The sequence below is a fragment of the Sylvia atricapilla genome, chromosome Z, assembly GCF_009819655.1.
Source record: "Sylvia atricapilla isolate bSylAtr1 chromosome Z, bSylAtr1.pri, whole genome shotgun sequence".
In the NCBI taxonomy this organism is placed as follows: Eukaryota; Metazoa; Chordata; class Aves; order Passeriformes; family Sylviidae; genus Sylvia; species Sylvia atricapilla.
The window spans coordinates 60,655,408-60,727,496 of record NC_089174.1 but is presented as its reverse complement, the minus strand read 5'-3'; the positions used below and the strand labels follow the sequence as shown (position 1 = coordinate 60,727,496).

Sequence of the window (72,089 nt, the reverse complement as noted above, 5' to 3'; positions counted from 1 at the left end):
TAAGGAAAACCTAGTTTTCTAATCCACTGACTTGCTTTACTATGTATGAGTGAGGTACTTGCCATTTTAGCACAGGAGCAACTGGCAAATTCGGTGACTAGTCTTTCTATTAATTCCTTACCTCTGCTGTCTACCAGAGATCCTAAGGGCTTACAGTGGGTTTATTTCAGCTTTTCTACAATGGTAACATTTTCAGTAGCTGTGAGTTGCAGCTTGGTCTGTGATTAAGGGGATTGAGTAGAATAAGATTAGCTTATTCTTTCATACTGGCAGCAGCCTCAGCCCATACCATCTTCTTGATTCCCATTATCATAGACATGTCTGAAAGCAACAGTTAACATCAAGACGGTTACTGTCTCTGAAAAAGACTGAAATGGAAGAGATATTTCTAACACTCAGTTGAAATGCCTTGCAAGACTTAAGTCTGCATACTAGAAAACCACCAGCTGATTCTGACCATGGGAGCAACTAGAAATGCCTTTAGAATTTTGGATGTCAAGAAACTCCTATTTTTTCTTAATTCATCTTTTCTTACAGTTCTTCTTTCTTCTGACAGAACTATATTCTGTCAAAAGAATTTCTTCTTTAATCTGATAGAACTATACTGTTTGCCACCAAAACCTACCCGATAAAATAGTTACAGAGAAAGGTTTTACAAACCACCTCTATACAGTAAAGGGTGACCATTACAGGAGTAAGTCTAGCTTCCAGCTTGTCTTTTCTTTCTGTGGAGATAGAGATCAACTAAGTTACCTCAGAAGTCCCTTCTAACCCAAAACGGCCTTTGACTGGAAGCTTGTTGCTCAAATTAACTTCCAGATCCTTTGTAATTATCTGGCTTTTCTTCTACTCTGATGAACATGTGGCCTGAAAGTATAGCCCCAGATCAATGACTACAATCTGGTTCAACAAGATATCCTGGTTCTCTTCACCATATGGTCAAGTGTGCTCATTTTTTTTATTGCTTAAGCATAATAGTTTTTTATAGCCAGTGCCTTGGTTATATTTTACTCAAACTCAATATGCAGCCATATGGTAAAAAGTAATTGAAGCAGGTAACTGCACTGTGCAAACATTGTTAAAAGCTGTCTTTAAAGAACTACTTAGTTCCCTTTTGGTTTTATTTTTGTTGCATTTTTTTATCAGCTAATGTTTGTTTACTCACAAGCACATTTCCTTACTGGGCTTTTCCAAGTAAGAAGTGAAACATGTTTCATGCAAAGTCCGTGTTAGAATAAGGGATAATGCAGTAGAAATTTGCAGAGTGTGTTTAAGCTCAATCCTTACCACGTGTGTTTTTCAAGCAGTAGGGTGAGACAATTACCTGAGTCTCAGCTGGTGAAGGTGGGGCTTTCACTAATGAGGTGGGGAATCTATCTAGCCAGAAATTTGGGGGTCTAATCACAACATTGCTAGCAAGAGGATTTCTGTGCTACTAGACAACAGTATTTGTGTATGAAATCAACTTTTTTTCAGGTGATACAATGGATATACTCTTTACAGAAGTAAAATAGATAATTGACAGTCTTAACTACGCAAACCTGGCAAAACACAGGCTAGGTTATCAGTGAATAGATGAGTGAATTCTATTCTATCAGTGAATAGATGTGTAAACTTAAGAAAACCACTGAGAAAGGAGAAGCTGTTGTTGAGAATAGGGAACAGGAGAAGGTCAACAATTTTTTTTTCAAGACGGACACAGAATGTCTGTGAAAATAATAAAGTTAGATGAAGTACTGGGAGCTCAAAGAACTTCCCAGTTCATATAAGAAGCTATAACTGCTGAGTGATATTTCTGTACATCCCCAAAATACTGCAGTGCTGGTGCACAGATCTGCCTCAGACTCCTAACAAAACTGAGAGAGCAAAATTTATTTTGTAATTTATTAATTTTTATTTATTCAATTTTATTAAATTTATTCATTTTGTTAAAATGAAAATTTATTGAGCATAAGCAATATATTTAGACTTTCATGCAAAGTCTTTGATTCTATGTTCACCATGCATGCACTTTACAGTCCTAAAGAGTTGTGAAGTAAAATGCAAGCCACAGAGGGGAGACCTTGCTGAGATACTGCAGGAGATGTCAGAGGTTAGCCTGCTTCTAGACTAGTTAAATGCTCAAAACCAGGCACAGAATCTAATTCACCAAAGCTAAGAGATGAAGAATCTGGTGAATTCCCATCTGTGAAGTTTGTTTAAATGAAATTTCACAGAGATGCATGAAGGTTAGTATATGTTGTGACTTGGAACGATTTCTACTGTCCCATACATTCTTCTCTTACTACTCACTCCATTGTTTTAATTACCACTATGTTAGAGTGTATGAAGTTTGGTTCTTTATAAAAAGCCTCAAACTTTATTTTTACAAAGCTGTTCAGTTTTCCAAACTAAAAATGCTTATGACAATTGCTGCAAGAGGACAGAATGTTATACCCCCTGTCCTCCTAGAACCTCCACTGGGAGGAAGTTGCCTGGGTTGGGTATTCCCAGGATTTCCACAATGCTGAGTTGTACAATTGTACCCCGGACTGCAAAGACATGGGTGGAAAAAGTCCAAGGCTGGGAAGCATTTTCTTGCTTCAGCCAAGGCACACTTGAACAAGACATGCTGTGGAAGCCAGTTCAGGGCACAAGCCAACCCTGCTCAATGAGTCACTGCCAACCTATCCAGTCTCTAATACTGCAGACACCCTTATTCTGGAAGCCAAACTGTGCACTGGGATAATGTAACACTCCTAGTGCTTCCAGGTCATTGTCTAAAACATCGAGATTTAGTTTGTGAAATTGACAGGAAAATTGCTCATGAGCTGAAGCTAAAAGTTTCTTGACTCAAATATGGAAAGTTGTGAAGAATGAAAGGAAGTGATTACTAAAATCAATTAGACAGACAAGGATCCCAGTACCATACAAAAGGTCATAATCTATGAATCTGCTGTGTGTTGGGTTTTGATGTAAGTCATGCATCTTTTGTTGATCTGCATGTTTTGAGCTTCATTCATTAGTTGGTATGCCTCAGGTACTGTAGCAGAATTCTCTGCCTAGAGTGGGGGTAAGTCAGTGTGAACAATACCCTATTTGAAAAAGCCAGCAGCATTGGATGGAAGAGAGGGCATACACTGCTTTCGATATTGCAGAATGCTGAAACTAGCCTGAGTCATCAATTCTGAACTTAAAACATTCTGAGTAAAAACAATGTTTCCTGGCAAACTGGCTATGGTGATACAAGGTTCCCCATAAAGGAATCAGTGATATTACTGGTAACTCATCTAAAGCTGCTGACTTACATGGCTGTCCTAGAGACCTTTGACTGATAATCACTTTACTCTATAAAAGCCCACTCCCACTTTGTAATGGTAAGATCTTTTAACATATTCCTTCTCAGAGTGTATGTGGACATTCCTCCCTTGAATAGTCAGTCCTCAGGGTTAGTCCTCATGCCTAAGCAAGAGGTGTGTCCGTGGTCATTGGTATAGCTGGGGAACATCAATATCCACTAATTATTATTTTGCTAACTTTAATATAACTGATTCAATATTGCCTCAGTAAATAGTGCACTATACAAGTACATACAGCTATCTCTATTGTCTAGCAAGTAATTCTGGTTAAGATCTTTTAGTCTAATCATTACCTTCAATATCATTACTATCAATCTGAGGAAATCATTTACTTATATAAATATATTTGGTTTGCCATCCTTAATCAGGACAAAGTCATATAAAGGCTCAAGTGCACCTATGTAACCCTTTAGTCATAAAGGAATAAATATCAATGTAAAGAAGTAAATATAATGTAGAGTAATGAGCTGTACACCAAGTCTTGGGCTAAGATTGGATCCAGCACACCAAGACTCCTCTGAGAAGGAGTTTAGAAAGCATGTATATCCTTTCTGCACTGAAAGGAAGGGTCTCCTTGATGAACCTTATGCAAAGACTTCTTTCTGCCCATGACAGGTACCCTGTCAGTAACAGTAGCCCAGCTGCATATATGATTTAGGTATAGTTCTGGGCTACGCTTATAACATGATCTTTGATATGTTATTTCAAAGAATAATCATAACAGGTAATTAAACTTCCTGTTTCCAAGCCTGCATGGTTTTTCTTTTTTATCATTGCCCTTTGCATAGTACTTGAGTACTCCTTGGATCTTGGCTGCCTGTGCAAGTGAAGATAGGATTGTTGTTAAGTGAATTATCCGATATAGGTTATTGGAGAAATAGTCCACCAGGATGGAACGGAATTGTTTAGAAGACAATAGTGACAGGGAGATAAAGACATAAAGTGGCTGTATGCTAAATGTACTGCAGTGATTAGACTTCTTGAGAGTTTTAAAGAAGCGGGGATCAGAAGAAGCTTTTCAGTGAAAGAGGTAGAGCCAAACATCTACAGCTAGAGCTCAGTAAGTTTATGAAAGGGATTTTATGACCAGAGTCTTGTGACATTGGGGTCCTGGACACAGCAATAATGAGACCTTCTCTACTTCATTGTTCCTGTTCTAAAGACCACAGAAACCATTTTTAACACAACCTGAGGTCTATACCTGTGAGGACACCAGCCCTCCTGGAGCTGAAACTTTTGAGACATTGTTTCCAACCAGTAAGCCTTGCATGTAATTATTTTCTTTCATAACCATCTTCAATAAACTTGAAGAGTTAATTGAACTAAACTCTTAAAGAGTAAGAAACTGTAGCCAGCCACTACTAAGCTCTTGCTCAGAAACTCTTGTTGTCTAGGTCTCTAACCAAAGAAAAAGTCTGTTTTAATAAAAAAGTTTTGACTTAGGAGAGACACTTGTTCAAACCTGATGTTTACCCAGGAGAACAACTGCAGGTACACTGATGTATGTTGAAAACTTACTTGACATGAAAAACAGTTCTCATCTTGCACAGTCATGAAGTAAATGTTCTAGTAAAAGGGACTATTGATGGTTTAGAAACCAGAAACTTCACAGCAAAAAGAAGGAAAAGGTAACAAGAAATAAGGGTAAGCTAAACTGTTCTTCAGCCTTATGTGGCTGTGTGTAGCTAGTTGCTCAGGCTTCCTCTACCCCCCTTCACTTCATTGCTCTCTGACAGTGGGAGCTGTACTACAGAGTACAGGTATGAGTTACTGCTCTACCCATGGCTCTGCTTCTGCAGGCATTAGCCAGCTGACAGGTGTGTGCATGCCGCTTGCAGGCACATGGTCTTTTGCTCAACTGGGCTTTGTGCCACTAAGATAGACCCTGTGAAGACAAGCTACAAAAGCAGATGAAACAAATTGTGTGAGCTAGTCCGCAGGGACAGAAGTAACGAAACGTGTTTTAAACCCCTCCTAGTGCCTATGAACACCTCTGAAATTTTTGAAATTGTTAATTTTCCATCCAAAAAGCCAGAGCATCCAAAAAGCTATAAGGAGAGAAAAGAAGCAAAACGCAAATGAGTTAGGGAGTCTAGCTGGTATTTTCAGTGCAACTAATAGAATTTTCCCACTTCATTAAAGTCGAACTGTTCTTTTTTGTAGTATTTTAAAATGATACAACGCCTTCTAAAAATCCGTTTTCTTCAGGAAAAGACAGGTTCTTCTGGCATTTGGTAAGCTAGGACAGCATGATAAGGTTGCTTGTTTTCCTCCAAAACCCGATACCTGTAGATTTTAGTGTCGCAAGCTGCATTTTGATATATTTATAGAGGCACACTGACGAACAGGAGACTATACCACAGCAAGTATCCTTGAAAGCAGGGATGTTCTTACCTAAACATAAAGTGACTGTTCAAAGAGCAAGTCATACATCCCACTATCACAGTACTATATTTATTGGAACTTTGAGAAACAGTTGCATGTCAAAGTAGCAGGAAAATAGCTGACTGTTTCTGAAAAAGAGAGAGTAACTACACTGAAAACTCAGATGACTGCTTTCAGAACAAACAAAGTCCCATTCGGCCCCATTTTCTATCCTTGGTGTGAGTTCTCCTAAGAAGACTTGAGAAACTTTTTATACTGAATTCTGATATTTGTCATCTGATCTATTTCACAATAAGTAAGAATTTCCTTAGAAATTAGCGTTGTGGTTTTCAAGTGAAGCATTAACAGAATATCTCCTATCTGAAAATTTAAAAATGTTTTCCAAATATATTTTACTGATGGAGAAGGTAAGTATGTACCTTAATAAAAGCAGACTGAAGGACATCAAAGAAATAAAAATCATATATCTGAAGTTTCATTTCAATCCTCATGTAACTAATTTTACTATCCTTGCAAAATGTCAGTGAGCTGCAAGAGCACAGCTGCCCCATGAGGGGCAACCTCAGCACCACATCCTCCCCAGCAGGGCTTAACACCAAGGTTAAGCAGGACAAGAATTAATGACACATCTCCAAACACGCCCTTCTCAGTCAAGGTGATTGAGTCAAGTTCAAAACCCACCCAGGAGATCCAGTTGGGCACAGCCAGCCAGGCCTGGACATAGGACAATCTATAGTATGCACCAACGGTCCAGTCAGGAAAAGCAGCAAGTCAGGATGACACAGGTGGCGCTGGGCACAGACCTACCTACAGCTCAACTCAGGCAGTGCTTGGGTGCCTGGGCATGTACTTAAAGGGGGGGTTCGTGGGCCCACTGGCAGAGGATGCATTACTGGGGTCACAGGTGAGGCTGGCCAGGATAGCTAAAGCCCTCTTAGATATAGCCACCCAACAATGTCGGGTCCATCGCCTTCTATAACACATCCTGTGTTCAATATTCCTAGTTTTAATAGCAATCATCTTTGTACTAGAGTAGGATGTCTCCTGAAAGTCCTATTTCCAGAGCAGCCATTTCTGGAATAACTATGTTCCTTCTGCTTTACCTGTAGTATTTTACCACTGCCCTGCATATTGCTATTTTTAAGTATTAAAGGGTCTGGAGTTTCTTTTGCAATGAAGAAACACAGATGTTTAAATATATTGATTCATACTTACATCTACATGTCTGTTAACAAAGGTTAAGTCAGTTAATTTCCAGCTGTTCTTTATTGCACAGCAGCACTATTTTTCCCTTGTGAAATTCAGAACAGTTTGATTTCTCAGCAGAGATTTGGAAAACTCTGAGCAGAAATATAGCTGACATGATCCCTGCACCCACTCAAGGTTTTATTTTTTTTCTGAAAGTATTAATCAAGGAAAAAACCTTATCCAAGCTTCTCTTACAGCTAAGTTCTGCTGAACTGACCACAATGCTGCTGACAGATCTTATCTCAAGTTAGGAGGATTGGTTACATGCTTTAGTGACCTATTCTCTCTTTCTCAAAATAAACTTGGCTATATCTAAAGAAATGTCATCTGACTTCTGCTTCTGACATACATAGTGTGACTTTGCAATTCTGCTGCTTCTCACAAGTCAATAGGCCAAATGACTGGTAAGGGTGGTAATGCAACAGCAAGTGCTAGAGACCCTTGCAGTAGTTCTGCCTTTACTGAATAATCACACTCAGGCAAGACCTTTAAATTAAAAGGAAGTGTTATACGAGGTATCACAAAGTATGGAGCCAAGTGATTTTCAGCGAACAAATCCTCAGCACGGTTACCACAGACCTACATTCAAGCAGAGTAATGGAGAATTATAAAAAATATCTCACAATAAGATCTCATCAACTAAAGAAAAAAAAAACAACCTCGCAAAATGCAAGAATAAAGCAAGTACAATTAAAGAAAATTATGATAATAACTGTGATATTTTACTTCATCATCTCCACCACCCTAACAGGGAATACACTGCTAAAAATCTGAAACAAGTTTGACTAAAGCAGCCCTGAAGGTGTGAAAAGAAAACAGTAAAATAGCTAAGCAAACTATACTGATATGCAGTTACTTAAGTGCTGTGCTGGCATACTGTGCATCTCACAAAAGCCACCAGATTCTAATGGTGGTCTTTAATCAGGAATTTGATAGTGAAACTAGTAAAGGCTTCTTTGTATGCGGCACTAATGATTTTCAGTCCCATTTGCTGTCTGGTTCTTCTCCTCTCCTGCTGCCCTCCTCTGCATATTTCATATTTCAAAATTCTCTTGAGCATTATTGCCAATAGCCACAGGGAAAAAAAAAAAAAAAAAGGAATGACAACTTATTTGCTAACATTTTTGCCTACATAAACTGAGTCAGAGTATCACTGTCTGGCTGATGTTTCAAATAATCACTTTCTTGCCCATAAGTCTCTAAAGACTTTATTTTACTAATACAGAGATCTGAAATTTTATGCTATTTGACTAAGATGCCATTTCAAGTCAGAATTTATAAATACAAACAGACAAGCTGTCTGATGCCCAAGCACTGTGCTCTGTACATAGATGTTGAGGCATGCGAGGGCTGTTTCTGTATGCCATGAGAAATACAGCTCAAATTGCTTCTCAAACAGTGAGGAAAAACAATAGTATCACTGAGAAACCAGGTTACCTTTTTTCTTCGTCTTTTTTAAAAAAATATTTGCTGTGTTTTTTCTTCTTTTTAAGAATATTTGCTGAGCACTAGCAGCACTGCATGCACGCTAGTATGTACTTTGTAACAACAGGAATTTGGAATCTAGGTCTGGTGTTCCTACATTTTTAATGACACCTAGCCCTGGTCAAAGAGGCCAAACAATGCTATTGACATGAGGCAGGCTTCTGTTTTACCTGTCATTTACATCCTGAAACACCAGACTGCTAGTATTTCTACCAGATTTGTCAATATTGAAATTATAATGTCCTGTTCTTGGTGCAAAATCCTGTATTTCTGCATCTCCATTATTCTACTGGCAGGAGCTAAGTTTTCAGCTCCTTAATTCTGATTTGCATGTTACATTTGGAAATTTCTCTTAAGACCTTTGCAACAAAGCACAGGACTGCCTGTAACATGGGAATTTTAGTTTGCTGCCTATAGTAAGAGGAATATTATTTTGAAATTTGCTTCTTATTGGGATTAGAAGAAAGGAGGGATGAAATCTCAATATTTCAAGGACTAGATAAAAGTCTCACAATTCCAAGAATGTCACATGACTCAAGACAAGCACTTCTTTTACTTACATACTTAAATACAGCTTTTCTACAGATTTTGCTGAGCAATGGCATACCTGGTTTTCCTATGTTTACATAAAGCCAAATCCTGAGGGGTACTGAGCTGTCACAAGTGTCTGTATTCAACAGCAGCTCCAATACTGAGAAGTTGCAGGACTAGATCTATAAACTTAATTTTTCTACTGACTTCAGTTATGAATAGCCTGTGCTTGCTTACAAGCCTTGCAAGTTGATAAATTCTTCCACCTGAGAGATAAAGAAAGGTTTTAAGAGCAGTTTTTCTTGTGTGCCTTCCTATAAGCTCCCAGATGTCTGTCAGAGGAATTAAACAAAAAATAAAATTTTGCAAACCAATCCATTAAAATGTAATTTGTAATTGTTGAGCCACCGAGGTTCAATTTTTTTAAATGTCAACAGAGATAAATTAGAATTCTATTTGTACAAGGTTTCAGGATAAAATGAATACTCTATCAAAGAACAAAACATGCCATTTTGAAATGTGTTGCCTGAGTTAAACGAGGAGGATCGTTGGATACCGCAACTGAAGGATTAAAGTTTTACTCCCTTTAATACTGGGGAATGCTTGTGAATTATGTATTATGCATTCCAAATGGAGGCAACACAGGAATGACAGTAATTTTCATCCTGGGCATTATAATTTTTAACCTTTAGGCAATCTTGCTCACGTTCACCAAGTACCTAGCCAAATGCCAAGCTTCACTGGATATTCCCTAGGTCTTGTATTGAAAAGAACAGTGAATACCAGTCCTTGTTCATATCATCAAGTTTGATAGATTTTGCAATGTTTTCCCTCTCATCTCTTCCTTCTGTGTCTCCCATGCAAACAAAAGCTTCACTCACACAAGCACGGACACACAGGTGGCCTGATCCTGTTCCTCCTCTCTGGCTGATCAACAGCAACACATATGCAGGCCCTCACTCATATATGTCAAAGGTATGTTCACATTTGCAGTCCTTTTCATGTCACGTACAATAATTTTTCACATGCTTTTCAATGAATTTAACTCTTGGTCAGATCCTACTCAGCAGCCTGTAGTCCTGATGCTTTAATAATTTCTTGTTGCCCTTGTTGTTCTCACCTTGTTGTTCTCACCAAAGGGTGAGAACAGCCCACTGTGTTCATGTGACAAGACCACTTTGAACTTACTGACAAAATAAGTAATATTGAGCTGGCATTTGTTAGGGCAAAACATCAGTGGCTAAAAAAGTGTTTAAAAGCTGATACCATAACTGTAGTTTACGAGTGCATTAAAAGCATGCTTCACTGATTTTAAACTTCTAAATAAGAAGCTCTTATCAGTACAGTACATCACACTGAAAAGCATACCTAAACAGTTTAATCTACTTACATACTTACTACTGAAGCCAATGTGAGTTGCTAAGGCACTTAAAGCACATGCTTGCTAAATGAGTCTTCTGATTAAACATCTTCCTGCCTGCATCTGTCTTCTGTAAGACATACATTTCCTGTCACAGAGATAATTTTAATATCTTCAGAGCTGGTCAGAATTTTTCCCTGACATACATAACTAAAACAGAAAAATAACCCTTAATATGGAAGTACAGTATTCTTAATAAAATCTGGTAGATACTCTTAATGAGAGTGTAAGCCAGTCATTCAAAGACCTGTGTTCCCAAGGATTATTTAAGAAAAAATGGAGCTATGTTGTATTATATGACGCTTAAAGAGATGAGTAATGGAAAGTTTTCTGCATTTCCTTATTTATTTACCATAACTAAGTAATAAGCCAAGTCATAAAGCAGTATCCAAGCTGAAAAACTGGCATCATCAAAACAGGTAAGCTTTGGTGTACAGAATGTATTTTGTTCTGCCAGCATTTCAACCAGTTTGCTTCCCACTGAATATTTTTGTGGGTATGATCTACAAAAGCTGAAATGCACCTCTTTCTTTTATTAACTGGAAATGAGAGCTTTGATTACAATTAGGAAAATATCTGTTTAACTCTGTCAAGGAACTGCTGAAAAGTTGAGACTGATTCAGTGACTGAAAAAATATGACTACTGAAGTATAGACTAAAAGCAGAAGTTCATATAGCACTTCCCCTTTAACTTTGCTGTTTTGATGGCAATTTAAATCTCCTGAAGAACAAGCTCTGCAGCTCCACACAGTGTTGATTTATGAATGTCAAACCTCTGAACAGGCAACAGAATACTTACAGATTTTTCTAAATGTGGATAAAGCCAACTAACTTTCTATAATTTTTCAAGTGCATTCTTATTTAATGGTTTTATTTTTCATTTAGGTTACTTATTATTTGTCAGGTCTATCTAGGCATATAACTGACAGTATTCACCTTTTTTTGTGTGTATATTTTCAGCTAGTCTTGATGTTACATCTTTTGCCACTTCAAATCTCCAGGTCCTGCTGAAGTTGTACAAGCTTCTGCTTGACAAAAACTTCAAATCTGTCTCTTTAAATAATTCACATACTTAACTGTGGTGATGCACATATTCTTAATATTTTAGCAACAAGGACTTTGATGACATCCTAGAGACCACAAAGATGTCTCTGCACAGACTCAGACCATGAGATAGAACTCCTGGCTTGTAACTTTCGTCATTGTTCTGAGCCTCATAATTGGAAAACATATTTTGTTTAATGTGCAGGGCACAGTCAGGAATGAAAGCAATGTACTAATAAATACAGTAATGAAAAGGCTCTATTTTATGTGATGATATTTTTGCACTGAAAGGGTTGCCATTTAATCAATGATGATTTGGAATGAACAATTAATTTTCATGTAATTTACCAAGAGAGAAAATATTTCCATGTTCTGTCCTGCAACTGGAAGGCACTTTAACTCACAATACACAGATTATTAATAAGCAGGTAAAAAAGAAGAATTTGAAAATAATTTCTTTTACATTCAACTTCTATAGGAAACAGCTCAAAACATGATGCTTTCTCCAGCACTGACAATTTCCATTTTACTTGCAGTCATATTTTAGGGATGTTTGGACAGTTCTATTTCAGTATCAACTTGGCTCAAAGTGACACAAGGCCCTTACAAAAAAGTTGATTTTTTTTTTCAGTGTAATCATTGTTCACAAAGAACTAAAAGCTGAATTGATCACCTCTTTTTTTTTCAGACATAGCCAGGTCCATACAAAAATAAGCTTCTAGGGCAAAGAGAAAAGCAAGCTGGAATTCCTGCTGCTCACAGGACTCTGCATGGTTGTAACGCAAACTGGTAAAAAAACAGGCTCTTGAAACAAGCACGCAATTTGTGTGCCATTTCATTAATCACTTTCAGCACTCTGTGGATGTTTCCAAGCAGCTTGGGAATGAAATTCCAAAGCTTAGATGATGCTCTGCTAGAAAAATATTTTAAAAGAACTAGCTTAACCACTAGAAATGCACAATCAAGACGGAGTGGAGCTACTACAGCTCTCTCTACTCACCACGAAAAAAGCCTGCAGGGGGCACTGCTAAACAGTCTGTCTACATCTTATACTTTTAGAGGTTATTTAACACATACCTCAGTTCAAATAAGCACCTCCAATGAAGAGACACAGGAGACAACATTAAGATCCACTAAGATTATAAAAGAAAATACCAGTGTTTTCTTTCTTTCTACTTTTCCTTATATCTGCTCAAGAAGAAACCTGTGGATGTGTTTTACATCCTGTCACCTGAAAGTCAGGGCCCTACCTCTTGGATATAGACTGTGTTCCATCCTGCAGAGGATGTTCAACAGACTGCCAGATCAGACTCCTGCCTCCAGCACCTGTTATCCTTTACTATTCACCTTCAGGCTGAAAACATTAAAATTCATCAGCAGAGCTGAGGCATGGTCCATTACAGGTAACACTGTATTACACATGCGTTATGGATAACATGTATGGCAATAATAAGTATAGCTATATAATTTAAGTGCACTTCCTTTGAATTTCAGATTATACAATAAAGCAGATGTTCACAAGATTTCAGAAACACCTAGTATAACCAGTAATTTAAACATATAATATATGACAAGTCTAGGTTGTCCTACCTACTAATGGTTCCACATGCAAGAGCTCCTATCTCTCCAACTCTTTTGTCTGCTACTCCCATATCCATCTAATACACTCTAACCCTACTGTGTAGCCCGTACTTCATGTAGGTGGTGTTACCTGGTAAAAATTTGCAGTTATCACCTCAAAAAGGTTCATTAATTTCTTTCCACACACAGCAGCTTGCATGGCTCTTTGGTCAGTTTGTTTACAGTGAATATAAATTGTCTTTCCAGCACTGGTTCATACTGAAAATTACGTTAGTAAATGCACACCAGAGTCAGTTAGCTCCTTCCACAATCCCTTTTTCCTCTTGGTAAGTCATATGTAGTTTATATACAGACTCTTTATTGAGCAGCAGTGACCCAATGCAATTAATTTGCAGTTCATTACCTTAGTGCTTTGCACAGGAGGCAGCACTGTGTGTTCCAGAATCTAAAAGAATGTAATTATTCTCCAAAGCTGAGATTTCAAAAATGATTTGTGATTCTGGATGTTTCATCTTCCTAATATCAAATATCAAAGGAATGCAGCTCGCTAGACATATTCAGAAACCACAATTGCTTTTGGCAAAGTAATTGTGTGCACAAAGCAAATACTTCAGTGGTAAGCTATTCATTAAACTAAGAGCATATTCACCAGTCATTGAAACCCAGATAATGAAGTCTGAAAGAACAGACTGTATTTCTAAGGATTATTTTCACTGATGTAGAAGTTGTTGGGTTTTTTTAAATACCCTTCACTGAATTTACAGCAGTTATGAAAACCAAACTAAAGTCTTCAGGGCTGTACAATCTAAAGAACCCAGATTTTCTACGAATCTGCTAGCTATGTTAAATCTGACAGACCACAGTTTTGGCATTCCAAAACTTTGAAATACTTGCCTCGCTTTTTATCTGGCTTTATATATCAGTATGGCTGTTAATGAACAGAATGAGCTTTGCCAAGATTTCCCTTTATATTTTCTCAGATATAAGTAAACAAAAGGAAGTATTTTGGGCCCAAATTTATTTGATTTCTAACCTACTAAATCATAATCACAACTTTATCCACTCTAAAATTCACCACTAAACTTGCAAATTTTAGCTTTGGGTTCTTGAATGCTTGGTGAAAGCCACTTTTCGATAATATATACATTTAAGAAATCTAGAATAAAATTTTGTCAGTTGTTTGGTTTATCATTGGGAAAAAAAACCAAAACAAAACATTATTGCAACACACTTTGGAAGAACTCTGGAAACTGGGTTCTAATACTACTGGTTTATACTGCTGGTCATATAAGTTGTTCAGTCAAAAACTGAAATGGTACCATGTGATGTGTGCAAAATACACTATAAAATGGATGGTGGCACATTACAAATAATCAGATAATGATCTGAAACCAATTATTATTAATTGCATTCATTTATAAATTATCAAATGGTAAATAATATTGCCAAATAAATTTGTGACCATCTGAAGAACTGATTGTTAGAAAAATCAGGTAGAATTTATCTAATTAATTCTATTAATTGTACTTTCTTAGCTCAAAGTTAGCTTTTAACTGTATTTAAATGCGGCTGGGTAGATTAAACAACTTTGAAAAATTGTCAGAAAGTAAATCTAAACATTAGGATTAAGAACTGTATTGTACTCTGCTCCAGAATTATTGGCTTTGTCCCAGTACTTCAGGCCATCTACTGTACTCAAGCACAAATTGTGGCATTGAGTAGTAACAAAGTAATAAATTATTTTTTCCCTTCTTCCTAACAGTCTCTTCAAAGAAATACTCCTTCCAGCTCTTGACTGAATTCAGAAATTGTCTGAAATAATCAGTGTGATTTCCCTCTTTACTAACTGCAACTGACTAGCCTTAGCACCTAATCCACTGTTTGTTCCATTTTCTTCCTTTAACTTTAAAAACATGTAAGATTTTCTTGTGGCATTACAAGAAATCACTTCCCTTTTACTGGGTAGGTTTTTGAGTATTTGAGGTTTTAAAAATTTCTGATATTTAGATTTCATCCTCAAGGATGAAAACATCATAATTCACCCTCTGAGAACACCTCTGTGGATGGTCTGTGGGAAAATTATTTGAATATTTGTCCTACCTTGTCCTGGTTATCTGGAAGTGTTCTTAATGTAAATGTCCATTTCATGGATCGGTGGATGACTAACAGCATGGACAGTTTGAAGAACAAGCTAATGTATGGCAATCTTCACACTTCATCAGCAGAAAGCTACAAGGTAAAAGATTAATTTGTTCGACAACCAGTTTTACAAAGTGAAGATGACTTAATGAAGACATTTTTATACACATAACAGATGCTCACTTATTGTCACACACTTTCTGTGTTTTTTATGACACAGTGCCTGCACGTGTAAGCAGCATAGGAAAAACTTTATAACACTGACTCTGATCATGCCTCGCTAACAGTCTGAGTTTTCTTCTTTTACTTAGAATTACACTGCTAGTAGTGACAAAAGTGGGGGGAGGAGTAATTGATGTTTTTGAATTTAACATGTGGGAACTGACACTGTCACTGTTCATGCAAGAGCTGCAGACACACTAGGTGAAGAGCTAGCTGCACAATCTGAATGACATCTCAGAGCAACAGCTGCACATCAACACCAGGAATCTTAACAGACCCAAATAGACACAACAGCTACTCCTGTCCAACGTTTTCATTCCAGACACCAGCAGCGTCTCCTCCTTCCTTTCACTAGCCTGCTAATACCCAAACTTTTGTACCCAGGCTTATGACATTTCAATGTCCCTGGATGTGTCCACAGGTCTGCATTAGCTCTTCCTTTCCAGGACACAACCATGTCAGGATTGTGGTTTCCAGAACAACATGACTGTCACTGAATAGGCAGCTGCAATCAAGACTTATTTTCAACTTGGTGAAATTGATGACAACTGACAAGTGGACCTTTGTGTATAGAGAGCTTTCACAATTCTGTTGAGCTTTGTTATCATAGTGTTGCCACCATCTCCTGTAATTGTGCCTTGGTAGCCACTGCCAGAGCTGAGCAAGAAACTCTCTGAGCTTGGTCCACTGCATGCATTTAATTTCTACACTACTTTTGCATCCTAGAGTATTATGAATTATATTCCCATACCACAACACTCAGATATATTTTCTAGTTAAGTACAAACAGCCCATTATTAGAAAAAGTCTATCACTACTGATTTACCATTTTAGGCATCTAGATTTGTTCTTGATTTAGAACAAAAATGTACCTAAACCATTACACACTTTAGATCATGTTTTTATTACTGATGTGAGGATTTCGGTAGTCATACTTTTAACATACTGCTATCATCATTATTTCTAATTTCAAATATGGGCCTCATGTCTCTCCACAGAGAAAAGAACAACAGCAGGAATCCAAAAATTGCAAAGGCTTCAATCTCTACTTTTTGCACAATGTACTGCTACCACAAAATCCTACCATGGAGCGGCTGTTAAAAGCAGTAGCTGTTTCCTTCATTAATGCTGGTCTCAGCACACAACTTTGCATTGATCCACATGCATGAACAGCATGATCTGGAAGTATGTTCACTTCTTACACAAACATGTTAGGGTGCTGCAGCATTAACTATGGAAGCTACAAACAAGTATGAAAAACATGCAGGTCTCTTACTAACTGTTTAATGGAATTTCTTTGGTAAATTTCTCCTTACTTTCAAGTAAAATAAACTTGGCTAAATGCAATTAATCCAGAAGAATGACTCTATAGTGGTAACTGCAGTATGTACTGTTTATTTCATAATTTGAGGAATAGGTAAAATGAGATGACACCGCACTCTTAGCCTAATTTCCATTTCCTAATTTAGAAGGCTAGCAATCAAAAACAAAGATCAGAAAGGATTCAGAGAAAAGACTAAAGCAAAGGCGGCATTTGTAGCATAAAGCACTGGTTGGCATATATTTGAGAGTGGTGAATTTGATTTTAAGGCATTTCCAACTTGCCCAGTTAAAAGCCTGAGTTATGAAACATCTGGGTATTTTGATCCCTATTTACTATTTTTTCCAAGTTATATTTTGGTTTTGTTAGGATTCTAATACGTGTCCTTTTAAGTCACTTCTCTTTTTGTGCTTGTATTCAGATGAAAATAGTTCAACTTGAAAATGGTATTCCTATGATTAACGAAAATTCATATAGTAACATAACCAGAAAGCTGCTACAAAAGAGAAGGCCTCTGGTGTGTGGATAACCTGTGTTCTTTGAAAATTACTGGGTAATTTGTATGCAGTAAGATCTGTTACCAGACAGCTCAGCCCAGACGAACTCCTCTAACATGCAGTGCCCAGAGGGGACTAGCTCATAAAACTCTTCTAATTATTTCTACCAATAGCTACTTCTTTCCACCAGAGGCACTCCCCTTGCAATGCCACAGAGATCTCACCTTTAGTTCTCTTCTATTTATTTTTATTTTCTAGTTAAACAAAGACTAACAAGCCTCATTTACTACCTCTAAACCTACAGCTTCAGCTTCTGCTTTTCATCCTTCACACCACAGGCTCTTGCTCTCTCCAGTGTGTGAATAAAAGCATTTGGGCAATGACGGAAATAAGACGAACACACAGGTCTTGGGTAAAAAAAAACCTCACTGTGGATCCTCGATCATCAGTTGGCAGAAATGTTGGTGGTAGCACCTGTCAGGAGACTGATGCCAAACCCAAGACGCAGCACACTCACTGCGTGGGCAACCATGCCCTGCGCTCACCTTGTCCCCAAAACGCTCAGCGGCAATGTTCACACCGGAAACTCCCAAGTCTTTCTCACATGGGTTTCACCATAAAACTATAGAATGGCCTGGGTCAGAAGGAAATTCAAAGGTCTAGTTCCAAGCTCCCTGCCATAGGCACCTTCCACTAAGCCAGGTTCCTCAGAGTCCCTGGCCTTGAACACCTCCAGGGACGGAGAACCCACAGCTTCTCGGGGCGGCCTGTGCCACGGCCTCATCCCCCTCACACCAAACAACTTCCTCCTCAGGCCCACGCTAAACCCACTCGCTTTAAGTTTGAATGTACTCCTCTTTGTCCTGCCACCCTCGGCTCTGGTCCTCTGTCCTCCGCTCCGCTTCCCTCCCTTTCCCTTTCGGCCCCGCACCCCACACGCTCCGCCAGCCCCGACAGCAGGCGCCCGTTTCTGCCCGGACCGGTGACACGCTGTGGCATGACGTCACTTCCGCTGGCTAGGGCCCCGTGCCGCCGCCACCCCTCGGGGCCTCGGACACTGGAGCGAGGGGCGGGGGAGGAGGGAGACGAGGAGGAGGAGAAGAAGGAGAAGAAGGAGAAGCAGAAAGAAGAGGAAGAGGAAAAGCAAAGGGAAGAGAAGACGGAGGGGGAGGATTCGAAGAAGCAGGAGGAGCGGAAGAAGAAGGAGGAGGAAGAGGAGCGGAAGCGGAAGGGGGAGGAGATGGCGGCGGGGGCCTCGGCGACGGCGACAGCACCGATCCGGAGTGCGAGCGGGCAAAACACCCGCGGGAGGGCGGAGCCGCCGCTGCCGCCGCCGCAGCGCCCCGACGCTCGCTCGGAGCAGTGACCGCCCGGCCGCGTCCCTCTCGCCGCCGCCTCCAGCAGGCCGCCCGGCCCTTGTCCAGCCCGCGTCTGCCTCCGCCCCCGGCGGCTGAGGCGCTCCCTCGTCCCCGCACCAGCGGCGGCGGCCCCAGCGCCGGGGAGGCCTCAGGCCCCCGTCCCCAGTGGTGCTGAGCCCAGGGGTCCCCTCGGTGTGCCGGTGATTATGCGTGGTCTGGCTCGGACGCTGTATCTCTCCTTCCGCTGATGCCCCCGCTGTCCCCCCGCCTAGGCTAGAGCAGGCTGAGCTCCGGCTCCTCTGGAAGTTTTCAGTCATGTATTTCCTCAGCGGCTGGCCCAAGAGGCTCTTGTGTCCTCTGGAGTCCCTGGAGCAACCGCTTCACATCCAGACGGATCCCCAGAGAGCTTTCTTCGCAGTTTTGTTCCCATCTCAGCTAAGCATCTGGTACTGCAGAGTGAGTATCCATCGTTTTATAAGCTCTCGGACCCTGCTTTCCCAACTGAAAAGACTTGTTGTCTGCTATTTTTCTTTTCTTCTTCCAGAAGCGGTTGTAAAATTTGTTGCTAACTTTACAGGCTATTTCACTATTTGTGAAACTGAGCGGTTATCCACCATGTTTAGTGATAGCAATATAGTCTTAAGAAAATATGCAACATCAATCTGCTTTAGGTTTTCCTAAAAAGTGAGACTTCCAAGCAATTTTTTTTGAGACTGTACATTCTGCTTGTGCTTAACATAAGGAGTGTATTTGTAGCAGTGTGAGGTTTTTTTGCATATATGGTTGATGTCTTTCACCTTTGTATTTTCTGTGTTTTATAAAAGGGAACATATAAACATATATAGGAGACATGAAACACTCTTTGTAAAGCACAGAACAAATGTTATTACTACCCAAAATGTTAGAACATTGAAGTTCACAAACTTTTCATTTTATGGAAAGTTTAAAAGTTTTGTGGCTCTAACAGAAGAATGGTCATGGCTTTTGCATGGAAGGTGCTGGTCTAGCTATATCTAGTTTGAAACTGTGAATAATTGACATTAAATGCCTTGCTTTTAATTCATGTTGTATTACTAGCAAAACTGCTGTTTTATCAGTTTGGTTTTATGCAGTCAGTGAAAACTGTGATACTGACTTTAAATTTTGACACTGGATCCTTTTAAATACTGCCTAGATTAGACCCTAAATCTGTCTATAAATATTTCTAGAGCCAGGTGGTTTATAGAGTTCATCTCTGATTACCAGAGAAAACCAACAGTCTAGTTTTAGAAAGCTGATACTAAGGCTATGATACAATCATAGCCTTAAAATCTTAAGTTATGCAGAGATTTCATCACATTATGTTTTATTGTGCTCAGTAAGGCTGTTTACTAGTTCCTGGCTGGGGTGCTGGTGCTGTTTTCTGAACCTAGACAAGTATCCAGCTGGCACATGATCAGCCCAGTAATGCTGTGTGAACATCATCATCTGGCTTCTGTTTTCTCAGGTTTGGGCACACAGAGTATATAAAGTGTACACTTAACTAGCTTTTGCTGGTTGTTTAACCTGTAGTTGTAGTCCGTTGACACAGCAGAGCTGATATTTTCCATGGAAAGACATAGAAAACAGCAGGCTCACGAAGTGCTTCACAAGATGTGCCCTGTTGTCCAAAATGTAGTTTACTTTATGGTCTGTTCTCAAGGACAAGGTTCATTAGCTTGCACGCTTGGACTTGTTTTGAAACATTAAACAGTGTGTGGCTAGCTACAGATAGAGCACTAAAAGGATTCACTTGGTGCAGAAGAGTTCACTAAGCTCACAGGTCGTTAATATTTTTTAGATAGACTTTGATTCAGTTTGTAATGGTGCTTTTGAGGAAGGTGCTGACTTTCCAAGGCCTGACTACTTAACTGAAAAACGTATTACAGTCTCATGACCTCTGTGGACAAACATGGAAGAATGAAAGTTTTGGTCAAGGTAATTTTGAAAGAGAATTTTTTTGCATTATTTTTATGTATATCACTGAGATCCTGAATGTGGTTTGTTGGTTTTTTTCCCCCCAGGCTTTTCTTTTTTCAGTTTCTTCTTTGTTTTGAAGGCGAATCTTAAAATCATATGTTTTAACTTTGATAAAATAAAATTACTGCATTCTGGAAAATGTTTTCATTTGCCAGAAGTACAGTCTTTGGAACAAGAATAAATTCTAGTCAGGTTGCACTAACTTGATTTTTTGTCACAGAAAAGCCTTCAGGCTGGTGTTCTTGTTAAGACTTGTTACAATCTCAGGTATATATCAAAGGTTTCATTTAAGAATGAGGTGATGAGACTGGGAAGGTTCTGTTTTGAAATTTTCAAAAACAGGCTCTTTGAAGTGCTTCCAGGTGTGTGAGTTTACAATTCAGTATGTGTATTTTTAAGGCGACATAGTAATGTTTAAAACTCCTTTTCACCTACTGTGCACTAAGAGCAAGTGGAACTAAGGAAAGTTGATCCCAAAGTCTGGATTGTTTCCTGTTTTGTAACAATATAGGTATTAAGACTCAAAACCAGGTAACTGGTGTTGAAAATAAAACAAATTAAATTCTGCTAGTGTTTTTGAACCAAAAAGTTCTTGACTGTTTTATGTGTTAGGAGATATTGGATTGTGGATAGAGAAGACCATTCAGGTGAATGATTTTGATCATGTACCAGTATTGGTGAAAGGTTATTGAGCACAGTCCCCAGATAGGTTGACATTTATTTATGAATTATATACATGTCCTACTGTACTAGTATGCATACCATCAAGCATACAAAACTTAGTCTAATTTTATTTTGTCTGTTTAGAAGGGGCCTGCATTGGTCACCTGGTCTAACTACCTGACCAATTCTGGGCAACTAGAAGTTAAATCATATTATCAAGAACATTATTCAAATGCTCTTGTACGCTAGTAGACTCTGGGCATGAACCACATCTCTTGGATGCCTGTTCCAGAGTTTGAAAAAGAATGAAGTAACATCAAAGTGAACACATTTTAAAATTTTTACTTTATTTTATTTTTCAGTGGTACAAAAATCCTTTCTTGCTCCCCATTGGATTCTGTGAAACCCCATTGTGGAGACCTCTGCTCCAAGCATTTTCCTTAAATCTGAAGTTTTAGGTCTACATACCGTAGATGATTCCTTGACACTTAAAGAGCCATTGTAACTCTTTTCATTGATAGCGTAGAAAAGCTTGTCAAACATTTTCATTCAGCTAGTTTTAAGTACTTGGATGCTTGAAATGAGAAACATCAATGAATGATAAACCATTTCTGAAATGCTGTAATGAGATAATTGCTGTTTAATAGATTGACTTGGGAACTGAAAAGGAGGTTTCACAATGCGGCTGTGCAGTCCTATGTGTCATGATCTTTCCTGCTTGCACCTCTGTTTTAATGGAGCTTATGGTGGACTGGTGATATCTTTTTAGAGGGGTATTAAGCTTAATGAACAAATAGAAGCCTGCTTATGTAGTTGATGAAAGGATCAAAGGAACGTTGTAGTTGCCCTTTGAAAGTGTTACTCCTTTGACAGTTGTGGCTTTAATTTGAAATTGTTTGTTATCTCTTGAATTCTAGAAATTCACATGTAGGGCTCTAGGTGTTAAGGGATGAAGTAATGCAGCTGAGGAATAAGGTGTCATAGACGAGTGGAGTTCCCTGCCTAATCCTCGACAAGTGAGTTGTGTGCAGCAAGAATAGTCTGCTAATGTAGTTGTATGTATAAGTATGGTCTGGTGTTTCCTTTCTTTAGTGTTAACAAACTTGTGACAATGACAGGGACAAGTACTGGTTGAATATTTAATGAAAATTCCTGTAGGTTTTTGGGACTATCTGCTATGACTTGGTCAGTCAAAACCAATTTTGTGAGCCCTTTGATGCTAAGAGTAGCTTGTCCCATCTGCTCGTTCAGAGGAGAATTCTGGATTACCTATATGCTTCTCAATTTAATATTTATATTTACTTCTATTTTTTAAACTTGTGGGTTTGTTTCTTTTTTTCTACTGGTCTGATACTGAGTCAGAACAGCTAAATTAACTAAAATAAGCTTTTGGGAAACTATTGCAAGAATCCTAGATTGTGAAATAGTTGGTGTACACTTTAAATGCTGAATAAGTTGATATTCAGATAGCTCTCACAGCTCTCTCATATGTGCTCTTCAGTCTCTAGCTGTTGCCATATTAGAGTTGAAGTCAATGTGTACTTTAAATCTAAGCATACAATAGGGCAAAACAGGGCACTGGGCTTCTGATGGGGAAGTGATCTCCATAACCTGGAATTTTGCCACACTACAAAAGGAGTTACTTGTGACACAGTGCAGAGAGTTCATAAGGTATATGAATAAATACATTAAAATTATATGCAGTTGTTTCTCTTTTTTTTACATACAAGGGCTGTTAAAAAGAAATATTTTCACTATGCTTTCAAGATTATGTTTTCAGCTCAAAACTGTAAGCAGAATAATTTACAGAATTATTGTTCATGGCTTTTTCTTAATAGAATTGGATACAGCATCTGGAGGCTTTTTGTCTAGAATTTGATTGCAGAATGGGACAGCAGATGTCTTGATATAAGTGGTTGTGTTGGCTGTGTATTGTGAATGATATAATACAGATAGCATCAGTGCAATTTAAGATATCCTGCTGCTTCTGCTGTGTTTTCTTCCTTAGTAGTTTAACCCCTGAGATGCTGATCTCTTATTTATGCCCTTTAGACACTTGTCTGAGAAGGCCATTTCTTCTTACTTGTCAGTAACAGTAACAGTTGTGCTGTTGCTTCTGTTAAAAAGATTCATTTGGGATTACATAATGAAAAAAGTGTTACATTGATGAATTTATCTAACAAGATCCAAAATTGTGATGTGGTCATTCAGTAGGACTTACAGGCTTTCAGTGTCACCTGTATTAAAAAATAGATGCCCCTGAAAGCTGTGTTATAATACATTCATGAAGGGAAAAAGCATTCTCAGTGATGACTTTTCAGTGTCCAGTTAGTTGCACGTAATAGAAAACCAAAGATGTATAGAATATGCCTTTGCTTTTTAGCAGCATTTTTGACCAGTAGGTTGACTGAAAATTTTCACTTGGGAGAGGTAGTGGTTGACAATTCTGCACTTTGGTTTTCTGAATTATTTCACAATAGCCATGAAGCACATGATTGGAAGCTGTGTCTGCTCTGTTGTGTCGATATTCTGTTGATTCTAAGCTTTCCAAACACTTCCAGAGTTAAATTAAAAGAGTTACGGTTTTATAATTAATTAACCTTGCTTTTAAAAATTCATTTGTCACCACCTTCTATCTCTGTTACTGACAAAATGGCCTTTTGTGGTCTATTTATACGTATTTTTCTGTTCCTTATGCAGACATACTTGCTTTTATTAGTTTGTAATTTTACGAAGCTTCAGCATTTAAAGTGAAGCACAGACCATATAGTGACAAAATAAAGTGCACAGTGTCACCAGACTTCTGTTCTGTTCTGTTTTGTTCTGTTTTCTCCCAGACTTACCTTTGTCACTTTCATCATAAGCTCATCTGAAGAGTGTTTTTGATCTTTGTCTTATGCCTACAGCCTAATAAAGCACTGAAGCATATAAGAGCATATAAAGCATATAAGATTTGGCACATAAAACTAAAAGGAACATTTGTGTTTGTCAAAGAAATTGCTTCTTTATCCTCCATGAGATGGATTTTTGTTGTCTAGAATAATACATGGTCAGGGGATGAGAATATAATTTTTTAACAATTATCCACAGCCATGCAGGTTCTTGGATTGATGTTACATTAAGAAAGCCATACCCATACATAAGACCATGTTGCATATGTGCTGTCAGGTCATGTGTTTGCTTTTCAGACTTAGTCCAGTAGTTTTCTATTGTATGTACTGACCTGCTTGTAAAATCAAAAATATGCGCAGTTCGTCATTAATCTGCAGTCAAACTAGAGAATCTGGTTTAAGGAAACTATTTTTTTCATTATTTTATATTCTGTCAAGTGATTTCACCTCTTTTCAGTTGGGTAATGTATAATTTTCTGTGAGACTTTGTAAACATCTCAGTTAGGACACTGACTCATGGGAGGGCTGTTCAAGTCTGGTCTACTTGTCCTCTTTAAAGAGGGCCTTTGCAGAACAGCATTCACATCTTAGTTAAGGGTTTAAATGTCAGATTGATTTGCATTACATCAAATATACTAGAATGCTTGCATTAAGGTAATTGATAATTTCCCATATCTAAGGTTGCTGAGAGAATTTGCTGCAGGGTTTGTATACCTTAATAGATTTTTTCATAAAAACCACATTATATATAGCTAAGTGTTCTGACGTGGGTTATGCTTCTAAAACTTGATAAGTGGGCAAGTTACAGTGTTAGGTCAGGTAGAATAAGTAAAACACTAACAATTTGGGATTATTTCATCACGAGTTTAGCTGTGGTGTTTTGTATTGTAGTTTTTTAAATTGTTTGCATAGGTATTTTGTCCAGATGTTGATACAGAGCTTGTCTTTCACAGTGGAAAGTCCAGAGAGATTCTTACTGTTCGACTGAAAATGTAGTAGCTGTGATTTTTTAGGTAGTTTGAATTTAGGTGTCTTTGTTAATGGAGCTGTCTTGCTGCCTTACTGTTTTATAAGTAATGCAGCTCATTTCTGGTAATGCAAACCAGATTTGCTTTCATGTTATAATTTCACATCAGTAAAAATGAGGCATGTTTAATGTTGTAAAGAATAAAAACTTCTGAGTAAGAACTGTGGAACATGTTCTTCTCAAGAGAACAGAGGTAGCTATCTCTAGGAAGGAAATAAAGTTAGCTATGAGAACAAGAAGCTCTGTTTCTTTTTCAGTACTGTTAACTACTGCACTGGAGAGTTTGTCTACATTTTAGTAATAGTAATGCTACATTCTTTTTAAGGTTACATTTCCTATTTTTATTCTCACCATTTTTCTTATCCTGTAAGCGCCCACTGCCACAGTTCCTTTTGTAACTGAGTGGCAGCTTCTGTTTGCCTGACCTTATATTCCTGCTGAAAGACAAAATGTGCAATATCAAAATGCTGGATTTTCTTTGCATCGGATTTAAAAATGCTAGATACTCTTCTCACCTATTTTGGGAAGCTTTTTTTAATGTTTAATTGCAATTAGAATTAAGATTTGCAGTTTCTCCTAAAACTATGACAATCATTAATATTTCAGCAAGTAGATTTAAAGCATTTTAAAGAAGAAGGATAAGTATATTGGCTTATTTGAGACAGTGGGCAAAATTCATTAGTTGAACTTAACTACATTTCCTTATAATTTTAGTAGCTGCATGCAGAAGTGTGAAGAATAAAACCCATGGAATTTTATTGAAGCTTATATGGAGATTTTTATAATGGGAAAAAAATGTAAATATTTAGGGAAAATTCTCATTTATAGAATCTAAACCCCTACTCTTTCTATACAGAGTATGAATTGAATATATAAAACTAACAAGAAGAGGGTATCTAACTAACTAGCCTCCCTTCTTTTTCTTGGTGGTTTTTTTTTGTTTTTGTTTTTGGTTTTTGGTTTTTGTTTTTGTTTTTGTTGGGTTTTTTTGGTTTTTTTGGTGTTTGTTTTGTTTGGGTGTTTGGTTTTAGTTTTTTGTTTGCTTTGGTTTTGGTTTTATTTGTTAAAATGTATGTTCACTGGCTTGCTGTGCGTGGGTTGAGTACTTAGCTTGATATATATTCCTGTTTAAAGAAATATTCCTGTGCCATTATACATTTTCAGTAACTTAAGATACAATAAATTACCTCAGATGTAAAATTACCATTTCTTATGCATATGCAGAGCAGGATCTTGAGCTCTCCTTCTATCTTTTTAGTCCAGACCATTCACACATCTGTGGAAACCTTTTAAATTCAGGTAGATTTGTATGTTAGGGTTTTCCTCACATCTGAATTAATGCTTTTCATCTGTGGAGTATGTAGAAATTAATAGTATCAGTGTAATAATTCCTCATTTAACTTCTAGTTAGGTAGCCTTTGTGACATATTTAATTCAAGGTGGGTCTGCTTTCTATTAAGAAGGTACTTAAACTACAAAAAAATAACATTAGGAGTTCAAGCAATGATTTTTAACTCCTTAAGTCTTCATCTGCGAAGCACAAAGCCTGGAAATCAATTTGTCTGAATTTTGTACCTGATGTATATGTAGAATGTTCTTTCAGCTTTGAAGGTGTAAGCAGCTTTCTTGTGAAAAATATCACAAGAATTCTAAACTATAAATATTGTAATTATATTCTGTAAGAGTAGCAATAAAGAAAGAAAATCGTGTGTTATGGAGTTTCTGATTTTGCCAGCTGCTAAAATGCTTCAGGCAGGGAAGTTCATTAAGAGTGATCTCCAACTTTGCACAAATGATACAGATTACCAAGATGCTGCTTTTTCTCAGTATGTCTAAGGCAGATAGGGTGGTTCTAAGCCAATCAGTGAAAGGCTGTGTAGTTCATTGAGAACAATCAACAACAATCTGCTAGTAAGAATAATTAGTTAACTATTTAATGCTAGATATTTGATGTAAAAGAAGCCACACAAGTTGAAAAAGCTGGTGCAGATAGTTCTTAGGGTAAAGATTAGTATGCTTGTTATACTTCATAAACGTTTAACTGTATTTTTGATAATTCAGTTCTGTGTGGGTGTGAAATTTAAAGAATAATGCTGTTAGCACTGAGTCGTACTGTGAGTTTACCAAGGCTAAGGCTGCCCATATGATACTAATTCAGCTTGTTACTAAAATACATGATGACAACATTTCATTGCTTTGTTTAATACTATTTAAAATTATTATTCATTCTTTAAAATCAGGGAGTTTGTAGCTCTACTTTTTCTGAAAGTAAATGGAAGGAAGTGATTCCAAGTAGGATGGTAGGAGATACCAAATTCTAGAGTGATGGACACTCACAAGATTTGTGGGTAGAATTAATGTTTTTGTATTTGTTGCACTTCTCCTGCTGGTCCATCAAGTAAGTCAAGAACAGAAGTAAACTTCCATCACCTGTGGTTGTAGTGATGGTTGGGAAGCTTTGCCTGGTGGTATCATGGTTAATTTCAGTAAAATGAGTGATTACTCTCTGTCCTCTTTGTTCCCTTTCAGTGTGCTTTTTCTGGTACAATGTTTGATGCTCCAAATCTGAATGATAACTGAAATTGATAAAGTTAGGACAGCAATATGGTATGAGAACAAGGGTATCCCTTGTCTTCATACCATATTGCTTTATCTTTGACAAAGCAAAAAGTGTGTCGTGCTTAATTTAGCTTCCACCTCCTAGTGTTGGAGGATAATAGAAGGGGAAATATCCATCTAAGCTGAAAACCATTATTGATTCAAGGGCAAGAAAATTGAAACAGTTGTGCAATACAGTTGTGCAATATATTTAAGGAGAATGAATGTTTTTAAGCACTAGGGCAAGGAAAGGTAACTTTGCATTAGGTTTTTGTGTTACAGCTCTCGACTGCATTTGTGAAAGGAAGTGAAGGCCTTAGTGCCTATAGTAGCTTTGTCTGGTCTTCATCACCCCAAAGCTTTTCTCTCTTCACAGAAGGAACAGTGCTAATGGGTGCACCTCATTACTTGCAAAATCCTTCCAGCTAACTGTAGAGGTGGATTTTCAGCAGGTTCTGACAACCTGTTCTAGAAAAAAAATTTCCTTATCATTCTCTTTAATACAATTATATGCCCACCCATTTAGTAGAAGCTAAGCAAATGGACTGTACCAAATATTCTATAGAGTATTTAATCCTAATTCATTTGACAGCCTTCATCATTATAGGAGCCTGTTTGAGGTGGGGCTGTTAATCTTAAGGACCAGTCACTGTATATCTAAATTGAAACTACTTCTATATTCTGTAATGACTCCTGACTGTGCAATTAAGTATTTTATTTAAATGTGCTGGGTTTGACAGAGTGAGATTAGGAATGACAGTGTGGCAGCAGTTCTCCATAGACTTTCTTTAAAAGCACCATTTTCTAACAGATTGTCAAATACATACTAATTTTTTAACCTACTTCAAGGAGAACATGTTGTAGCTGTTAAGGAGACATAGGTCTTTACAGGTATAGCATAAGGTAAGAAACATCCCATTAATTCTAAATATGAATGTAATTATTTATATTTTTTTCCTCCAGCCAAGTGTATTAATCGTAACCTACAAGGAACTTTCAAAAGCAGCTTCTCAGTTTGGACCTTATAAACAAACAGAATGGCGGCCTGACAGCACAATGATAGCTGTTTCAGTAAGTTGGATTTTTACTTCTTACTCTGGTTAAACTATTGCAAACACAATTTCTGTGCTTATACGAACTTGCAGATTGTAAATACATTTAATTGATATTTATCTTGTGAAAATATGTAATGGTACCAAGGACTTTTTAGACAATAGAAACTTTCTTTTGAAGTCTTTGTTAATTTTTCCCTGTGAGAATGAACTACAGTTCTTTGTCTTAAAACAATGGTTAGATGTATTGGTGGAGATTGATACTACGTCTCATTACTTTAGTAATCGGGTAACAAATAATATGGTTATGTAAAGTTACATGAATGAAAAAAATAGTTATGGACTTAGGTGACATAATCATATTTAACTTGATAAATAGGGTTTAAAGCTGGGTCTTAAGAGATGAAACTGATCTTACTACTGGCTTTTGGTGGTTTAAAAAATATTGCAAGTCACTGAGAACACAGAAACAAGGGCAGTGGTAAGAGATACATGAGCTCTTCTGTTTAGAATCTTAGAGATGAGATCTTGTCTCACATGGAAATAAAGTCTTGTTTCATAGCTGGACCTGTCTTCACTTCACTGTTCACTTCAGACTGTTTCAGCAACAGTATTTACAGTTTGAGGTGCAAGGCGAACACAAGAAAGATGGACTACGTTTTATAAGAGTTGCAATATGGGATTTTTGATATTTTTTTATCAGGTCTTAACATTAGGACCAGGTGTTAAATTAGATACTGTTATCTTAGTGGAAAACACCAGATGATTTACAGAGTCGTTCATGTGTCTAACAATATCATGATAATCATAAATCAGCTGAGCTTCCTATGGTTGAGTTTTCTCTTGTGTAATGCAAGTTAATGTAAGTAAGTAGTTAGTCTAAAATGTTTAAATTGCCTAAAAGTATCTCATGAAATCGGTGAGTATCAGTCAAGTATTCCTGTTAGTGCCAGATTATATTCTCAGAGACTACTAATAATTATCAATAAAGTCAGAAAGATTTCTGAAGTTTTTGCTATGGATGAAAAAGAATTCTTCAATTTTATATTGCAGCATGTCTATCCAAACACATTTTAATTAAACTTTTGTGTAGGAGTTTAGAGGAAATTTGAATTTTTATATTTAATGACTTTGTATGTTGTGGTTTTTTCCCTGAGATGCTGTGATCCATTTGCTCAAGAGACCTTGTGGTTTAGCTGACAGTTAGATAACCTTTTGGTTCTGCAACTTCAGTCACTGCACTTGGAAGTTTTTCTGCAACTGAATATACAGGGGTTTTTTTGGCAGATAATGTCAGAATCTAAATGCTCATAAAGTCTCAGTTTGTAAACTAAAGTTCTGTGAGCTAAAATTCAAAATGGTCAGCATTTATAAAATAATGAGCGAAATAAGATTTCTAATATTCTTTGTGTTTCTTAAGATAGTATCTCATCCCTGGGTATATGTATATGATGTAGCCAAACATGTTTACTGTGGTGATTTTAACGTAAGTTATTTTGCAGTATACTTTAAAAAAATATATGTAGTTTAATTTGGAACAATATGTGAGTCCTACTGAAAGACCACATTTATAATATTGCTGATTTTGTTATAATGAGACAGGGGAGAAGCTTAGTTTTTGGAGCTTAATGAAGAAGGTGTTACTGCAGATGTGTGGTACTCTCATACCCAAGGAAAGTTCTGTCCTAGTGAATAGTTTTCTCATTTTTCTTAACTAACACATTCAAATGAAGGAGCAACAGCAAAGCAAAATTTTAATGAAAAAACCCAGTAATTTTGAATGAACTGGTTTGACTTAATTGCTGAAGTCCTGTGCAACAGCTAAAAATTTTAGTTTGAAAGCTGAATTAGGTGATGTTTCTCACTTGTTATTACCTGTGCTCATGAATACTTGATTGTAATAATTTTCTGTAATAAAACTTTGTTTTTAAGAGGATGATATAAGGCTTAGTATGTACTTAATAGCCAAGAAGTACATTTCTTTTCTTTTTTTTTTTTTTCTGTTTTGTTTTTTAATGACATGATGATGAGGAGTGTAGTCTGAATTTTATGTCCACCAGACCAGTGGTCTACCATGCTTTTTGTTTCTGATATCCCAAATATTCAGTGTCTCTATGAAAACAAGTTACTTTGCAGCATATGCTTTGAGGTAAATATTATTTGTACTGCAGGCAGACTTTGGGCTAGTGTATCAGGCTTTATAAAATACCTCAAGTAGCTTTAAAGGTATGCAGTTAAACAAGCTTAAGCAGTTTTCACAGTGTTAACATCCCCTAGAAATTATGGCTTCTATTTCTACTAGTATCTTTTGTTGCTAAACTGTTGGCACATTTCTGAGGCGGATCTTATTTATTTTCTGTATTTTGTAGTTTCTTCTTTCATATTGCTGCCTTTGTAATTTTTCCAGTGTTGCTACGGAATGCTTTTCCTTGTCTAGATTAGTATATACATTCAAGGTAGCTAATTCTAGTAGTAAATCAAACTTAGGAATTGGGTCAAGATGCTTCAGTATGAAGTATAAGGAGGCATTTTGGTCCTTGCCGTGTTATAGGCAGTCCTCCAATGCAGACTGCTCTTCAGCATGCATTCCCATAGGGAAGGCAGAGCTTTATTAAATATGGTGGCATACAGGAAACCATGCTGTGAAATCCCTGGCAAGATTCTCAGTGTTTATACTTCTGACTGTCAAAGGTTAGAATGGTCAGGGAATGGATGACAGTGATGGTTACTTATTTAATAAGTTTCACTCAGACATTTTTAAAGCAATGAAACCTCTGTAAATGAATATGATCAATTTTCCAGAAGTCTGTGCTTGATTGCTTCTGCATTTCATTCCCCTCTTTATGAAATTTGAGATTCTATTTAGAAATTAATCTGTAACAATAGCAACTTTGTGCTTTGAATAGTGCTCAGTAAGGCCCTTTGTACCTTAATATCAGTATAAAGATGCTTCACAGTATTGTTTTACTCTTTTTTCCAGGATAAGATAACTTACAGATTAAATATTTAATGATGTAATGGAAAGAACCTGTAAAGATGTTAGAAAGGAACATGTTTCTTTACCACATAATACCTGAACATGATATTACAGCACTGAGAAAAGCTTCTATTTATTGTCACCCTGTCTCAAGCTTACCATTATGGGTCAAATTTTATCCTTGCTTGTAAAAGATACTCACTTTGAATGAGAATAATAGTGTTTCTTGGAATTTGAAGCCAAAACACAAAATTTCTAAAGCAAAATATTAGACTGAGGAAAAGCTGTGGCGTTTATGAAATGATACACTAAGCTAATAGGAGTGTTTCTTTAATCAAAGAAATGGAAACTAGTCTTGCAAAGAAATGTGAAACCATTAATTTCAGTGGTTTTTGTCTCCAGTGCTTTGGATATATGCCCTGCCCATATTAAAATAACTGGATGGAAACTGTATTTAGCCAAAATGCATTTACCAGTTTGCCTGGAAAATAAATTCATGCTATAAACAAATAACACTTCTTTGAATACCTAACATTATTGGTCATCTGCTTTTTTTCATGCTTATGCAAGCAGCTTCTAGGTATGACTGGAACATCATGTAACTAAATGATTTGTATTTGTTCCCTGTGTGTAGTATGAAGTCATTCTTCCAGAATGATGGCATATGGCTGGGGATTGAATTATTACAGGTGTTTTGATAGCTAAAGATACGTGATGTGAGGATTTTTGGAAACTACTTGGGTGACCAACACTGAGAGGCAGTGCCTGAACTCTTTGCGCTCAGTAATGTCTGTATGTGTTCAAACACTTGAAGAGTTTACTCAGGTGTTTCCCACCTTCTACTCTGTTTTCTGCATTAATTCATGTAGTTGGTACAATTTATGTGCCCAGGTTCTAAATATCTGAAATAATTGTCAGATTTCATAGATTTGTATGAATTACGGGAAAATTTCTGATGGACTTATGCATAAACAGCATTGTTTTTCTGTTTTTTGACCTCCTGCCTAATCTATTCACTTGGCTTTCAAGGCAGGTATGGATTTTACCTGCAATTAATGTTAGTGAACAGTATTTTAAATGTCTGAATGAATGTATATTTGAGTTTAATATAGACAGAAATCAGGTGAGACTAACAGATTTTACTCATGCTGAGACTAGATATGTATATTATCACTGTTTCTCTTTCAGACTGCAAATGGATACATCTTATTTTTTGAAATCCCATCAGGAAGAGACAAGTATCTTTATGAGCCAGTATATCCCAAGTAAGTATGTTAAACTTTGTATCCTCACAATGTGATAAAATATGACTGGACAACTCCTAAGCAGTTCCTATGACAAAAGATACTTCCTTACAGAGTGTGTTTTAACACTTGATGAGTATCTGAACCATCATTCCTATGAGTTACAGTCATTGCAGGGGAGAAATTGTGTGTAATTAGATCGCTGTTGGTCCTTAGGTCCATTTTACAAGCTCTCAAAATCCTTAATAGTGGGGTTAAAATAGTCTAATTTTATAATTTGAGATAGTCTGTTGCACTCATGATCTGTAACATGATTTAATAATTCCTTTTGAATAACTCAGTTGAAAAAATCGTGTGTTATAGGAACTATTAAGGTGCAATTCAAAAACAGATCCTGTCTCCAGTCTTTTTCAATAACTTGAGATTTTTTGAAACAAATGGGAAATATTCCAAATATTTTTTAAAGTGAATGGATATTTTTAGTAAGAATGTACAGGTATTTTTGGTGCAGTGTGTTATGTTGTCAGCTTCATCTTATTTTCCTTATTGTGAATGACAGAATGTATCTTACAGATTTAAAATGTGACTGTATTTTGTGGTTGACCTTGGATTTTGCAAAATTGGGAAATGCCTATGACAAATTAAAACTTTGAGGATAATATGTGTACATGTCTGTGTGTTTAGATAGGCAGAATCTGTAGTTATAGGTTGGATTGGATTCATCAATGCAAATAGTAAGACACTCTCAATTTTGAATTGGCTAGAAATTCCTTCCTTTTTTAATATATGACTCTATATATCTTCATCATTATGATAATACTAGTCAGTTGATATTTTTTTCACATTCATAAAAAAAGTTAAAGTTGAGTCATGGATGCCTCCACATGATCATCTCTGAGGAGCATTGGATAACCTAGGATGTCATGTAAGAGGAGGACTTTTTGATCTTTTTTCTTTTCAGTGTAACTGTTAAGCCATAAACATTAAAAGAAAATAAAGAGGTTTTTGAAAGTATTTAAATTCAAAATCTGTCTTGCTTCATAAATATGTATAGGAAGAATTGACTTAGCATGTAATAAATTATTTCAAAGTGAAGTTTATATTATTGACACGAAATATTTTGTGTGTTATGGCTATAATGCATCTTTTGACCTCTGAAGTAGCCCTCAAAGCTCTGGAATTAAATGGAATTTATGGTTGCAATTTACTTTTCTGTTTTCCAGAAATCTAAGACTAATGTAGACAAGTTATATTATTTTACATGCCTTTTTGGGGAACTGAATGGTAGTTTTCAAACTGACTCTTCATGTCTGGCTTAGTGTCATCAGGGGAAAAGGCAGACAGCCTGCTGCTGCAACTTGTCTTAATAAATAAAGTAGTATGTCCTTAGCTGTACATAATGCAGAAAACAAAGCAGTAGTTTGAGTTTTTCTTGTTCTTTCTGTAAAGTTGGGGGAGTGCTTTAATTCGCAAAATCTGAAAACTTACGGGAATATGTATAAAGCACATGGTAAAAGTCGAAAAAAGAAGCTTTGGAACGTTTGCTTAAAATATCACTTGTAGGAAGGCTTGAAAATACCTGTTAAGCCATGAGTGACTAACTGGTGTTACTTTTATGTAAAACTTCAGTAATTGATACGAATTGTTGACCTGAAAATGCACGTTTAGTTGTTAGTTGCGTGTTGAACAATCAGGGGTTTAAAATACGTTTGTATAGCCCCAAAAGAACCATAATGCAAATTCTGTAGATGAGTAGGACAAGGTGTTTGTCTCTAGTGTGTTTATAATAGGTTGCTCACAGTCTCCTAAGACTAATGTGTGTGCTTACCTTTAAGAAGATAAATGATCTCACGGAATTTACTGGGATTACCAGTTTGTCTGTATTTAGCCCTCAATTTTGAAAACCTAAGTAAAATTACTACTGCCCTGATTGTATTAGATCAGAAGAAAAACACAGGCATTTGTGGGTGAGCTGTGCCTCCTGTGATTAATGTCAAATGATTCTTTGAGTTATTAAAATGGAATTAACTTTTTTTGCAGGTGCAGATACAGTGCACTGCCTGTAGGCAGTCTCACTAATTTACATTGTAGAGCAAATACTTGCCAGGGGGTTAATCAAACAAAACCCCTCCAATCTAAAATGAATAAACAGACAAACGAGACCAAACGGTTGAATTGAAACTTCTATCTTTCTTTTCGCATATGTTCATTTTCCAAAGGCATTATTTCATTGAAATGCTTGGATTTCACTTCTGCTGCGCTGAACAATACCAAATTAGTTTTCATTCTGAAGCCATTACAGATCAGCTAAAGGCCTTGTATGTGACTTGCCTCACGTTTGAAAGGAGGACATCTTACTGTTTTCTCCCCCCATAACAATGTTCTTGGATCCTTCCTCTGTGTTGGCAGCAGTGATCATGCAGCTATGGCCTTAAGTAAAGTCAGGTTGCAGACCTGATGGAGAAACTAAACCTATCTCCCTTTTTTTACCCCTCCCTGTCCCCTGCTGTGGATTCTAGTAGCTTCATTTGCATGCTGGCATTTAATAAAAGGCTGGCATTAAAAAATGGTGACCTTGAAGTAGCACTGAGTAGTAACATTGAGAAGTTGAAACATATGAAGTGGTTGTTTAGTGATACTTGTACAAATCCTATAGTTTATGGTAAAGCATTTGCGGGGAACATTTTAACTGTCATAGAGATATTAATTAGGACTCTTCCAGTGCTGTCTTTTACCTGTGCTTCCAGTGGTTATTTACCTATGCTAGGCAAAGTGAGAGAGAGAGAGTGATGACTTTTGCAAAAAGTATGAGGGTATCCATGCATTAGCGAAGTGACAGCTGCTGGAAACAAGTCGGTAAAAACTGAGATGGATGTTCAGTCATGTTCTACTTTTTAAAATTGTGATCAATTCTTAACGTTTATTAACTGTCCGTATCTACTAACTTTTTGTAAGCAGAAAGAAGTCTGTTCTTCAGTAGCATTTCCTTAAATAATAGTGGCTGGTTCTGGCAGAAATACCAAATTTCAATGTCACTACTACAATGAGAAGGGGAAACCCTCTTAATACAACTCCTTCTTGAACAGAATTCTTAAGCTGTGCATGTCAATTAACAAGGTAGGTCATGCACTCATGAGGATGAGCAACATCCTCAGCTGTGCCAAAATACTGGTCTAGTGCAAAATATCCTAGTTTAGTCAATATCCTGAAGTTGGATTGGCAGCTAGGTTTGTTAATATGTAGGTGAAAATACTGAGAATGGTTGTGTTTAGATTCTCTTGTCAGCTTAGCTCTCGTTTAAACAAAATGTGCACATTTTTACCATAAATGAAAGAAAAAATGGGTAGTCAGAAAAGCAGGTAATTAGGTATATGATAGACCATTTCTTGACTTCTGTAGTTTTTTGCAGTCTTCAGGATTTGGGCCCTGGTAACTGAAGTAAAGTAACTTCATGTAGTATTGGTACTTTTTTAATAAATGCTTTAAAATTTGCTTGATAATGGTTTAGCTTTTGATTTGAAGAAAAGGATCAAATGAGTTGCTGAAAGTCAAGATCACTCATCATTTATCTGTATGGGAGGAGATGTTTGTGGAGAAAATGTCCTTCCAATTTATAGTTACTTTTATACAGAGTTGTTACTACATGTACATGTTGAGTGAGGTGGTCCAGAAGAGCTTGCCTGTATTTGGTGTTAGTAACTGAACTATTCTAGCATACAGCTATTCTGTAAACTGTAATTGCACTTATGAAAGTTCTTTATTGATCCAATTTAAACAAAATGCTTCAAGGTGGAAAGCGAGACAAAACTGTATTAGAAGTGACAGAAACATTTGCGTTGTTTATAACTCAGTATGCATTGTAGTGTATCTAATCACAGCATGATTTATTTTCAGGGCCAAATCTTTTTTTCTCAATCTAATCAGCACATATTTAGTAAAGGAGCTAAAGTGTGAATTGAGGCTAAGAAGCCATCCTGTTTGAATGCCAGTCTTTGCTTTTCCTTATCTTTCAGTATTATGAAATACAGAGATTTTGGAAAGTAACATTGATTGAACTTCCCCTGCACCCTTCTATTGTTTGTTTTAAACCAGACAGAATCAGAACCTAGGAAAACTGATTTCCTGTTTAAAAATGCACATTTGGCATAATTTCCTCCTTTTCATATCAATGAATTGGTCGTTATATTCTGAAATCTGGTGTTTTAATGGAAGTACTGAAATCCAAAATTAACATTTGTGGCTGGAGCCCGCAAAACTGTTGAAGTTTCTTGTATTAGTAACTGAGGACATAGCCCTTAAGAAATTCAGATATGTTAAATACTTTAAGAAGATTTAGTGGGAAATACTTCTTAAACACTATTTTATACCTTTAGAGATTTAATCTATATAAAATCTACTCATGTGGGTATGGTAGGAGTTAGTCAACTAACCTGTTCAGTATCATGCATATTATATGTAAAAACCTGTTACCAGATTTTTATCATAGTGCTCATGCTATAAGTGCAACATATAAAGTTTTATATATATCTATATAAAAGGAAACTTTTCCTTTTTATTGCTGGAATCCTTTGGTAGTTTTTTGCCAATTTGTGATATTTCTGGAGTGTAGTTTTTCTGTTAAAGAAAATGTTTCTGGCACTGTTGATATTTGGCTAGGAATTGCCGGTCTGTTCTTGGAGTGAACTGTCATTCATGCTTAATGAAAACTTACGGTATCCTACTCAATTTCTGAGACTAAAAACAGGAGGAAAAAAAACAGTAATTGTATGGTGTTTATTTTTTTAAATTGAGCCAGAGTAGTCTGCAGTTTCATTCCAGCTCTTGGATGCTTTGCTCCAGTTCAGAGCAGATTTGAAGAGAATTGGTATTGGCCATTAGCCCATATTCTGGGATATTTTCCTACAGCAAGCACAAGTACAAAGTCCTGCTTCAATTAGTTCAGTCTGGTTCTACCACCCAATTACTAAAGTAACAAGACAAAACATGAAAGATAATGTACGTAAGGTAAGATTGTAGCACGTTAAAATAAATTTTATCTCTGTCTGTGATTGCTTAAGGAAAGTGACAGTGCATAGAAGCAAATTAGCAGCTTTGTAGTCTGTGGCAAGGTGCAGTGGTAACTTTTTGAGGAGTTTCCAAATGAATTTGTACAACTATTCTTATGTTTGACAGTGAAGAGATGAGTAATGCCATCATTGTAGAGGCTTCTCTCTACTGAACTGATCGTTGTTTCTGTGTAGAGTTTTGCCAAGGAGAGTAACTGAAGTTTTTTTGCTTCTGAAAAGCATGTGTTACATAGCGCTGAAGAAATTTTTGCCTCTAAAAAGACAAAATCTAAAAACTTCACATGGCTAATTAACTAAATGGTAATCGAAGAGTCTTTCGTGTCAGGTTTCTTCATATCCTCAAGTGGAGTCTGCATTAGGGGGTGATATGAATGCTGTGTAAATTTATAATGAGACCTCAATGGTGTAGATTATTAAGTTTCTGAAAGTGCCTTAAAAATTAAAGTTTTTATCTAACCAGTATAAATATGTAAAGAAACTACTTCATATGCTGGTTTACAATACTATATTGTTGCTTATAAACCTGGTCACTCTATTCATGCCTTCCTCTTTCTGGCATTTTAAAAAGCTGTCTCCTTTTCTATAGACTGATGGTTTATAGGTGCCGTAAATTACCTCTTCAGTGGACTTTTTCTTCCTGATTCATCAGATTAGTATGTACAAAGGTTTTGAACTTCAAACTCTCTAAGGGTAATCAATGAGGTGCATGGTTAATTAACTTACTAGGTAATTTTTTGTCAGAATTAAGGTTCTGCTGAACTTCACCATTGTGGTTTTCCCTGTAAGATTTCGGCTTTGTTTGGAAGATGTATTTTTAAAACTAGATTAGCTGAAGAAGTTTTATTAACCGTTATGACACTTGAAAACTCTTGATGTGGTTCAAGAGATTTTAACCTCTTAATTTAAGGGAAATTCATGATGGATGTTAGGAAAATTTTTTTTTACTGAAAGAGTGATAAAGTACTGGAATGGTCTGCCCAGGGAGGTGGTGGTGTCACCATCCCTGGGTGTGTTTAAAAAAGACTGGATGTGGCACTCGATGCCATGGTCTAGTTGAGGTGTTAGGGCTGGGTTGAACTCGATGATCTTGAAGGTCTCTTCCAACCTACACGTTCTGTGATTCTGTAACTTTTGTCAACAAATCTTTGCAAATTAAGTAATAATTTGGTAAACCATCTAGCTTTTTTATTTGAACAGTTGATTAATATGCTAGCTAGCAGTTTCTTTTCTCAAATTGCAGGAACCTGCCACTACCTAATTGTGTAGTAAAGGCTGTACTAAGAATTACTTTCATAAGCACTTTTTCTTAATAGTTGTTACCATTAGCTCACTTTAATTTTCTTGATGCAGCTATTGTCAATCTGTATGAATACAGCACTGGATGCAGCCAGACTTATTTAATACTCAGCTGGTGTCTGTCTGCAGTGTGTGGTGGAGACATACAGGTTTAGGGGTGAGAAGATGCTTGTTGCATGAAAATCACAGCTCACAGATGATGATGCAGGCTCTTTGAATCAGGTATAAAAAATTAATTCCTCAGCATTTCCATGTGAACATTAACTGAAAGTGTTCACATGAACCATTGTAAAATGGTTAGTAAACATTGTGTAATTGTGCTAATGCAACAATAATGGCTGTTGTCAGGTTTTTTTGCCTTCTTGCCTTCAAGAAGAACAACTTGGGGTTCTTGATGATTTATTTTAGAAATTTCTTGGTAAATTATTTTAGAAACACTGCCCTGTGTATAAATAGTGCCATTAATAGCTGAAATATCATGATTTTTAATCTTGTCCCTTTCCTCCTACTCGAACTACTACTGAAGAAGCCATTTTATCAAGAACAACTAAGAATATCATAGCCCAAAAGTAGTATAAAAATATTTTACCTTGTTTCTATCAAATAATTGTTCTAAAAAATAATTTTTAATTGTTTGAAGTCTTTCATATTTTTTCAGTGAAATGTCTCCATTACCTCTCATTACTTCTATGGTTTAGCTAGTGAGAATGAATGCTACTGCCTTGTTTGTTGTTTGTTTTTTAGGTAATACATTGTTTGCCATTAGCCACAGTGTTTTTTTAAGTACTGTATCTTTTGACTCTGAGAGCATTTCTGAATTTTTCTAAACTATTATTCAACAATAACTGTCAACTGTATTACTTATGATTACCCCAGGCTGTACAGTGGAAATGTAAACATGAATTTAATGCTAATTCTGTCTCCAGACTAGAGTTCCCCATTACTAAGCAGAAAACAGTGGACATTATTTTTAAATGCTTAGAACAGACTTAAAAATAATATGTGTTATATACCTTAATTGCAATTATAAAGAAATCCTTAAATGCATGCTTTTAGATTCTGTTATAATTAACTTACTAAGTATTTCTTGGATGCTTTTGGTAACAGTGCCAAATTTGTTTGTTATTTCTGAGTGAATTTAGTCCATGTATCTTGTTGTATGACTGTGCAATTGATGGAGGCCATAAATGCAGTACTGTGCACCTAGAAAAATTACCTGGCTGGTGTCCTGGTTCATCCCTGAACTTCCCACCATTTTAGATGACAGACTTCAAGGAAATTCTTCCTATCAGTTGAACAGTCTATCTGACTCCGCTTTTGCATGGTGCTGCCTCGTTTTTGAATTTAGGATGCTTTTAAGTTTGGTGCAGTGGGTCTGTTAAAAATAGCATCCCTAATCTTTCCATGTTTGAGGTTTTCTTGTGTTGCAGATTCTCCTCAGTTCTAAGAGATTTATTTGCAGGTTTAGTTACATTAACAGATGCCATGCAAATAGTGGCAATTATATTTGATTTGACATGCAGCTGGTCAGTCGCTGGAATGTGTTCCTCTCAATTCTTGTGAAAAGTGAGTTACCCAAAGTTTGGCTGCAGCCTTAGCAGATGCTGATGTGGCAACCCAGACCAAACATTCTTTCCTGTTACAGTCATCTGTGTGCATTCTTTGTTTAAAGGTCAAAGGAACTCAGCCAGTAAGGCTGACTCATGCAGATGTGGACTATATGAACATAGTGTACTTTCAGTAGCACCACCTTTGCACCCATACTAGGGGTTTCTTTTTGAATTAATGAATTAGACATAATCACAGGCAGTGAATTGAAATAGTGGCATATTTGGAGTTTCAGTTAAGGTGATGTGCTTCAGCTCTGTGTCAATCAGCCCCTTCCAAATTGGATGAAAGAGCCCTTTTTGGGACAGAAATCATAGTGCCTCAGTGGAAAAGATAAGATGCCACAGATGGTGTCAAATTTGCTGAAACTAGATTGTGAAACTGAAAATATTCAAATATTTTTGCAAGTTATTTTTTTATCAAAGGTGTTGAAGGAAAAAAAGCCAGCCTGCATCGAGACTTGAAATTTTTCTTCCTGCAAAATTTGTCTTTTAAACCACATTGTTACCATTCTGGCTCTGTAGTTTCTGTAAGGTACAGAAACACTGATTTTACGCCCAGTTGTATACTTTGGCCAGTTAAAACAGACATGTTAAGTTGTGTCTTAAACCTACCTAACAGTAACATTTCTGCATTACTCAACCCTTTCATCTCAGTTTAAGTCATTTGCTTGCACGATTCGGTTGTACCACTGATTGTTGGTAAACCAGAGTAATTTCATCTAGTTTGGGAGTATGCTGTCTGGAACTGTATGGTCTCGTGGGTTGAAAAGCCTATCTCCAAACACATGGGATTTTGTAAGTTTTAAAAAACACCACAACAACTTCACCATACTAGTATTATTAAAAAAAAGAAATTACTGGTTTTTTCAGGGTTCTTGTCAGTCCATGAATAGCTAGCTTACATGAAGGGGTAGATCTTTCCTAAGACAGCTGCCTTTTGCAATTATTTTTTGTTCAAAATGCAAACCAAACATTCTAATAATTTAAATATATACAAGTTGCCATCTTTTGGTGGTCCATTAGCTAATCTTAAAGTACTTATTCACATTTTTTGCTGTAATTTTTCACAACCATCATAGTTTTGTTCTGAAAAAAATTATACTACTTCCACCTCCGAATTCCAGATTGTCAAAGGTTACCTTGGTCTTACCTTAGCTGGCATATATCTTTGTCCTTGCTACCTAAGGAAAGGTATAGTGCCCAGCAGAGAATAACTGATAGTAATTTAGCGTTGCTCTAAAATGGTAATGAGTAAAGAACTTGATATCTACTGAGATAAACAAGACAGGAAGGAGATTGATGTATCCTTGTGCTGTCAGACTTCTCTAAAGCTGCATCTGCTTTGGTTTCTGCCATGTCTTAAGCAGTTATATTTGCAGCCTTGATGTAAATTAAAATAAGTGTTTTGTCACTTAAAGGAGCAGTAAAGATTACCTGAATTTGTCTACATATCTATTGTTTCTGACCATTGAAGTTACTATAAATTCTAACTTGTCTGCAAGGCCTGTTTCATTCACAGTTTGCTTTGCTTAGTAGCATAATGCTTATTAGATAGATGAGCTGGATGACATGTTACAATACTTATGACTGTAGGTCGGTTTTCATTTAAAAAAACAGTTAAAGAAGCACGTGGCACATCTGGTAACCCACATAAATAAGGAATACTTTAATGATTCTGTATGGTAATGTATAATGATGTTGTAACGTAATGAGTGGAATGTGAAATTTAATGAGGAAGATAAAAATAAGAAACTTTCTACACCCAGAAGTTGATATTGTGTAATGGTCTGTTTAAAGGGAAGAAATCAGTGTTCAATCATCTTTTCATAGTAGGTCTTTAAAACTAGTTAATTTGCTGCAGGGAGAAATACTACTATGAAATACTGCAGTAGATGTCTACTTGTGTTATGCGTGCTGAATTTATATTATGAACATTGATCTGGCAAAAGGAATGAAAGGAACATGAACATTTTGCAGTCTGTAAGATCTGTAATGCATCTTGAAAAAGAATGAATTTGAGATAGTTAAGAATTCAACATATTTAATTACTGTAAACAGTTGAGTACCAATTTTTAAAATCAGATTTTTCACTGATAAATCACTTTTTTTAGGAGTATTAAGGCAGTCCACATAGCTATTGTGATGTTCATTCTCTGTTCATTGTCTTATATGTCCCTTATTCTATCTACATACTCTGTGGATGTAGAGGATGATATGATAGACTAAACTTTTAGCACCAAAATTACATCCTAGATATTCAGTGCTGCTTGGCAGATTGCACATGAGTGGCTAGAGGGAGGGTGTGGGTATATCCATATATATGTGGGGGAAAAAAGACCATGGGAATGTAGGCCAGTAACTCTTGTGTCTTTTGAGGGACAACCTGTTATAATTCTAATATTTCTCTTGTGTTTTAGAGGAAGCCCACATCTGAAGGGAACCCCACATTATAAGGAAGAACAGTGTGCTCCTTTGTTAAATCTTGAAGTGAAGAAAGTGCTGGACTTGCAAGCCTCTATCACAAGGTATGCTTACTAATTGGGCCTTGAGAATTTTTCCATATATACCAGTACTTTTTAAAAAGTGAGGGAAAAACTGGATGGAAGAAAAGGCTTCTAGTAAGTTTTTAGGCTTATTAATAGTAAGGACTAATATTGGTAAGTTACTATTGGGAACTAGTAAGTCTGTGGAGGTGAAAAAGTTGAATTGCTGTTTAAGAATTCTTTGTGTGCTTTGATTATACTGATATTTTTGGCTACATATAGAAATATGTAGTATGCTCAGTATTACTGTGTACTACTATAAATGATTTTGTTCTTCAGCTGACAGTGTGTATTAGAGATTAGAGATATGGAGAAGTTGGTAGGTTAGAACAAAACTATGCAGTATTTCAGCATGTATAAAGGTGCATGTATAAAGTCCACATTTGTCCTTTTTCTTATCTCTTGCTTTTTTTGGTGGTTGCCTGTCCTATGAAGAAATTTTGAATGTGCTAAGTAAGTATGTTTGAAATGTTGGTGAAACTTCATAGCATCAGAGTGAGGTGGAAAAGTAACAAAGTGAAGTTTGGGAAGAAGTACCTTAGGAGAAAAAGGGTGTTGGAAGACGTGCATTATATATTGGAGGAATCTTTGCACGCAACTAGATTAACAGTAGTTGTCAGGATTCTGGAAATGTTTAAGGAAGGATTTACAAGGAGTCTAATTTTATCTTCATTAGTTTGTTTCAACCACAGATTAAAATGTATTATGAATTATTTTCAGCCTAGGCAGTATTGTTAATTTTCTTTAGGATAGATGAATAATTGATTGTTGGCAGCAGTGACTTCTTTTCAAAAGTATTGAAAAGATCTTCAGCAGTTAGTATACCAGTTAAGCAATTACTCTAACAGTACAGACCTGTTCATGAAATGTGCTTGCTGGAGAGAAGTTGACGTGCATACCATATTTCATCAGTGCGGTACATGTTTGTAATTTACGTGTAACTCTACAATGCAGTTGCTGGTGCAAGAGGTAGTAACACAGTGTTTATGACATTAATTGATACTTCTGTGACATTGATTTGAGATGAAGCTTTTTAGGGATTAACAAATACCTTTTATTAGTTTGCAGTCCATGTTAGAAGATCTACTTGTGGCTACTGCTGATGGATTTCTCCATCTCATTCCCTGGGATGGTATGACCAATGGAAGGAAGGCCATCAACCTGTGTACAGTTCCATTTTCTTTAGATCTGCAGTCTTCTCGAGGTAGGTTTTAGGGGTTGTATTGCTTACAATAGTTATCACTCAGTGACATACCGTCTAATGTAAAATATTTTCTCTGTTTGTAAGCAGAGATGGGAAATTTTTGCCATTGTAAATGGGAATGAAATAGCCTGTTTAAATCAGATTTTCTCTTTGAAATAATAAGTAAACATCTGAAATGTCTGCAATATTTCTGTGTTCACATATTTTTAAATTACTGATGCTTTCTCATCAGGTTCACTTTTGGGATTTGAAGATGTTTACATCAGAGATATGGAATACTGTGCCACACTTGATGGCTTTGCTGTTGTTTTTAATGATGGCAGAGTTGGTTTCATTACACCGATGTCAAGTAGATTCACTGCTGAGGTATATTTCCTTTAGCATTTCTACCACGCACAATAACTGTGTTTTCCTTGGTCTCTGCATTTTAGTTAGCTTTCTACTTTCAATTCTGTTCAGTTACAAAGAAACTAGAATTTGACATCTGCTTAAGAGAGGACATAAAAACGAGACTATATTTTCAGAGACTATATTTTTCAAGCTAGATTCTTTTAGGAGACCATAATTGATAATAGATTTAATTCAAATTGTCATTATAGACCACATCTTATTATGTCAGACCAACAGACATCTGTTAGAAGTTGTAAGTGGGATGATAGGAAGTGGTTTCCTGTGTCTGAAGTCTCCTGTGGCTAAGTATCATAAGCACTATGTTTAGGGCTTAGTCCTTATCAAGTCTATCTCTTTCTCATAGTGACATGCCTATTTCAGAATTTGTTCTACAGGAATCTTTTCCAAGCTGTTTTCTTACCTATAATTCAGGCTAAAAACTATTACGGTTTGTTGTTAGATAGCATTATTTTAATTACAGAAAACTGAAAAGAATACATTTCAGATTCCTTCATCCACTTAAAACACTTGCAATCTCAGCTGTTGCAGATGGGAACTTAGTTTCCTGTTTTTCTTTTTATCTTCATTCTTAGTACCATCTACTGATGGTTTGTTGTTTTTTTTTTCCCCTAGACAGTGTTAGGGACTTTCTTGCCTCATAGGTATTGACCTATTTTGCTAGTAAGAGCTCTTACAAAGAGTTTTCTTACATACTGGTGTCTTTCTGTAATTTATATTAAGAAGAATAAAACCAGTTTTGCATTTGCTGGAATTGTTTCTTTAAGCCAGGTCAATTGATCTTGACATTAATAGAAATTTTGAGATCGTGAAGGTCAACTGACAGATGTGTAATATGGTGTACATGGATAGAAGTTGACTGTTATTAATAAAAGCACTGTTTAACAAAAGATCTTCTGAATTCTTTCCTCTACAGCAGCTCCATGGTGTTTGGGCGCAAGATGTAGTTGATGGAACTTGTGTGGCAGTAAATAACAAATACAGGCTAATGGCGTTTGGATGTGCCAAGTAAGTTTTTTAAGGCTGGTTCAGAGCAAGGGGAGATTGTTTCATTATAAAGCTGAATTAGTAGTTACTTCTTACTAAGTTGTGTTGCAAGAACTGCAAAAATGAAAATAATCAGTCTGCCTAGAGATTGCCTAATGTGCTGTCAAGAAGGCAAGAGGGAGGTAGAAAGAAATGGTTGTCTGCTTGAACTGCAATTGAAATTTATATTTGCTGGTTCTGTCTGGGAAAAAATTAAAAGGTGGCTGGACCAGTAGCAAGGATTGGAAAGTGCTGTCATCCCAGCAGGATTACAAAGTCATTTTTAAGTAGCTAGTTATAATAATATTGGACAAGAATCAGCAGTTTGCACTCAACTTAAAAAATGTTCTGTGGAGTCATGATTTGGTCAAGAAAATGTTGCCTGCTAAGTAACGGAATATTTGTAAATTAATTGTTGCAGAAGTGCTTTTAGCTGTGGTATTTTGCTTACTGTTCCTTCAATTCTCCACCGTATAATACTGCTTAAGCTGTCCTTGGAGTGCTACTTTTTATTTGATTTGATTATATCTTACTTGGGTTTTGTTTTAGAGCATTAAAAAAAATCTGGTGTATTTTCATCTGTCCTCTTAAGAACTAGTATTCTTGGTTGTAGTAACAATACAGTGTGTTGGTGTGTCCCCTGAAAGAGAAACAGTTACTTTAATTTACTGATCTTAGTATGCCTTAGTACATCTCTGATGAAACTTTGGCACTGAATAAATACTGCCTTCTCTAATTGATTGTCTGCCAGTTGGAAGCCATGAAAGTATGTGGATTGTGTGTACATTTGTATTTTAAGAGAACGAAGTAGTTTTAATGCATTGATTATTCTAGGGCTGGTGTTTTGGGTCCTCAGACACCTTCTGGAAAGCATCTTAGAAATTTGTTTCATAAACTTCTTTGACTATTATTTGATTCAACATCTCTGTTCTAGATAAATTTGCTATTGGTGAGAGAGAAAAAGCAGCTTTTCTTAACCTCTTGAAACTGATAAGAAATCCAAATGGTCTGTAGTCTAAAGCATGTGTAATGTCTTCCAGTGGCTCTGTGCAGGTTTATACGATAGATACCACCACTGGCGCCATGCAGTTTTCTCATAAATTGGAACTGACACCAAAACAATATCCTGGTGAGCTACTTTTATTGCTAGAATTTTTAGGGCATGGTATATTTTTTATCCTTGGCTGTTTAACCTTTGCATAATCGCTGATGTGAATAGTATTTACTCCTGTGTGTTCATAGTTATTAACTCTTGTGTCTTTGCACTTTTAGCTGCTTTCTTTTTAATTAATTTCTGGATGTGTTTTGTATGTGAGGGCTTGGGTGAATGGTTTGTGGTTTTTGTGTGTTTTTTTAACTAATTCTTGAAATTTTAACTAATTCTTGAAATTACTTTTCAATTACCTGAGGAAATGAGAGGTTATTGTCAAAATTGATAATGAGTATAATAGAAGTGTGAATTAATTTGAAGCAACTGACATATAGGGTACAGAAAAATACTGAGTAATGCAGCATCCTTCCTGCACTGCCATGTATTTTTTCATGTAGTATTCTATGCTTGGGACTAAGGAACATACAAAGTGGGTAAATTGTATCCTCAGCTGAAAATGTGTGTGTCTATTGGTTTTCAGTTAAGAAACAAATCCATAAATAAGTTTTACAGTTGTGTTAAGTGCCTCTATTGTCCAAAAAATCACTTTATCAAAATTGTGGTGCTGTGGTTGTGTTAATGCAGTGTACATCTGGCATGTTTTCCTGTATTCTTAGTTTCTGATGAAACCAAGCATGTGTTGGAAAGAAACCATTGTTTGTTTGCTCCTTATTAATTTTGAGATGGTCAGTTTGATTAATGCATCAGTTAATTGAAAAATCAAATATTTACTTCAATATATTTTGTTCATACTCTCAAAGTGAAACCAGATGAAGGATTTTCAGTGTTCTCACTTATTTTATTGTCTGCTTTTAAACAGATATTTGGAATAAAACAGGACCCGTTAAACTAATTAGATGGTCACCTGATAGCTGTGTTGTGATGGTGACCTGGGAATGTGGAGGTCTGTCCTTATGGAGTGTTTTTGGTGCTCAGCTTATCTGTACTTTAGGAGGTGATTTTGCGTGAGTATTTTTAATGACATTGCAAGGAGTTTACTTGAAGTATTTTTTTTTTCTAATTGAAAGCATCTATTTAAAAATTAATTCACCAAATCAGCTTTTTGAAAATATTTTTCCTTTATGATATCTTAGGTATTGAGATATCATTGCAGATAACTAGGAGTGGAACAAAAATGTGTTATTTTCATTTTGTAGTGGTCTTTTTGTCTGTAAAAGAAAATTACCCTAGAAGCAAGCTTGAGCAAGCAAATATTAAAATTCCCTCAGTGCCTGCATTTCAAATAGTTTATGCTAGACATCTGACAGTTGCATTGTTTTTTTGTAGTGTCATGGATCAAACAGGGTGTACCATTTGAGATGAGGTTCAATGTAGAACCATATGAAAATGCGAAGATAGGAATTTAATTTATTATTCTGATTAAGTTATTTGCAAACTCAAACTTGTTCTGTTCTGGTTTTAAGGTATCGGTCTGATGGTGCCAAAAAGGACCCTCTAAAAATCAGTTCCATGGTAAATATTAATGGAAAAATACTGTAATAGAATGCCTCTTAAAGTTTTAAATTGTTTTTAGTATAACAGATTTTCAGAAAATCAAACTGTCTTTCTTTTTTGCTATATTCGTTTTCACAGTAAGATGCCTTTACTACACTTCTTAACTGCAATATTGCATTGAAGGAAAAACGGATAACTGATGAATTTTTATTTTTATGTGTAAGCCGGATCATGAAGTATGCATGACATGCCTTTTCTTGCCTTTGCTTTTAATATTAAGAATGTTTTTGTGGGTGTTTTTTTTAATATTAAGAAAAACTTTTGGTTTTTCATAGTTTTTCTTTTTTATCTGGTGCTATATTTCAAAGTGCAATGAGACACAAATTAACACCACCTGTAAACTCCCTTATTTCTCTAAAATTTCTAGCTGGCCAGTTAAAATAACTTTACTCAGATTATAAATTCCAGAGAAAATTAACTGCTGTTTTTTTTAATTTTCAACTAGTTAACATTAAAATGCAATCCCGCTAGTCTGTAAAATCAATCAATAAATAGAATAAATTAGAGTAAATTTTAAATTAGAACAAATTTCAAAAACATTCTACAAGACCAAATACAAACTATGGTGAATTCTATGCAGTATTTCTAGAACAATTTAGTTTATTTATCATGACTTAGTTGCAATGAAGATTGACAACTCTAAACATGCATCCCAAGCAGAGGTACCTACATGCAATAATGGTACCTTTTAAATGTACCTTGTAAAAATTTCAAAGATGGAAATTCTGGTACCATTGAATTTGATGAACAACAGCCAGTGTAATTTTGGAAGTCAAGATTGTTTCATATCTGGCTCTGGAATTTTTGTTTGTTGCCCTAAATTGCAAACTAAACAGTCTTCATTACTTCTGTGGGTGTCTTTGTATAGTTATGCTTCATTTAATCATTATTTTTTACATAGGACAGGAAATAATTCAAGCTAGATTCTTACTGTTCCTTGTGAATTTTGCTGTTTGATTCCTATAATGATACATTTTAGAATAACAAAATGCGTGGATTTTTTCTAGGCTCATGTGTATCATAAGATTAGTTAGAATAAATTGCTGTAGTTCTTGTTTTATGAGAATATATAGTGTTATATTTATATATATGTATGTAGTGTTGGGTTAGGGATTTTATTATTGTTATTCTTTTACCTTCAGACCTGGGGATCAGAAGGGTATCATCTCTGGGTTATTGATGGGAATTCTTCAAACATGAAACCTGAAAGAAATGCAAATAATGAAGGTAAACAGTTTGGTATTCTGCAGTTTCAGTTCATCAAGAGTGCCCTCACTGTTAATCCTTGTATGGTAAGTTTTTTTGTTGCTAAATATACCCTAATTTTAGATCATAGTTTTAATTTTAGATGACATCTGAGTTGTTCTCTCAGATTTTAAGTCTGTTCTGCACCCATTAGAGTTGTCTTTTGTCATAGAGCTTTTAAAATGGTACTGTGAAAATATTGCTATGCAATACTGTAACCTGTAACTGTAAAACCTGTTAGTATATAGTAATACAAAAACTGAGAACTACCTCAACACTTCTTTTTCATATTGTGTACTTATAATCTCTTGATATATTGATCATGTGTTTTCCTTTGTCTTCTGTATGTGGAATTCAAAGTTACTTTTTTTCTTTTGTTTTGGTTTGGTTTTAATATAGAGTAACCAGGAACAAGTCCTCCTTCAAGGAGAAGATCGCTTATATTTGAACTGTGGAGATGCAGCACAGACTCAGAGTCCCAGAAATCCTTCGGCACACTCTGAACATAACCACAGCAGGGAAAGGGGCCCATTTTCAGATAGCAGTTTAGATTCTCAGGGTTTAAGCACTTTACTAGGACACCGGCATTGGCATGTTGTGCAGGTAATTGATCCTGGTTGCCTATATGTGCTTCGTGCCTGCAAGAGTTTGTAGGAGTAGAATATGCAGCTGATCTCACTCTCTGCCATATCTTTTTCTTCTGGTATAAGATCATTGCCTTTTAATTGTCTCTGGGGGTTTGATGTGGTACAGCTTTTTCTCATTGAAAAAGGTAAATGAAAATTGGTCCTATCAACCTTGTGGCTTTGAGTTTGCCTCCTGTCTAATAGAAACAGTCTTAAAGGTCTTATGACTTCGGGAAAGAGTAGTTAATTACATTCCTGCGCATTGAATGGGAGAATAAGTGCAACATGCAAGAAATCATTTAGGTGTTTGTTTTGTTATTTATGCAAAATGCTTTAAAGCATATTCAGCTGATGAATATAGCCTTCAGACTCCAGATGTATTTTCAAGCATGAAAAATGGCATCTCTTTAAGCATGTAACTAAAACTTCACAATGTTAAGCTTTCAAAGAGAAAATTCTTTCCAGGGTAGTAATGGGACTTCTTCTATTTTCCCTGTAATATTTTCTGTTATACAGGGAAAAGATATATATTTTTTAATCTGTAATTCTAATGTTGTGTTCTTCCAATGCTTGAATTTGTGACACTTTTTAAAATAAAGTTTTCTGAAAGGTCAAAAATATTTTGTGATTCACACTGCACATGAATCAGTAGTATTAAAAAGTATTTGATTCTAGGCATGTAAGGTAGGTTCTAGATACTGTTGAATTTCCACTTCACCTGGCCTGGTAGCTCTTCTGTCTTCTGAAACTGGTGTAGAAAGGAGAGGTCTTTGTTCTGTGGTAAAAGTAAAGCTGAAATAATTAGAATTACTTTGGGGAACAACATATCCATGAAAAAGGACAGTGGCTGGGTCTCAGGAGTACCTACCTGCCTTGTGTCAGATCAGAAACTGGAGTTTGAAGCTGGGTTTGTATCCTCCCATGTGACATGAAGAATCCATGTTGATCTGACATATTTAACTGGCATATTCCAGTCAAGTTCTCTCATAAGAAGGCTTTTGGATATGCTAATGTGTATTTGTGACAGGATTAGAAATTTCATTCCTATACTGAAAGTCCTGCCTGAAGACTGTATTTATCAAAACCTTTATGTTCCTGTGAAAGATTCTCTTGGAGAGGGAGGTAGCTGGGAGGAGAGATTAGCAAATTGTGACTAATAATCTGTAATATAGTATTAGCTGGTGCATGTTGTTCACCATTTTGATATTTTGTGTATTAAAAACAGGGTAATATTTAGGCATCAGTAACTTTTGGTGTGGGGGGCAGTAATTTTATTTAAAAACAAAATTCCAGCATTAAATACTTTTATGATAGTGTTTTGCAAAAAAAACACTGACATTGTCCAAATCCCTTTAGGATGTTGCAATTAATAACAACTTTAATTGTAGTTGGTATAGTCATGTGGTTTTGGTTTTCTCTTTTTTTTCTTAGATTCATAGTACATATCTAGAGAGCAACTGGCCTATAAGGGTGAGTTATTTTAAGAATATGTTCATGCTTATTTAAAAACATTGGAGGATTATAACTGTCCATTAGGACTGGCTGAACTCTGAAAATGAAATCATTATTTTACATTAGAGAAAGAAAACTGTGTTAGTTAAGTATGATACATGAAGATACTTCACATGTTTTGAGTCTGATATTATATTGCCTTGTGATGCCATATTTGGATAAGCTGTATCATTTAAATGTTCTGGTAACTTTTCTTTCTTTTTTACAGTTTTCAGCTATTGACAAGCTTGGACAGAATGTAGCTGTTGTTGGCAAGTTTGGTTTTGCACATTATTCTTTACTCACCAAAAAATGGAAGCTGTTTGGAAACATTACCCAGGTGAGAGGTTGATGGAATTTTATTCTGGTACACAGGGAAAGTTTTATTTGTTGGGATGTGAGACTTGGAGAAAATTAAAGACTATCATTTTCAAGTAAACAGCCTGTAGACACACTTGGCATTAGGGATGCTGGTTTTACATGTGTTTCTCATAAAATGTCTCAAACACAGATCTTGTGGTTTTGACACAGTAATTTGTGTCTGAGTATTAGCAGAATATTCCAAATCTGAGTGCGTATAGTCAGACACCTAATTCCATTTGTCTGAGAGTTCATGTGACATAGCTTTGGATGTAAAGCTTGTAAATTCTGGCTAGAAACACATGTGAGAGTTCAGGGATGCCAATAGCATAAAGAACTGTAGAACTGTATTTTGCAGTATGAGGTTTGTCTTTCACATTCTGCTCTTTAGTACTTTTTTTTTTTAACATTAACAATTTCATACACGTAGTCTTTGCCACTGTGAGTAGTGCTTATAGAATTCATGCATGGCTTTCAGAGATTACCCATATAACGTACATGTTTGTGTGTTTAAGTATATAAAAATACATACCTATATGTCATTTGCTTGCTTTTTACTTTTCAGGAGCAAACTATGATGGTGACAGGTGGCTTAGCATGGTGGAATGATTTCATTGTTCTTGCATGTTATAATTTAAATGATCACCAGGAAGAGGTGAGATATTTTCCTTCAAAGTAAACATATAATGGATTAGAATATCTGATCTGTATGATAGTAATATTATATAAAAGAAAAGTATTGTGGTATTATAAACATGTTTATACACTATAAACTTCGGTGGCTTTTCGTCATATTCAGAGTTTATATATTAATATATAAGTAATTCTTTGCAGAAAATTTTTGTTGTTGCTATTAAAATCTATTTTCTGCTGACTAGAGTGACTCTACTCATTGTTCTGAAAACTGTGTGACATTTTTGCTTGTTAGCACAAAGTGTGTTCTGAGAGACCTATTTTCAGTGTTTAGGGACATTTTTGCAAGCTTTTGACCTATATGGGCAGAGAACATTTACTTACTCTTTGCTTTTTAAAACTGGTGAATACGATTCCTTCCTTATGGTTGTTGTTTGGTACTTCAGATTTGGCTGTACTGTGCTTTAGCTGCTTCGGATGTAATAATAAAATGCAGTGGATAAAATACTTGATGAAACTAGAACTCAGTAATGTGTCTTGGTCAAAATTCTTGACAGCCATGCCACAATAAAGAAAATAACCAGATGTGGAATTACTATTAGCTTGTTAGTAAGCAGAATCTGTATTCAAACTACTCATTTTGCTTACAGCTGAGAATCTACCTGCGAACATCTAACCTTGACAACGCATTTGCTCACATCACCAAAGTGCAAGCAAACACGTTACTACTGAGTGTCTTCCGGGACATTGTGATATTGTTCAGAGCCGATTGTTCCATTTGCCTTTACAGTATTGAGAGAAGGTCTGAGGGGTGAGTGTCACTATTTGATTGCTTTTGCTGTAAGGTACCTTTAGATCTGCTCTCAGTCTGAGTAAATTCCTACAATAATACAAAGGTGTTTGATAACTGGTGGAGTCAGATTTTTAAAATACAGAGTGGTTAAGTATTGTCTCTTTGCATAAGCTGATGAGCATTGTCACTTGCATGCATGCTGGTAGGCACATTAGGTGTCGAGGTAGGTAATGACTGATAACATTTTTCCAATTGTCTGAACAAACATGTTCCTAAATTATAGGAGCTTGAAAACTGAATATTAATAGAAGAAAAGGGTACTCAAAGACACCCACATATTTGAATATTTTAAAATAAAAACATATTTCTAACATTAAAAACAGTAATTAGTGAAGGGAAGGTGGCAGCAGGCCTTCAAAGATGAAGAAAGAAAAGGTTTGGTCTTGGTGTGGTGGTGAGGAATTGTTTTAGTGCAAAAGAGGTAGCAAGATAAGATATACCAGATACTTTCAGACAGTTAGGATTAGTGAATCCAAGGAACACATAAAAATTGAGAGGTAGGATTTTTTTTAAAGTGCCTAAGTAGGTGATTTTTCTTACAGTTACAGTATCCTCTTTCTAGCAAGAGGGGACCTTTTTGTGATAGAAAAAAGCAAGTTGTTGATGAACTTCAGAGAAAAACACTTTAAATACTTTTTAAAAAGCCCCTAACAGAATCCAAAGCTGGGAACTGTCTCATGGAAGAGTCAGTAGAGTCATATTCTGAAGTATCTGATATTGTCTTCTGTCTACTCATAGTTATATTTCCCAAAGTATCAAAAACACTGACCTAGTTTCAGTTTGTTTAGTAACTTTATATAGAGTAGATATGTGGGCATTTCTACTGATTCCTGATTCAAGGAATGTCATTTGTTCTGTAGAATAAACTGTGTGCTAAAGGTGAGTTGCTTATTATCATTAGGTTACTTCAATGTAGTTATTTCATAAGTACTGTTGTAAAATTTCTAAATGTAGTCATTTTCCTTTCAGTCTTAATCCTACAGCCAGTATCCAAATTCTTCAAGAAGTGTCCATGTCTCGGTACATTCCTCATCCTTTTCTTGTAGTGTCTGTTACATTGACGTCAGTGAGAACAGAGACTGGCATCACCTTGAAGATGCCTCAGCAGGTAACAGGTCTCAAATCTGGTAGAATTGGTGCCTGAATTTGTTAGCTTACACCTTAAAGGTTACTTGGTTGATAAATCAGTCATAAATCAGTGGCTCTTCTATGTGGTAAAATCCAGAATGTGTTTTTTTCTGATGTTCATTATATAGACATTTTATGTGGGAATTGGGGGTGAGGGGGTAGAAAGAGAAGTAAGAGTTTAGATTTTATTTCATACATTCTTGTTAACTTGCAAAGGGACCAAATCTTGGTGAACAAATTAAACTCTCTCAAAATTATGTTGCTCTATCTTATAAAGGTCAAAACCCAGAGTGATCCATGGCATTAGGAATTACCTTCCTCAAAACAACATGTCCATTACTCAAAGAACAAATAGAAAAAATGAAAAGATAGCATATGACCCTGTAAGGTACTTCTTGTCAATTCTGCAACAGCCAAACAATGACTTAAGATGTGAAGGTCCCCATCTTCAGAATTTAGTCAGGGCACTGAAAGCACATGCAAAGAGAACTTGGATTTTTTTTTTTTTTTTTTTTTTTTTTTTTTTTTTTTTTTTTTTTTTTTTTTTTTTTTTGCCTGGGTTGCAAACAGAGTAGGCTTTACTGAGCAGAATACTTTGCTTTCTTGACACACCTTACTAAAAAATTTTTCTCTAACTGCAGCTAAATAAAAGTTCAAGATGCTGCGCAAGTGTGACTCAACTCTCTTTGGCCCAGCTCTTGGGTTTTGTACCAGTGATAGTCTTTGCAATCAGAGCCTGGCAATTATCTTGTGATTATACTGATAAGAATACAGAGCTTTGTTTTTCTTAGAATACTGGCAGATTGCCCATTTTAAGACCCATAGTTGGAAAAAGTCCATATTAAACACATGGAGTGAGTCTAGTGAAGAAGAAACCTTCCAATATTTACTCCTCCACATAATAACTGGTTCTTGATTTTTCTGAGTCCTTCTGTATTGAATTCAGTTGTTAGATACCTCTATAAAGTGGCACATTTAATTTACATCTTTTTTTTTGTCTGGGTTTTTATTGTGGTTATGAGTAAAATTATCATTCAAAAAGCTTAAATAATTTGCATAATATTTTTTCTATCTGTAGGCTTGTGAAGCTGAAAGTATAATGCTTAACTTAGCAGGACAACTTATCATGTTGCAAAGGGATCGATCTGGACCCCAGATACGAGATAAAGATAATAATCCTAATCAAAGAAAGCATGTGAGTAAATATATGTGGAGTACTGCATATAGCTTCAAAGATGTTAGTGGTGGAAGAAGCTGTGCAAGAGAACAGTCCAGACCTAAAGAAAATAGGGCTATAAGCAAGGCAGTATCTACAGTTACAGACTGAATTGTTAGCTGGAAGTATATTAACATTTGCTAGTTATACTGAAATGGACAAGCCTTCAGAGTAATGATATTGTCCAAAATTTGGTATACACCAGTAACAGAAAATCTCTAGTCTGTCCAGAACTGTTTTGTATGTTTATGGAACATTATAATTTTTTGCAGAGTATGCTTACAAAGTTCTTAAAAATAACAGCAATAGAAATCAGTTACTAAACTTGCAATTCTACTGGGTTGATGAAAACCAATTCTGTGTGAAACAAACACACTTGGAGAGTGAAATTTGGAAAGATCAAATAAAGATTTGTCAGTTCTAGGTTGGACTTACAGGCTAACTGAAGAAGCAGAGGACAAGTTTTTATTTTTCACCTTTATTCTTATCTCTCTGCTTCCTGACTAAGTATTAAGGAGGTTTAAAAAAAGGAAAAAAATTGTCTTGAGTTAACAAAAGTATTAAGTGGTCTTTTGTCACATGCTAGGAGGCAGGTAAGAGAGAAGCAGATTTGTTTTTCCTTTGCTGGAAGAATAACATATTTGAAGACAGTAGTTCTTTGCTGAAAAATAGAGTTCTTGTGAATAGGGTAAAAATAAAAGAAATAATGAATGGATACTGATTTTTTAAATTTTTTTTTTCATTTTTAATAGCTTCCTTTTTGTGCTCCAGTTGTCCTAGCCCAGTCTGTTGAAAATGTATGGACTACTTGCAGGATTAACAAACAGAAACGCCACTTACTGGAGGCTCTGTGGCTCAGCTGTGGTGGGGCAGGTATGAAAGTCTGGCTTCCCCTGTTTCCCAGAGATCATCGAAAACCACATTCCTTTTTGTCAAGACGGATCATGCTGCCTTTCCACATCAACATATACCCATTGGCTGTTTTGTTTGAAGATGCCTTGGTTCTTGGTGCTGTTAATGACACTGTGCTCTATGACTGTTTATACACTCAAACCAGTGCTAGAGAACACTTAGAGGTTCTCTTTCCTTTCTCCATTGTTGAGAGAACCTCTCAGATCTACCTCCATCACATTTTACGCCAGCTCCTGGTTAGGAACCTCGGTGAACAAGCCTTGCTTTTGGCCCACTCCTGTGCCACATTACCATACTTTCCTCATGTACTAGAACTGATGCTTCATGAAGTGCTGGAAGAAGAAGCTACCTCGCGGGAACCCATTCCCGACCCTCTCCTTCCCACTGTGGCGAAGTTCATTACAGAATTCCCCCTCTTCCTGCAGACAGTTGTTCATTGTGCTAGGAAGACAGAATATGCCCTGTGGAATTACCTTTTTGCTGCTGTTGGAAACCCGAAGGACTTATTTGAAGAGTGCTTAATGGCCCAGGACTTGGACACAGCTGCCTCTTACCTTATTATCCTACAGGTAATGGCACCAAATGTATTGCAAGAGTGCTATTTACTAACACTGCAGTATTTTAAAAATAATGTCATATTAAAGTTGTGCATGTTCAACAGATTTTTAATTTAACAGTCTTCTGTTGACATTATGTCCAGATATGAAGGGTGGTAAGATCATGCAGTGTAAGTTTATTGTTTTAAATAGGAAAATAATAGCATGAAATTTGCTGTTTATAATCTTTGGTATACTTTAATGTGAAGCAGTGTGGCTTCACTTATTAGAACATCTGATGCTCTATAGTGAAAGTAAATCACTTAATTATGCTTTGTTGCTTGCAGAATATGGAAGTTCCAGCAGTTAGCAGACAACATGCTACTCTCCTATTTAATACTGCCTTAGAGCAGGGAAAGTGGGATCTCTGTCGTCATATGATTAGATTTCTTAAAGCCATTGGCTCTGGAGAAACAGAAACACCCCCAGCTACACCAACAACTCAGGTTTGTGATGAGAAAAGTAAATACTGTGGATCAAGCCTTATACGATTAATCTTCATGTTATATATCATGTTTGGTCCTTTGAGCGTATGTTTTGGTTTTCTTGGTTTTAGGAACCTAGTTCAAGTGGTGGCTTTGAATTCTTCAGGCATCGCAGCATTAGTTTATCCCAATCAGCAGAGAATCTCCATAACAAATTTAATTTGACAAAAACACTGAGTATGCCCTCTGGCCCATCTGGAAAAAGGTAATGTCCTCTCCTTCCCCACTTTATTAGGTACAAGACTAACTTTCTTACCAATTGCAGTTCTAGAAATAAATTACATGACAGATTTGTCATAATCTCCTTCTACACGTTCTGCATTTATCATTTCACAATTTTGTATTGTGTCTCATTCTTGGCAGAATATATTCTCACACATGTAAATATATGTATGTGTGTTTGAATGTATTTGTATATGTATACACATGCATGCTTACATAGATACTGCTTACCAAAAGACTCTGAAACCACTGGATGTGGTACATGTTATATGTGTAGTAATTTAAGTAGCTAGTGAACTCACATGCCTCATATTTAGAGGATGTGTTTTGCTAAAAAATACATTTTGAACAGCTCAGTTTGTGGTGTCACAGTGTACTGCTCTGCTACTATGCACATCTTGATCTGGCAGTGTGTTTCCAAGCTACAGATACAACCTTTTATGGCTCAGGGTGAACCCCTCTAAAGCTGCTGTATATTGACTCAAAATTGATATATACTAGAGTTCAAAAGTAGTATTGAACTGAAATTCATTATCTTTGCTTTGGCATTTTTCCCCAAAAAGCAATCTTAGTATAAATTCTGAATTAGTAATTTTTAATAGGGAGTACTATCTTAAAGGTTATGATAGGAAGGGTTCTAGGCCAATGCTTGACTATTTCTCTAAACTTTGCAGTGTCATCTGCCTTTTATCTCTCTTACTTTCTTCTGCATTGCTAGTAGTTTAATGCTCTATAAACACTGCTGCTGTAGTAAATTAAATCCTTTATTTCATCTGCCTGTTGAGGCAGTGGGATCTTCTAGAGAATATAAACGGCAAGGAATGATGGAAACTGCTTCTGCTGTTACATAGAAAGCTCCCCTTCTACTACTCTGGTCACTCAGCGTTCTGCAGTTGTGGCCAACAGCCTTTGCGACTCAGCTTTATCAGTGTTCCCTTGCCTGTTGTGTGCTGTGTGTAGGTGGAGTAAAGACAGTGATTGTGCTGAGAACATGTACATTGACATGATGCTCTGGCGGCATGCTCGGCGTCTGCTGGAGGAAATCAAGCTGAAAGATCTTGGCTGCTTTGCTGCACAGTTGGGCTTTGAGCTGATCGGCTGGTTGTGCAAGGAGCGAGCCAGAGCTGCCCGTGTGGAGGATTTTGTGTGTGCTTTGAAAAAGCTACACAAGGATTTCCTCTGGCCATTTCCAGTCATACCAGCTTCCTCTATTAATTCACCTTTCAGGAATGGAAAGTACAAGACAGGTACAGTAACATCTGAGTTTGATATGAACTAGATTTCCCTCCTGCAATGCTGCATTTGTGAATCTCACTGTGTTCTGCCTCTCTTCAGCCAAGATAAGAACTGGGTGAGGCTTGCCACCTTCACAACTTTCTCACACAGAGTGTACTTTTTTAAGAGATTCTGTTTAGCATAGACAGTATCTCTTTTGTGATAACCATTTCTGTTGAAATCTCCTGCTTTCTCAGATGTACCGAATTGGAAATCAGTGCAGATGTTAAACTGAACATGGAATTGCTCCAGTGTAAATTCTGCTGTAGAAAATTACTAAAATCAATATTCTTTTGTAGTCTGTTGATGAGCTTTTGATTAACTTTTTAAAAATTAAATAGTAATGTTCCTATTGTTTGAAATTTATTTGTTAGATGATAAGAACTTCGAAGACTGCTGTAAACCTCCTTTATGTTATTGTTCTCTCAGTTCACTATCTTATCTCTTTAGAGCAAAGCTGATGCTACCTTACGTCCATATGTCAAGGCTGACTGCCAACTCTAACTCTTTTTAGGAGCAGCATCATTATTTACCTCTGTTGATGCTAACACTTTATTATATCATACTTTTTATCCCAGTGCTTACATAAAAAGCTGATCAGAAATTCTTGAAATGCCTAAAGTTGCTGCATTCCCTTGCATTTCATTGGTCCCCTGAATATTGACTTATGTGCAAGTTTTACCTTCCTGAAATATCTGGAGGGAACACTCTAAATTTCCTTTTGGATACTCACATGATTTTTCTGTGATGTGTTTTGATTTTTTTAGCTGTGGGGGAGCAACTACTAAAATCTCAGTCTGGAGACACCTTTGTAAATATGGAAATGGACACAGGGGTTTCAAACACACCTCGCAGTCGCAGCTGGCTTGGTACTATCAGCTCTTCTCAGAGAGAGATTGACACTGTTTCATCCCATGGACCACACATGCAGGATGCATTTCTTTCTCCTTTGCTAAGTAAAGGTTAGTCACTCTTCCTTCAATCCACTCATTGGAAAAATGTGAAGTGTGTGCTTATATTTTGATTTTTGCTTGTCACTGCTGTATTGTCACTTCTCAACTGCTGATAAGAAAAATCCAGGGAAAAAATGGACTTACTGAAAATTAATTTTTTACAACAGAAATATAATGCTCATGTTGTACATCACTAAGTACATGAAGTTGAATATGAAATAGATATTTGCCGAAGTTTCTGTCTGTAGTGATAACTTGAAGTTCAGTATTTTTTCAGTCTGGCTAGGAAGAGTGTCCTACATTGTGTGTTTTTTTTTTCTTTGTCTGTTGCATAGATCAGCCTCTTGCAGGAGTTTGAACAGCTCTAATTGCATGAACTTTGTGCTTTTGGGTTTCTTAAGAATGATATTAGATACATGGCTTATTGATGAAGTTGAAGAAATTAGGGACCCATATAGTTGTATTTTTTCCTAGGGCTTTATTTAAATTGCTTTTTAAAAGCTGCAACGTATGATCAGCTTACTAAAATAGAAATTGTACTTTGTATGTATTTTTTTCTAACACAGAAAGAGATGGGAAAAGTTTGTCTGACCATTCTAGTCTTTTTCAAATTTAATTTTATTTTTAAAATGTTTCATACTTCCTCTTGTCCTTGAGCATAGAGCAACGTATTCGACAGTATCTAAATCACATGATTTCCGCTCTATTAGGGCAAAGATCTAAGTATTTAGTGTGAACAACAATCTCTAAATTTAAGACTGTAGATCCTTTGGTGAGATTCAGAGCATTTGGAGATCCATTCTGCTGGGGCATGGTGTCATTTTATTTTCACTCCTGTTTCTCCTGTTTTTTAAATCTGGAGACTGCTAGGAAATTAGTATCTCTTTACATTACACTGATTTTACTGCTGTCTGCCACTACTGCTCTTTCTATAAACAAGTATATCAGGGTTTTTTCTGAGCTGGATGAAGGCCTTTGAGTTCAATAGAATTTAGTACACATTTTGAAGCAGTTTATTTCTAAAGAAACTAAATTAATAGCCTTTGAAACATTGCAAGCTGAATTCTAATAAAATTTCACAAATTACTCATCCAGCACTGGTATTCATGGGCAAGAAGATAATCAGATAGCTTTTTGACTTCCTAAACATTTTCCAAGAAAAGATGAATCTGCTTTAATATGGAAATCATTCTCAAGACTAGGTGCCTTCACGACTCACTAGTTTAACAGTTTTAGCTTAGATGTTCCTTTGAAAATTCTGTTACTGCATGTGCTTTCTATGTTTTTATTGTTAATATTTCTTTTTCTGATTTGTGCAGGTAAATATTTACATTAAAAAGCATTCACAGTCTTAAAGGTTTTGTAATTTGATATTGAAACTTCTTTTTAACAAAATTACAAGTTGAGTAAACAGAATTTTAGACAAGACTTTAACCCCGCCTACACTTAATTCTAGGATTATAGTATGCAAGATGCTGTATCGGTGCTTTTATGATGATAGCAAACACATACCTAGGATGCCTTACTGATAATAATTCTCCTGAATTATTTTTACTGGATAGAAAAACGATTGCATTCCTGCAACAGTAGTTCTACCATCCAGTGTGACAAGAAGAATGCTGAAGCAGGATGGACAGTATGCCTGAAGTAACTGATACACTATAAAGCATTACTGTGGGCCAGTTTTTATAGAAAGTAGTTCAGAAATTCTGAGTCTTACTAAAGTAAGTAGTTTCTTTTTTTCCTTATGTTTCTGAGTGTTTTTGATAGGTGATGAATGCAGCATTGGTTCAGCAACGGACCTGACTGAAACAAGTTCTATGGTGGATGGAGACTGGACAATGGTGGATGAAAACTTCTCTAGTCTAAGTTTAACTCAGTCAGAGCTTGAGCAGCTCTCTCTAGAGCTGGCCAGTAAAGGGCCACACAAATCACAGGTGCAGCTGCGGTAAGTAATGACGTATCTGCCTCTGAGATAGAACTGCTGGCATGCCGCATTCAGAGAAAGAAACAATCTACACAATCACAGTGCAATTTTTTGTCTTGGGAGTAGAAAAATAAACAGCATTTTTTTCCATATAGGTACTTGCTACATATCTTCATGGAAGCAGGATGTCTGGATTGGTGTGTTGTCATAGGCCTTATTCTCAGAGAATCTTCAGTTATCAACCAGGTTTTCAGTATCATGCAGTCTTCTGATATTGATGGAGAAATCTGTCAAAATATCAAGACTGGCCTAGATGCTGTTGACAAGTGGGCTTCTACAGATTGGTAAGTGTTACTTTCCACCTTCACATTCATTTGAGCTCTAGGTAGTTTTTTTTAGGTAGTTTTTAGGTAGTTACCTAAAAAGTAGCTTTGAATTATTACCATAGCCTTAGCTTAAGCATCACTTCTGAGAGTTGTAATCAAACTGGGAAAAAAAACCCCAAAACACAAACCAAACCCAAAGCAAACAGCTTTTCAACTTCTATTGTTTGATTAGGGCTGCCTTTTTATTTAAAATCATTTCTGCTTTTCAGGCACATGACAGAAGTACTAATTTTTATTGACTCATGATGTTCTGTCCCATTCTTTTCTTAGCCCTGGGTACAAGCCATTTCTAAGTATCATCAAACCACAGATCCAGAAACTAAATGAAATAGTAGAAGAGCAAGTACAACCTGAAGCGTTTCAGCCAGTGAATCCTTCTAAGATTCCTGAACAAGCAAACCCAAGAGCTGAGGAAAGCAGAACTTCATCGAGCCATGGCACTAATCCTCAGAGTGATGCTGGCAGCAGCAATGCAAGCAGACATGAAGAGGACAAGGCTAAGACAGAGGATGAGGATTCATTCCAAGAAGGCAGTTATGACTGTGTTGTGTCTTAAATGGAAGGTGAACAACTTCCCAAGCATCAGGTGTGAAAGGAAGCAAACCAGCTCCTAGATCTGCTTCTATGTTTTGAACTCTTGTTTTGTTTTTTTAAAATATTTCAATCTTTGAAATTTTTAGTGGGGATAACTAAACACCAGTTTCATCTAATAATTTCAAAAGGAGGCATGACTTTTTTGATGCAATCACCAGACTGCAGCTTTACATTTTGATACTTTAGTGTTGGAGAGACAGTGAACACACACGGAGACAGATTCAGCCAATGTTCATCAGTACCTTTACATCACCAACATATTCTGAAGAAATTGCTTATATCTTGCTTGAGTTTAAAAGGCAAACAGGGGATTAAATATAAAAACTGTTTTCTTTGCAGCTTGCCTGCCGAATAAATGTCTGATCAATGCAGTTCAGATTGGTTTGATACCAATATTTTGTATTAAAGGACTGTAAAATATATTGTATGGTTTTGTGAATAATCTTGTAAAAATTCTCAAGGCTGTACCATATTTGGAGGTACCTGTATGTATTTGCATGTTTCTAGATGACTAGTAAAGTTAAAGCAAAGTTGCACTTCTTTCTGGATGAGGCATACTATACTGACCTAACACTGACACAAGGTGGCTTACCTGTTTTTTACTGCCACTTAACAGATCGTGTAGTTGGGTTAAGGGACTGCTGAAGGTTATTTATTTCATTGTAAATTCTTTTCTGATAAATGGATTTTTAAAATGTAAATAATCATCATATACTCTTGCTATGGAAAACTAGTTTAACAGCTCATACTTAAACATTTTTCAAACATTTTATAATACACATACTTCTAACTAAGACATATTTAACTTTCATACAATGTTATGAAAACCTGGCTGCAGAAGTCTGTTGCTTTGGGGTACTTATTTTTTCTAGCTGCTGTCCGTATGTAATAACTACCTGTAACAGTATTAATTTAGATATTAGCTTGTTTGTACTGTGCAATCTGAACAAAAATGCAACATTACTCATTTTATACACAATAAACTAGTTTATTTTTTATAACATCACTTGATTACTGACATGGACCAAACTAGTCATCGTAGAGTAGTTACATCATCTGTTGCTTTTCTATTGTAGTTACTAAATGCACATCCATTTAAAATCTGAAAATTCAGACTATTCACAAATAAGTTTTAAATGAATTGTGGTTTCATCATCTTTATTTCCTTTGTAGATAAGATCAAGTGCTTTAAAATGTACAGATATTAAACTGTTGCTTTAGAATGGCTATACTAAGCCAATACAACCAGTACAAGTGCAATAATTGCGAGTATTACATGGAAAGCTGGAGCTATTAATGAATGCAATTTAAACTTCATTTTATAAGGGTTGAAACTGAGACTGAAGTTAGAGGAAAGAAACTCAGTCTGAGTCCCAGCATTAAGCTTATACTGATTGTAGCTACTGGTTACAGATAATGTCTATCATACCTACAAAGCCTGTTGTGACCTGACATCAAAATTCATTATTGTTTTAAGGGGATAATACTTAAGCATTTTTTATTATAAAGAAACCTGCTTAATCTATGTTAAAAGAAATAAAAACTGTGTTTCAAGTTAATATTTTTCTGTGGTTCTGTGGTAATGATGTAAGCCAAGCCCATCCTGGTCAGCATTCTGCTGTTCAGGTTTTGGATCTGTGCAACTAAAGCATACATTAACTGATATATTAACATTCTTAATATTCATACTTTATTACTGTGTTACTGTTGTTTAGCAGGTAAATCTTTTTAGTTGTGAGATTTTAGAAGTTTGTACTTCTTTAGTAGTAATTATCTCTATGCAAATCTTACGTGCTAATTTTGTATTTTGATTTCACTGCTGTTATACTTGTAATTAAAAGACAAATGTATTCAACTTGAAGTTACTCCTGTGAAAAATAACTATTTCTGACTTCAAGCCATTCAAGTAGACAAAGCTCTCAGAGAAACCACTTGATGAAGACTGTTTTTTATACTCCTGTTGCTTGTTTTTTACAGGATGAAAGAATCAAACCTTTACTTTAATATTTCATCTTTGAAGTTACATCACCTACTGCTGTGAAAAGAGACGTAGTGGGTTCAGGTAGTAAGGGTGTGGTAGCATCAGAGGGTTGTGTCAGACAGGCACTTCCAGCAGACACAGAGAAGTCTGTCAGCCAAGCTGACAAGCAATGTATTTAACAAGGGGTAAAAAATGCTGTGGGAGATGAGTGAGGAAGAGTTCCATAAAGGAGGAGCAGGAGGAGCCAGGCAGTGGAACAGATTCCCCCCAGCCTGTGGCTCTGTGCAAGTAAACACACACATTAAATGATATCCCAACAGTCTTCTTATTATTAGCCTCTCACTGCTGTGGTACTGCTCAGCAGCTCAATTGTTTTGGAAAATGGGGAAGCAGGCTCTCCACCTGCTCCACTGTGGAGCACACTGGAGTATCCCAGCTGGTGGATGGGGTTCGCCGCTTGAGACCCAGAGAGCCACAGCCACCCCAAAGGATGTCTCGCTAGAAACAGCTCCTTGGGGGGTCAGGGCTCTCCTCAGCTGGGTAGAGGGGCTTCTCAGCAGCGGGCAGAGCAGTGATTTTTCAGCTCAGTGATTTCAGCTTTCAGTGATTTCAGCTCAGTGCTCTCAGCTCATGCCCTTGTGAGTTTGCCCCTCTTTTAGCCGGTCGTGGTGAGAGAGAGAGAGAGGTCTCGTATGGAATTTCCGCAGGTAGTACTTTATTGAGAGGGTACTAGCGAAAGGCTCCAGGGACAAGGAACCTCTGCCGACCAGAGGAAACCCAGGGGGTTTTATGGGACACCAGGGTGGGAGGAAAAGGGTACAGAACCAATCAATTGTAACAGATCTACATAAAATCCCGAGGGGGCTTGTGGGTCTCCAGACAGGTTGCCATGACTAGAAAGTTTGTCTTTTGTCTTAGGGGCTTTGGGTGAAGTTGCAAAATTCTTCCTTGACTCCTCAGCTTGGCTCCCTCCAGGGCAAAGCAGCCGGGGCTCCACCCACTCCCACAACTCCTCCTTTTATATTTAGTAAAAAAGCCTCACCAGCCGTTCTTTTAAAGCAGCGTAGGAGGCATGAGAACATAAGCAATACGATAACAATCACAATGAAAATCCATAAAACACTTTTAACCGAAGAGGCCACCCATCCTGTCAATCCCCACTGTCCAAAGAGGTTGTCGATCCAGTCCAGAGACTTTTCTGTTTTTATGTCTTTTACTCATCCTTCTAGTTTCTGTATGTTCGCATGGATGGATGTTGAGTGTGAAGAAAGGTTGAAACAGCACGTTCCTTCAAAGTCCTGGCATCCGTGTCCATTGACAAGCAGCAGATAATCAATTGCTGAGTGGTTTTGGAGGGTTGCTTGTCTGGTGGTCTCCTCATCCTTTAAAAGATCACTTACGGCAGCAGATGTGGCATTGGCTTGCTTACTGAGCCAGCACCCCAGGTGATCTATATCACCAAGGGCTTTAAGCGCAGCTAACCAAGGGGTGAACACAGAAACTGCAACTTGCTCTACCCAGTGTATGTTGTAAATATGACTGTCACAGTTTGCATCATACTCTGAAAAGGATCTCTTTTGGCGTGTGGATACCTATGTTTTCCTCAAGTTATGTAGTAGTGTAATGTTTGGAGTGAGAGTAGAAAGCTTTCCAAGGCTACAGGGGCCCCCTTGGAGGCGTGAGGGAATCCCAGCCCATACTCTGTCACCACAGATAAAAAACATCCCTTTGGGTAGCACTTTGGGGTGGAGAGTGGACATAGAAAGCATGTGACTGGTATAGTTGCACTAATCATGGTTATTGTAAGCTTTATTAATTGGTGATATGTCTCTTCTGTAAGTGTTTTTTGCCTGGTCAATTCCTGGCCAGTGTTGATTTTTGTGTCTGAAATAGAATTTGATACAATATGTTGCCTTAGAGGACCCCAGCAGGTTTAATTCTTGGGGTTCATCTTTGGCATCTGGCAGAATTTTGGCCCACTCATCCCAAGTATCTACTGGGTTGGGTCTCTTACCTGTGGTGCGGAGGATTTCTGAGTTAGTGATGGGCCAGTCATCTGCTACAAAGGGAATTCCTACCAGACATGTGGAAAGTGGGTTATCTACGCTTCCCATAGACAGGCACAGATTGTCTTGTTGGAGTGTTTTTGCTAGGGTTACCCAAACGTTGTGGCTAGGCTGTGGGACGACCCAGCTGCAGGCATGAGGCAAGGTGGAGAGCATCCAGGCAGCGATGAGGACAGCATCAGCGCAGATAGATTTCATCTTTGAAACAGGGATGGGGCTTCTGAGAGGGAATATAAGCAAGAGCGATTAGCTTTGTGGTGAGAGGGGGAGGGAGGTTTGGCAGGGGTTGAGGGAAGGGAATAATTTGGGGTGACAAAAAGGGCTGTTAAACACATAAACTGAGGATCAACTTTTGGTCAGACTATTTCTGGCCTATGGCTTGGGTTTTTATTTCTGGGCATCTTGCTCGGCTCTGTCTCGTCTGCTGTCGGGTGACGGAACGATTTCTTTTCTGGTCTGGGGTCATCCGGTGACGTCTCCTTCTCCAAGCCGAGTGGTCTGGTTCTGAGGAGGTTTTGTGATTGACTCGGGAGGATTTTTGTCTGTGTTTGTGGGAGCATTATTAGCAGGGCTCAGGTATGGTTTAATGTTCTTTCCTGGAAACCATTTTGGGCCAGATGGCAGTTGGACACAGGCATAGCCTCTCCCCCAGGTAATCAATTTGAAAGGGCCCAAGATCGGGTGTGTTTCAGGATCCTTTACCAGCACTGGTGGTTTTTCTGTAAGCTTAGCTCGGGATGAATTTGAGAAGTGGCGGAGTATTGGAGGGTCAGGCTCTGATGATGTACAGTTTAGGAAGTTGATGACATTGAGAGCCTTACGGAGTCTTTCTACGGGCGACAGAATTTCTGTGTCTCTCCGCTGCTGGTGGAGAGCTCTTTTGAGGGTTTGGTGAGTCCTTTCAATGATGGCTTGCCCTGTGGGGTTGCTGGGTATACCTCTCTTGTGTCTTACCCCCCATTGATTGAAGAAATCTTTCAGCTTTCGGGAGGCATAGGCTGGGCCATTATCTGTCTTGATTTCTTTGGGGACTCCCAGGGTGGAGAATGCCAAGAGAAAGTGCTTGATGGTGTGGGTGGCATTTTCTCCCGCATGAGCCGATGCAAACACTGCTCCAGAAAATGTGTCAACTGACACATGCACATATTTGGATCTCCCAAAGGATGGGAAGTGGGTCACATCAGTTTGCCACAGTTGGCAGCTGTTCAGTCCACGGGGATTAACTCCAGTACCCATAGATGGTATTTGGTAGTTTTGGCAGTTTGGGCACGTTGTGACGATGACTTTTGCTTGATCTTTCAAGAGCTTGAACATCCTGATGAGGGCAGGTACATTTTGGTGATAGAACGTGTGTGACAGTTTTGCCTGGGCAAAGATGTCAGGGACATTTGCAATCTCTGCTGGCATGGCCAGCGCATCTGCTCTCCTGTTCCCTTCTGCAATGGGACCAGGAAGGTCAGTGTGCGATCTTACGTGCATGATATGGTAAGGCTGTTTTCTGTGGGAGATTAAATGAATGAGTGTAGAAATTAATTGGTATAATTTTGGATTAGGGACTTCTTTGAGGAGAGCATGTTCAGCTCTCATAGCTATGCCAGCAACATAGGCTGAATCTGTGACTAAATTTAAAGGTTAATTTTTGAATTTCTCAAAGGTTCTGACGACAGCTGCTAGTTCTGCGATTTGTGGAGATCCATCCACTATTTGGATGTCTGACTCCCATTCTCGAGTCTTTGGGTTCTGCCAAGTCATTACTGATTTGTGGGATAATCCTGAGCCATCTGTGAAGACAGTTATGGCTTCCAAGGGTGTCCGGCTCTGTACTAATTTTGGGGTCAGATGGAAGGCTACATCGCGATTGAAAAGTCTGTGTTTTGGCATGTGAATGGAAATTCTTGCTGTGTAGCTATCTAGGGCGAACTGGAGGCTCTCATTGGTCTGAAGCAAATCCTCTAGATTTCCAGCAGTTAATGGCAAAAAGTATATGCATGCGAACTCACACCCTGCAAGTGAACGGATGCGAGTCCTGGCCTTTTTTATTAAATATGCTATTATTTCTTGGAAGGTGGTGATTGTCTTTGTGGGTTGGTTGTTTGTAAAGATCCATTCGAGTATCAGCAGAGGGTCTCTGAGTTGGGAGTCCCACTGGAAGATTAGTCCATGAAATCGAGGGGCTTTGCCCAAAACGGCAAACAGGAGAGGCAGGCTGGGCTCAACGCGATGGGCTTGACGTGAAGACAGGGCTTCCTGGACTCTGGCGATGGAGTCTCGGGCTTCTGGCGTGAGGGTGCAGGGAGAGTTCATTGAAGATTGAAGAGGGGGGCGAGGTCTTCTGTTGTGACCCCCAGCAGGGGGCTTATCCAATTTATAGATCCACAAAGGCTGTGCAAGTCCCTTAGAGTCTTTGGGTTGTCTCGGATGGTGAGTTGCTGGGGTACAATGGTCCTCTTGCGGATAAGGAGGCCGAAGTACGTCCATGGGCTGGTGTGCTGCACTTTGTCCTCACGAATCTCAAACCCTGCTGCTTCTATGGTTTCAATAGTCTTTTTAACAGCTTTGTCCAGGTAGGTTTTTTCTGCCGCACAGATTAAGATATCGTCCATATAGTGGTGGATTATTGCTTCTGGGAATAGGGATAGGAGGTCTCGGCCCCATAGGGTGATGGGGGCCCTTACCACGTAAGGCCAGGTGGTTGCCATCTTGCCCTCGGGTCCTTTGATGACAACATTGTGTTTGCTTCTCATGGAAACAGCAGCTCCACCAATCCCCGAGATCACACTTGCCACTGGCTCCAGTTCCCAGTTGTCTGGCCACTCAGAGCGGGCCAGGATGCTAATGTCCGCGCCTGTGTTGAGCAAACCTGGTCGGTGGACTCTCTCTCCTTTGCAGAACAAGGTGCACTCGATGATTGGCCTATTTGGGCCCACAATCTGTGCCCACATCACTGTCGGGTTGAGTGGGAGCTGTTCCGGGTGGTTCTGTGGAAGCAGGAAGGCTTGTGCTATCGGTGTTCCCTGTGAAAGAAAAAAGGGAGGGTCCGTGCAGCAAAGCTGAACAAGAATTTCTTGTCCAGGAAGCACAGTTTGTAATTCCAGCAGTACAGAAATTTCCTCTGGGCCTCAGAAGGCGTCACTCAGGATAAGGATGTCCGACGGGCCTCCTGGGGGTCCGTATTTTCCTGTGGGGTACGATAAAAACATTTCTCGACAAGGTTAATAGACAGCGATGTTACCAACTGGCGACGTGTTCCCGTCTGTGAGGCTCCGTATGTTGGGTCCTTCTCATGTGTTCTGGGATCCCCTGGGATGGCGTGCCGCGATGTCTCCACTCTCTCGGCTCTTGGGTGGGATGGTGTGGCCTTTGATTTGTTGTTCGGACGCGGGGCCTGACCGCGCCCTGCTGGGAGTTTCCTGGATGCTGCTGGTACTGCTGGGGTCTCTGGTACCTCTGGATGCGACGGTCCAGGATGGGTGATTTCTCAGGACACGTCTTGATAAAATGTCCGAGTTCTCCACACAGGAAAAAACGGCAATTCTCCTTCGACAGTGCTACTGCAAACGCACCAGAAACTCCATCTACAATACCTTTGACAACTGCCTGGGTCATGTTGTTCTCCGTGGATGCGTAGCGTGTGCAGCTTTCTACCATCTGTTCAATAGTCGGTTCAGTATCTAAGGGCAAAGCTCTTAAAATAGTTTTACATTGTTCATTTGCATTAGTCATAGCAAGTTTTGTTAGAAGTTCTTTTCGCCCCTCTGGGCTTTCAATCTGTTTTTCCAGGCTAAATTTAAGTCTGTCTATAAATTGGACAAAGCTTTCATTTACTGCCTGCTTGATATTAGAAAAATGTTGTGTAGGAACAGAGTCATCAGGTGTGAGGAGCAGTGATGTCTTTGCAGCATTAGCTATGTCTTGTAGAGCTGCTTCAGGCAGCGTGTTTGCTTGTTCTAGGGGCTTTTGGAGGTCACCTTCTCCAGCAAGTTGCTGAATTGTTAGGTTCCTCTGATTTGGATCATTATGATAGGTGTCTGATAATGTTTTTAATTGTTTTTTCCACCGTCTTTCCCATAACATGTATTCAGTAGGGGTAAGAAGGCAGTTGATAATATTTTTAATATCATGCGGTACAAACGTGTAAGCAGAGAAGGTAGCTTCCAGCAGATTTTTAAAAAAGTGAGAACTTCTACCATGTTCTTTTGCTGCTGTACAGAGTTCTTTGAGTTCCTTGTAAGGGATAGGGTCCCATGTCTTTATGTGTGAAGAGCCTCCTCTTTTGCCTTTTCCTAATATGACTGGGAAAGCT

The 72,089-nt window shown here is 37.2% G+C and overlaps 1 protein-coding gene across 5 annotated transcripts; it reads left to right on the top strand.

The window, feature by feature from the left end:
• The first annotated feature begins 18,323 nt into the window (after positions 1–18,323).
• RIC1 (RIC1 homolog, RAB6A GEF complex partner 1) lies at positions 18,324–65,600 on the top strand. 5 transcript variants are annotated; one of them, XM_066339202.1, is made up of 26 exons: positions 18,447–19,025; positions 28,710–28,817; positions 32,964–33,040; positions 43,409–43,516; positions 44,596–44,738; positions 44,971–45,104; positions 46,063–46,154; positions 47,213–47,301; positions 48,143–48,287; positions 48,747–48,795; positions 49,980–50,129; positions 50,482–50,685; positions 52,140–52,178; positions 52,429–52,539; positions 53,125–53,214; positions 53,843–54,003; positions 55,015–55,153; positions 56,252–56,368; positions 57,142–57,870; positions 58,185–58,343; positions 58,454–58,587; positions 59,565–59,851; positions 60,647–60,841; positions 62,591–62,780; positions 62,915–63,103; positions 63,416–65,600. In XM_066339202.1, the coding sequence occupies exons 1-26, from the start codon at positions 18,885–18,887 to the stop codon at positions 63,699–63,701; spliced, it is 4,266 nt and encodes a 1,421-aa protein (XP_066195299.1). In that variant the 5' UTR covers positions 18,447–18,884; the 3' UTR covers positions 63,702–65,600. The 5 variants fall into 5 exon arrangements, with proteins under 5 accessions (XP_066195304.1, XP_066195299.1, XP_066195301.1 ...); XM_066339203.1 differs by having other exon boundaries at positions 18,451–19,025; positions 62,603–62,780; XM_066339204.1 differs by lacking the exon at positions 28,710–28,817 and having other exon boundaries at positions 18,448–19,025.
• The last annotated feature ends 6,489 nt before the right edge of the window (positions 65,601–72,089 follow it).

What these genes read in the sequence shown, in the direction of transcription:
- RIC1 (XM_066339202.1), top strand. Translation starts at nt 18,885, where the DNA reads ATGTATTTCCTCAGCGGCTGGCCCAAGAGGCTCTTGTGTCCTCTGGAG. An exon ending in CAAGTAGATTCACTGCTGAG is followed by an intron (nt 45,105 to 46,062) that starts GTATATTTCCTT and finishes TTTCCTCTACAG; the next exon opens with CAGCTCCATGGTGTTTGGGC. An exon ending in AAATCACAGGTGCAGCTGCG is followed by an intron (nt 62,781 to 62,914) that starts GTAAGTAATGAC and finishes TTTTCCATATAG; the next exon opens with GTACTTGCTACATATCTTCA.